General features: G+C 45.7%; 1 protein-coding gene across 2 annotated transcripts; it reads left to right on the plus strand.

The window, feature by feature from the left end:
- Window positions 1-11459: 11459 nt before the first annotated feature.
- On the plus strand, window positions 11460-20409 carry LOC137300870 (guanylin-like). Of its 2 annotated transcripts, none has more exons than XM_067970120.1 (3): window positions 11460-11769; window positions 13467-13629; window positions 20203-20409. In XM_067970120.1, the coding sequence occupies exons 1-3, from the start codon at window positions 11698-11700 to the stop codon at window positions 20268-20270; spliced, it is 303 nt and encodes a 100-aa protein (XP_067826221.1). In that variant the 5' UTR covers window positions 11460-11697; the 3' UTR covers window positions 20271-20409. The 2 variants fall into 2 exon arrangements, with proteins under 2 accessions (XP_067826221.1, XP_067826220.1); XM_067970119.1 differs by lacking the exon at window positions 13467-13629 and adding an exon at window positions 14974-15160.
- Window positions 20410-72089: the final 51680 nt, after the last annotated feature.

Below are 72089 nucleotides of genomic sequence, written 5' to 3' on the forward strand. Positions count from 1 at the left end.
ACAAATGCCTCAGTGGCCTCCCCCCTCCCTATCTCTGTAACCTCCTCCAGCCCTACAACCCTCTGAGATCTCTGCGCTCCTTCAATTCTGGCCTCTTGCACATCCCCAATTTTAATTGCTCCACCATTGACAGCCGTGCCTTCAGCTGCCTAGGCCCTAAGCTCTGGAATTCCCTCCCTAAATCTCTCCACCTCTCTCCCTCTCTTTCATCCTTTAAGACGCTCCTTAAAATCTACCTCTTTGACTAAACTTTTGGTCACTTGTTCTAATATCTCCTTAAATGGCTCGGTGTCAAATTTTGTTTGATAACGCTCCTGTGAAGCACCTTGGGACGTTTTACTACATTAAAGGCGCTATATAAATGCAAGTTGTTTTTGTTGAATTGATGTACAATCTCTCACCTTCATTCAGCTGCGTGCCTGTTCAGCTCAGTTCCATATGGCTGAACTCTGTTGGTTGGTAAATGAGTCAGAACGAGAACTTGAAGTGGCACGAACACAACTCTTATGGACTGAATGAACTATGTTAATGTCAATTGGACCAAAGACAAAATCCATCCAAACCAATCAGATGTGACGTTGTTACGTAACAGCTTTTCCTATTTCCGGACAGTTTATTATTCGACCAATTCATAAAAAACGTCCTCTTCTTGTTTAAAAAAGAGAACGTCCACATTTCTTCCACATTTTTCTCCGCATTCGAGCTGCTCTTATTTTACTCTACTTGGAAAGTCCAGAAACAACCCAGACTTCTCCAGCCTGCTGCCAATTTTGCCCCAGTGTAACCCAGTACAGGATGTATGATTCAGGCAAGACAACTCAAGTGATGCCAGCACTTTAACTCTGGGAACATCTTTTGTCCACGCATAGTGTCCCAGTTAATGGTAGCGTCGTAAAATTCACTCAACTAAGACATCTCTGGGTCCTCAAACTTATAGCCTCCTAAAGGTATACCAGGCCACAGAGTAAAGAGTTATTTCAAGACCTCAAACTGTGGGATACCTTAACTCCCTTTAATCTTCCCTTCTTCCTGCAATCTTTAACATTTAGAGCTTACGTTTGGTGTCACCTATCTCATCTTCTCTCTTTTCAACCTCGGAGGTTTCCTACCCCTTCATCTAGGCCTCTTAATTGTAAAAAAAGACAGCTCTTGTAAAGGTTGGTCACGCTGATCTAAATAAGCAAAAGTGAACAAAAATCCCAGCAAAACAGAGCCGTTTAAGTGGAAATAGTCACTTGGGAAGCAATTTTTCCGTCAGTTGGGTTTGGGAACCAAACCCAACTGACGGAAAACTGACAGGATCAGATCGGCCGCCCGTTTTACATCCCAACCGATATTACTTTCCACTGAGGTCGATGGAAAGTAAAATCAAGCAAATGTAAATCAAGCGATCGATCCATCCCATCAGTTCCCTGCCAGGCAGGTTAGGTTAAAATTACCCCTTTGTAATTGACAAAAGATGCCCCACGACCTCACAGCCCTGTACTTCAAGGCTTTTCCCTTTGATAGGGTAAATAAAATAAAACAATTCGCCACTGGATTATGAGACCTATGACTGGAAATTTGTTAGATGGAGGAATTTGTGGTGACTTTACTAGTGAGATATTTGCCCGATTTATGTTCTTCCCCTAAAGTTCCTTATTTGTGTCAGGATTAGTACTGGAGATTGTGGGCTCGATTTCCGTTAGGGGTTGGGTTACCTCAGGAAGTGTGCTAGGACTGCACTTTTGCCCACCGTGGTAACCTTGTCAATGATTCCTTACTCCATCTTCCTGCTCAATTGTAGGTGGGTTCTCAGTGTTATGTGCACTTTCTTTCTTCTGAGGGGGAGGGAAATGGGATGCTGCTGCATGCTTTAAGTGGCTGCAGCAGCAAGGAGGTCTAGCACAGCCATTTTGAAATGTTTGAATTGGTAATCATATCTGAGGCTGGTTCATCAGGCCATAAAGCCCCCGGAGTCAATAGTGGAGACCCGAATGGCTGAGTTAAGGTAAAAGAGAACCCATGTCTTTGGATCATTGGGAAAGTGTCCAACAAAGACCATGATATGGGCACAATGGAAGGATTAACAGTCAGTGCTGCCTCCAGCAACCTTCATTTTGGCAAATAAATGCCAGAAAGAGTTTATTGATCTCACCAGGTCAGCCAAGGGAAGAGGAGGCACCAACAGCTAAGAGCTCCAAAGTTTGGTTGAAAGCATTTCATCATTGCTACCCATCTCTCCCTCTCTGATATACACAAGGATGCTTAAGATCCTTCACACCCTCCTCCTTAACCTGCAATTGACCATTCATTCGCAGCCTAACATGTTGAGAGGATGTGAAAGCCTCACTGATATATTAGCTACATTATTAGTTCCATTCCTGCACCTATTCTCACCCCCAATAAGGAATTCTCACTCACACCTGGGTGCATTCCTTCAGATGACAAGCAAAGTGCCTTCACATTCTGTACCTTTATGGTGATGGAGAAGATTATATACATTGTCTAAAAACAGATTATCTGGTCACTATCACATTGCTGTTTGTGGGACCTTGCTGTGCACAACTTGGCTGCCGTTTATCCTGCATTACAACAGTGACTACACGTCAATAAAATACTTTATTCACTGTATAGCCGTTGGGGCATCCTGATATCATGAAAGGCGCTGTAGAAATGCAAGTCTTTCTTTTTTTTGTAACACTGACACCCTCAGATATAATTTCTTGTCAGTTCCTACCACTCAAATACAATCTACAGCTTAGCTACCCATACCAAACTCTCCTCAATTTATGCCCTACAAAGGTGGGGGGGGGTGGAGGGGGCAGTAATACTACAACGGGTAGCAGCCAGAACCCTGAGCCCTCAGCTTCCTTCACCCTGAGTTATATTTCATCCAATCTATCATTGCTTTTCTCCCTCACAAGCATCGGCCCAGAGAACTCCACCTGGAAGGGAGTATTTAGTCGTAGAGAGGGAGGGTCACATGGTAAACCACAGAGCACAAGAAGCAAGGAGGAGCGTGGGGTTGCAGATAAGGTGACAGCCATTGTTGTCCAGAACGACAGCAGACACCTGCCATCAGCTCATGGACCATGGGACAAAGATCTCAAGGGTCCCGCATTTAAGAGAAGGATGGTTACGGAGCATCAAACCCATGTGGAGGCAATTGAAGAGGTGTCTATGAATGTGCAGCAAATGGTGGTTCAGACGGAGGAGTCCACTAACCGCAGTTTTTATTTATTTGTTCTTCAGATGTGGGCGATGCTGGCAAGGACGCGTTTATTGCCCATCCCTAGATGACATGAGAAGCTGGTAATGGGCCTTCTCGCTGAACCACTGCAGTCCTTTTGCTAATCATGTTCCCACAATGGTGTTAGGCAGACGATTCTGACCCAGTGACAATAAAGAAATGGTGATATATGTCCACATTAGGTAGGTGTGTGACTTGGATGGAAATTTAGAGGTGATGCTGTTCCCACAACGTTGCTGTTCTTTTCTTTCTTGGTGGTAAAGGATTCAGGGGAGTAAGGTGCTGTCGAAGTGACATTCGTGTGTTGCTGCAGTGTATCCTGTAGATAGTAAATTCTTCAGCCACAGTGCACTGGTGAAGGAAGGGCTGGATGTTGAGACCATTGGCAGGGGCGCTAATCAATCAAACTACTCTGTCATGAATGGTTTGTGGTTCTGGAGTGTTATTATGGCTGCACCCATTCAGGCAAGTGGTGAATATTATATCACACTCCTGATTTGAGGCATGTAAATGATGGAGAGGCTTTGAGGCATCAGGAGGTGAGACACTCATTGCAAAGTATCCAGCCTCTGTCCTGCTCTTATAGCCATGGTGTTGATATGGCTGGTCCATGCTTACTCCCAAGATATTGATGGTAGGGGACTCGATAATGGCGATGCAGTTGAAGGTTCAGGAGGTTGCTGGGCTTGCCCTCGTTGGAGATGGTCATTACCTGGTACTTGTGTGGTGGGAATGTTACCTGCCACTTGCCAGCCCAAGTCTGGATGTTGTCCAAGTCCTGCCACAGGCTGGCATGGGTTGCTTCATTATCAAAGGAGTTGGGAAAGGAGCAATTATCAGTGAACAGCCTCATTCCTGACCTTATGACGGAGGGAAGGTTATTGATGAATCAGCTGAAGATGGTTGGGCCAAGGGCTCTTTCATGCACCCATGATTGATGTGTGAACAGTCTTCAGTTGACCCTGGAGTGTACATTAATTCCAGCGTAATCTGCAGCAGAAGCAGAATGTAAGGACAGTCACAGCTACAACTTCTGCCGTAGACACCTTGGGAGCCAGAGAGAAGAGGGCAATTTCTCAGAGTTTCCAAGATCAGATTGGAACCATTTGGTCTGCTTTCCCACCAATCAGCGGCCCAACAGACTCATTGCTGTACTAGTGTCCTGGAGGGTGTATGTATGTACGATCAGTCTGTCTCTCATCATAGTGTCAATTGTGTTCTATCCCACCAGACTCCTCAGCTGAATGTGTGGGAGTAAGCAACCAGGGTAAGGGTAACCTTGTGACAGCACAGGGTACACAGTCAGCAGGTCCCTGTGGAGCCCCTGTTGTTCAGAGATGAGGGGCTCGATTTTACCACCCACAATGGGGGAAACACTCCCAGCTCGAATGGACGTGTTGCAGCTGTCAGCCTGTGGCAGCTGCAAAGGTCCATTTGACAGGTGGTGGGGGGAGACGCTCACTCATTGCAGGAGGCCACTCTGTCACTTGGGACAAAGTTTGGCCTCCACCACCCTCCTCCAGACGGTCAAAGTCACCAACTTGCAAACTTACCCCGCGGTCCGGAGACATGTACCGACCTTGCGGACCCCCTCAGATGTACATCTTGCGGATGGGGGCCGCCGTAGCTGCAGTCATGACCTCCTCGGAGGGCGAACAGCATCACCAGCCTCACCAGCCTCGCCATCCACGCCGTCCACCTCTGACACGTGGAGCTCCACAACAGAGTGCTGTGACACATCCACCTGTACAGCAAGAGGGAGGGCTACCGCAGAGAGAGATGCGTCGTAGAGGGCACTACCCTCGCCACAGGTTCCACAGACCGAGGCTCAGCCTCCTGGACCTCTCTGAGCAGCAGTGCACACGGAGGCTCAGAGTCACTCAACATGTAGCCGTGGACATCTGCAGCCTCTTTCATGCCGAGCTGCTCCCGGCTGGCCCGAGCACCATCTTCCTACCTGTCGCTGTCACAGTCACCACTGCCCTCCCGAACTTCTCCTCCACAGCCTTCCAGGGTGCAACCGGGGACATCGCCGATGTCTCTCAGTCGTCTGCGCAAAAGAGCCCTGCAAATACACCTACACCCACTCTGCAGTGACACAATGGGTGGCATCAGTGGTGGGTCCTCATAGTGATACCCAGGAGCGGGCATTATTGCACAAACCGGACAGGATTCGCGAAGACATGGCAGTAGTGGTGCCAATATAATGTGTGATGTGAGTTGTTCTGAAATTCAATATAAGTAACAACCATGACAAACCCTCAAACACCCTTGTGCATCCCCTTCATGCTCACGACACGTTTGCCTTACGCTGCCTACTGCACATATGTGATGCATGCCCTGTGGCTGCAGCACAGGTAGTGGCAGGTTGAGTGAGGCTGACTGTGAAAGAGATGCACGAGAGGGTGCGTATGGGATAGAGCCATGAGATTGTATGAGGATTGGGTTGCGTGGTAGTGGTGGGGTGAGTACTGGCGAGGTGAGTAGGTGCAGGTAAGATGAGGATGGGGTTTGAGTGGGTATGAGGGGTGATGTGACAGAGTAGTGTTGGCAGTGCCGAAGGAGATGTGGGGTGGGGGCAGTGATGTGGCAGACGGAGTGTAGGGGAAAGAGTAAGCGTACTCACTTCGGCTGACCTACTGCGGTAATTGGAGCGCCTCCTGCACTGTATGCAGGTGGGCGATATGTTGGTGGCGCAGGTGACCCCCTCTGCCACCTCGAGCCAGGCCTTCCTGGTGGCGGAGGCGGGCCGCTTCCTCCCGCCCGCCGGGTGGAAGATCTCTGTCCTCCCCCTCCTCCTCACCTCATGTATTGATACCTGGGGTGAGGCATCATTAAACTGGGAGCAGCCGTCCCCCTGGGCTGCTCCATGCAGTCATCTTTGCTATTGGTTGCAGCATCTGTCAGTGGAGGACTGCCCCTTTAAATAGAGCGCCTCCAGCTGACAGATCTTACTGCGCATGCGCAGCCCGCCCGACGCGCAGATCAGCAGTGGGGAACCCGGAGGAGCAGGTAAGTGGATCCAATTAGTGTGTTGCCTGCTACGATCGCGTGGGAAACCCACTAATTTCACCGGGCACGTTACCCATGCGCCCGCTAGCCCATCCGCCGAGAACCCACAGGCCTGCTAAAATCGGGCCCGAGGTCTCCAAGAATCCTGCTAAGAATCCCCAGCCATCTACCTCTGAACTTACATAATAACAGTTTCAGGCAAGGGAAGCCCACCTATCCACAGCATTTTCATGATGCATTTCTAATAACTCTGAATTCCATTTGTTGACAAGGAGATTTGATCGAGGTATTCAAAATCATGAAGAGTCTAGACAGAATAGACAGAGAGAAACTGTTCCCATTGGCGGAAGGATCAAGAACCAGAGGACATAGATTTAAGGTGATTGGCAAAAGAACTAAAGGCGACATGAGGAAAAAGTTCTTCACACAGCGAGTGGTTATGATCTGGAATGTACTGCCTGAGGGGGTGGTGGAGGCAGATTTAATCATGGCCTTCAAAAGGGAATTGGATAAGTACTTGAAGGGAAAAAATTTGCAGGACTACGGGGATAGGGCGGGGGAGTGGGTCTCGCTGGATTGCTCTTGCTGAGAGCCGGCACGGACTTGATGGGCCGAATGGCCTCCTTCCGTGCTGCAACCATTCTATGATTCTAACCTACCCTATTCCTTCTTGAAACAGATTGAGGTTTCTTGTTTCACCAGTAATCTGTTCCACATGCTTACCGTCCATTTACCTATTTTCTTTTATTGTCCTTAGCTTGTATATAACCCCTTCGACTTAAATTCTGTACCTGGTAGAAATGCTTACTTGGATCGTATTTGTCCAAACCTTTCATAATTTTGAATATCTCTATTATATCTCATCTCAGTCTTCTCTTTTCAAGAGAGCAAAGACCAACATCCCAGCACCAAGGTAGCATCGAGGAGAGGTAGGAGGCTTGGCTAAAAAGAATACACAAATTTAGGGGCAAAGAGGAGGCGTAGATGTAGAGTGGAAAATGAATGTTTGCATTGTTATGATAAGGGAATCATTGTTGGCACCAAAGATACCGGCTCAGACTGACTTGTGGCAAATAGGATGGCAAGGATGTGTTCATCCAGATGTTTGGCATATGGAGGGTTTTGAAGGAAAGTTTTGTGTGCTTACTTTGTTCAGAGGAGGCAGTTGACGTATGGAGTCCCCGATGGCAGGACTGAGGTAGCGGTGGACAGGCACTAAAGTTACCCCTTATTAGTTGTTTGCGTATCTGGGTGGTTCCTCAGCCTACTATTCCTGGTTCCCAAGGTCACCTTCCCTGTCATCCTCTGGATCCATAAGAAAATGTCCTTTTCTGGTGGTGAAACAGTGGAACATACAGGAGGCCATGGTGATCTTGGAGATCCTGGCTGGACTGCACTATAGTGCGGCTCTGGAACTGTCAAGGCACCTGAAGTGAGCCTTTAGAATGCCAATGGTCTATTCGACAGCAATCCCGGTGGCACAATGAAACTAATCGTACCTTATTAGTTCAGGGGTTCTTAGGTTCCTTAGTGGGACCATAAGCCACTGCTGTAGAGGGTAGCCCTTGCCCCCGAACTGCCATCCTGTTCCCTGCCCTGGGCCTGTAAAGCGAGCTGATAGTCTTGACTGTCATAAGATGAAGGAATCATGATAGATCCCTGGATGGCAAACATTTACGATGTGCATGACGATGTGCTTAGCGTCACACACTAGCTGCACATTAAGGGAGTAAAACCCTTTGCTGTTGACATAGTTCATAGTATTCTGCAGCAAGGCGTGTAGGGCAAGGTGTATCTCATCAATGGCCGGATGGGCCTGAGGAAATCCAGCCACTCGCTAAAGTTGTATCACCCTTTCCCATTGATGTGTCAGGTCCATTGCGAATCAGATTAACTGGGCAGCTCTCTAAAACTGGGCATCAGTAATCTGCTTTATGCAGCAATGAGCTGCCAATTGACTAATGTGACACATCTCCATCTATGCTGCCTGAAAAGACATGTGGAGTAGAAGTTGAGGGCTGCTGTGATCTTTACTGCCGATGGCAGAGCAGTGTCTCGGGTTGATGCAGGCGCCAGGTTCCGGGGTGAGCAGCTGGCCCAACTCTGCCCATTGGGGCATTGATGTCTAGGCAAGTTCAGACTGGTGTGGTAGGAGTATCTGTGGGAGGGTGCCAACCAGCACCTATAGAGCCTGACAAATCTGGCCTCCCTCATTTGATCCTCCTTTTCCTCATGCTCAAAACAGAGGTAAAGGTTAATTGGGAGTGAGGTAATGGCTGCCGGGTTTTACAAATCAAAAAATCAGGGTTTCAACCCCAGCAGCAATGATCCAGTCACTCTCTACTTTAAGTGGACAAAACTACAGGGCAAATTACTGGGGGAAAAAAACACAGTTGTCTTAAGTCAGATCTGTACCAGGCCACCAGCAACACTTTTGGTTCTTACTGTGTCTCAGTGGGTAGCACTCTCGCCTCTGAGGCAGAAGGCCGTGGATTCAAGTCCCACTCCAGAGACTTCAGCTCAACATCCAGGCTGACACTTCAGTGCAGTACCGAGGGAGTGCTGCACTGTTGGAGGTGCCGTCTTTCAGATGAGACATAAAACCGAGGCCCCATCTGCCCTCTCAGGTGGATGTAAAAGATCCCATGGCCCTATTTGAAGAAGAGCAGGGGAATTCGCCCCGGTGTCCTGGCCAATATTTATCCCTCAGCCAATATCACTAAAACAGATTATCTGGTCATTATCTCACTGCTGTTTGTGGGACCTTGCTGTGCGCAAATTGTCTGCCGCGCTTCCTAAATTACAACAGTGACTACACTTCGAAAATACTTCAATGGCTGTAAAGCGCCTTGGGATGTCCTGAGGTTGTGAAAGGCACTATATAAATGCAAGTTTGTTCTTTCTTTTACCGTCACAAGCAGCCCATAATACCATTTCTACAGTGGCATCGCTTTTTGGAGATGGGGTCCAATCAGTGGGGAGAGGGAAATGAGTTTTGTATCTTCCGCACACATTGCACAAGGAATTCCTCGCTGGGCCAGGTCTCTGTGGGTGCTGTGGGTCGCCAATATCGGGAGGGTTGATTAAAATGGCGACAACTTTCAGAGTCAGCAGAGGATCGGCGCAAAGCATCTCCACATATTTTTCTCACTTACTGCCTGAGAACAACTGAAAACAAGTGTTAAAACTGACCAAAATCAAGCCCTTTGTGTGTAGTTGCAATGCATGTGAAGAGGGCTGTAAGCGAATTCAGGAAATAGAGACGCTAGTAAATTGGTCAGATAAACATCAGATGGAATTAAACGCAGAGAAATGTGAAGTATTACATTTTGGGAACAAGAAAGAGAGGAAATATATACCAATTACAACAACAACTTACATTTATATAGGGCCTTTAATGCAGTTAACTGTTCCAAGGCGCTTCACAGGAGCAATTATCAAGCAAAATTTGACATCAGCCACATAAGGAGCTATTAGGACAGATAACCAAATGCTTGGTCAAAGAGGTAGGCTTTAACAAGTGTCTTAAAGGAGGAGAGAGAGAGAGGTAGAGAGGTTTAGGGAGGAAATTCCAGAGTTTAGGGTCAGAGTTATGGTTAGGTTTAGGGTTAGACGCGGCCGCCAATGGTAGAGTGATTAAAATCCAGGATGCACAAGAGGCCAAAATTGGAGGAGCGCAGAGATCTCGGAGGGTTGTAGGGCTGGAGGAAGTTACAGACATAGGGTGGGGCGAGGCCATGGAGGGATTTGAAAACAAGGATGACAATTTAAAACTCGAGGCGTTGCCGGACTGGGAGCCAATGTAGGTCAGTGAGCACAGGGGGTGATGGGTGAATGGGACTTGGTGCGAGATAGGATAGGGGCAGCAGAGTTTTGGATGAAAACTTTAAGAGAAGTGGAGGAGCGGAGATTTGAGGGTTCCGATACACAAATCCTTAAAAGCAGGAGGGTATGTTGACAAAGCTGCAGAAAAAGACGTTTTAGAAATAGGGGCACAGATTACAGGAGCCAAGAGGTAATGCTAAACCAATTTGAATCACTGGTTAGGCTACAATTAAAATATTGCGCGTGACTTTGGTGTGGTTTCGACTTGGGGTGCAAACTGGGCCACAGAGTCTGATATATCTGACGGGAGTCAGTTCCACCAGATCTCCCTGGTTTTAGGCCCCACCTCACTTCTGGTGAGGCCTGGGTCAGGAGCTTGAAACTTAAAGAGGGGGAAGAGCAGCATTATACCTCCTGGCCCGTGGGCGTGCTGGATGCTAAGTCTCCATGGAAACCTGGAGGTGAAATGACCACAGGCAATCTGGCAGGTAAAAGAGCCCTTGGATCTCCTGCAGATTTTGAGGTAAGTGTTTCAGAACTTTTCAAGGCCCTTCTTGATTTTTTTTTCCCATGCTGGCATTTAAGATTTCATGAGCCTTTGCGCCAGTTGTTATTATTTTATTTTGCCCCCTTGCCAGCTTCCAGAGGTTTTGCCAATAGGGATCCTCCAAGCTGACATATTTGGAGGAAATGGAAGAGCTGCAGAGGGACATCAAGCAGGTCAAGGTGCCCAGGAGATGGTCCCTGCCTGTTGCACACCTCACTTCAGCAGACATTGTGTTGGTGGGAGGTCCTCTTCCCAAAGGGGGCTGTGCCAGTAGACCGCTGGTTGGCATCACCATGAGATGTGAACGCCTGACTAACTCTTATGCTGGAAGGTTCTTCAGAAGAGCTCTGATCACAGCATACCATGACACTGCGTGAAAGAAGGCACCCCAAGGTGGCCCTGCCTGTTTGGCTGCACCTACCAAGACGCCACCAACCATTTCTACACTCCTACCTGGGACTGACATGGGTACTTGCCTTCGCAGGTTCTGGGTCAGCAGAGATGTTAATCTGTGCCATCTGCTGAAAGGGCACTTGTGGCACAGGACTGGCACATGTAGGGCCAATAATGGGCGACTGTGCCCTGGAATTTGACTGCAGCTTCTTGCAGGTATGCTGCTTTGCCAAAAGAAGACACATCAAATAATATCAATTCAGGGAAGACAGGAAGGGTGATTGCATCTATTTATTTAGAAGCATGTGATAGTACAACAATTACATCAAGTGGTAACTAATCAAAAATAATCTCTCATTTTGCATGCAGCCTGTGTATATTTTGCAAGCTTGTTCTGTGTGTACAGTTCCTTATTTTGGAACTGAGTAGCAAAACTCTGTTACCCATTAATGTCTCTAAAAGTATAAGGCTGCTCCAGTTGCTACAAAACTTTGTGCTTCTCCTTGTTACTGTTCAATGACAGTTTAGTTCATGCTGTGACATACTGTCCTTACATTATTGAAAGTACATCCGATTCGTAACCATAAACCAAAACTTTAAAAGACATCGAAAGCTGCCAGATTTCACAGAGTTCCTGAGTCAGCTCGTCTACTAGAACTCCAAAGCTAAACATCAGACAATACCCGACATGAAAACCCTTTTTGCCTTTGTTCTACTCAGCAGTTCCCTGTCAAGTGTCTTGGCAGTTATTATAGTTCAGGTAAGATTTCATTCTCGACTTCTTTTCAGTGTTTACAATTAGAAAATCTTATGAGGTTTGTAAATAATTGAAAGAGTTTTGAAGTGCTAACAGATTTACAGAGGCTTTTAACTATCCTAAGGCAGACTGGTATAGGACAAAATTTGTGCTCAAAATGGGAGCAGTTCCATGAAAGAAAGAAAGAACTTGCATTTATATCGTGCCTTTCACCCGCTCAGAACATCCCAAAGCGCTTCACCCAATGAAGTACTTTTGAAATGTACACACTGTTGTAATGTAAGAAACATGGCAGCCAATTTATGCACAGCAAGCTCCCACAAATGCAATGAGACCAATTAGTCTGTTTTGGTGGAGGGATAAATGTTGGCCAGGACATTGGGAGAACGCCCCTGCTTTTCTTCGACTTGTGTCATAGGATTATTTGCAATCACATGAACAGGCAGATGGGTCCTCAGTTTAGCGTCTTATTGTAAAGACAGTGAGGGTGACGCTGGTCTACGATAGTAGCATGAGCCGGGCTCATAGCGAATCGGCAGCCCATTTTACACTGCACTCCATTTGCTTTTCCATTGACTACTAGTGAAGACCAATTTCACCCCAGTATCTTTGACAACGCAGCACTCCCTCCATAGAGTTACATGGAGTCTACAGCAGAGAAACAGGCCATTCGACCCAACTGGTTTATGCCGGTGTTTATGCTCCACACGAGCCTCCTCCCACCCTACTTCATCTAACCCTATCAGCATATCCTTCTATCCCTTTCTCCCTCATGTGTTTATCCAGCTTCCCCTTAAACGTATCTACACTATTCGCCTCAACTACTCCTTGTGGTAGCGAGCTCCACATTCTCACCACTCTCTGGGTAAAGAAGTTTCTCCTAAATTCCTTATTGGATTCATTAGTGACTATCTCATATTTATGACCTCTAGTTTTGGACTACCAACTTGTATCCTCTAGGAAAAGAAGAAGCTCTTGACATCTAACTTATACACCTGGCCCCTGGTCGTCCCTATCTTATCTAATCAAAATAATGTCCATATGGCGAGTGAAGTGCTGGAGCAATCGAAATGGAGAATGGGTCCTGCAAGATGTGCAGGACCCTAATTTCAATAAATTTTTCTGCACATAAACTATTTCTGACGTGCGCTCCTGCCACCAATGCATCTGTCTTATCCAATATGGCGGGCGGCGCACTTCTGGCCCGCCATAGCGTAGGACGTTTAGTGCCCGAAAAACAAGTGCCATGCGACCCAAATTTCTAGTCCACCCTCTCGCGACCGTGCTCCTCCAAGGCTGGCGGAACAGTGAGCCATGGTGCCTTGAGATAGGTGGCCCTGGCACTCTGCCAACTCCCTTAATGCCAGGTCAGCAAAGCGGGGCAGGAAAATATTCAATGATCTCACCAGACCTGGCAAGGTGAGACATTCACAGTGATTTCCTTTCTTCCTTTCCCATGCTTGAAAACACCACCCTCTTCACCCTCTTAAAGCAACACTAACACTACAAACAAGTCACGCTACACTTTGGTGAAGGGCACCTATTAACTCCCTAGCCTGCAATATGGCTGCACACCTCCCCAACACTCAAAAACTCCCTTGCGCAACCCCCTAGACACCTTCCTCCACTCAAACGTCACACCCCCACATCCCACACTCCTCCGCTGTCAGCTTTACCCTTACTTACTTATGTTGTTGCAGGAGAAGCTGGCCCACCACCCAAGGCAGAGGCAGGCCACTGGAGAGGGCATCCCAACACTACGCCCCTCACCCCCTCATGAGGTGAAAGCAATGGCTCTCACGGGGACACACGCCACCATGGGTGTGCTGGAGGCAGAAGTCAACGTCATCTTGCTGGGGCCAGGTGAGTAACTCTGCACCTGTAATGTTGCCCTGCCAGTCCTAACTACACACCCACACACCAACACACAAGACCTTCCATCGCCCTGGTCTCCTTCATCCCATGGGGTCAAGTTCACTCCGTCTTAACCTCGGCCAGATTTTTCTGAAGATCACGGCCATAGAACGGGGCAGGGGATGGGCGAGGGGGGGGGGGGGGGGCGGGTGGTGGGAGGGTGCAGGAAGCGGAATGAAGAGGACCTGGGCCCATCCTTTGGCCTTGTTCCATAGGAGGAGAAAAGAGCAGATGGAAGAGTCATGGCAATGGAAAGGATCAAGCCATCCCAGCCCGTCCACCTCTGGCTCAAAATCCCTCCCTCAGATTACCACCTGCATCGCTTGCTTCCTCTCGGCCAGCCACCAGCTCAAGGACTTTCACCCAGAGGGATTTAGATAATGAGGAATTGCCACTGGGCGAGTCACTGAGCTTGGGGATCTGGAGGAATGGGAGGTGGACGAGGATGTGCCCTCTTCCCCGTGGAGGTGGAGGAGAAGGCTGCCAATGACTTCAAAGTCATGGGACCCAGAACTCATGGGCACTCGCCTCAAAAGAAAGATGTTCGAGGAACATCAAACCTACGGGCAGGGTCTGAGGACAATCTCCCAGGATGTGCGGCAATTGACAGGTGTAACTCTCGAGTCTGCAACTCTCCTTTGCGGCAACATCTCAAAAGCTTTGTCTTCCCTGCAGGCACCAATGCAGCAAACGGCAAATTGGCCGCCACGTTTCCCTACATTACAACAGTGACTGCACTTCAAAAAGTACTTCATTGGCAGTGAAGTGCTTTGGGACGTCTTGAGGCTGTGAACGGTACTATATAAATGCAAGTCTTTCTTTCTTTGCTTTCCCTCAGTACTGTACTGAAATTCCAGCATAGATTATTTAATTTCATCTCTGGGTAGATCGGTGACACTCGCCTGGTTTTGTACGGATTTATCGCATCGTGACATTTCCAATTTGAAGTGTTCTGGGAGTCTGAGGTGCAATCTGAAAAGCACTTTGCAGCTTATAGTTACCAAGAGATGGTTTTAGTGGAAGCAAGTCTGTGAAATTATTTCGGTGGAAACCTGTGTGTGCAATCTCATTGCCCAATGATAGTTGACAGTTTTATGGAGATCTTCTGTATCACATGAGTAAGGGCAGGGAAAGAGGAGAGTGGGACGGGACGCTGTGTTCCACATGAAGGAGATGTGGGAATGTCAAAATAAATTGAGCAGGTTTTTGAAAATTCCAGTTGGTTGTGTAAGTTGCAAGTAGCAGTGGCTTTGCGGACCGTGACTAACCCTTGCTCTGCTCCTCTGTTGTAAGATTGGAGGCTTTAAGTTCTCGGTGAATGATGTGATACAGCTGAAACCGCTGATGGACCAAGAAGCAATCAAAACACCGCACTCTGCCTATTCAAGTGTCACTGCCTTATGCAGCAACTCTGCTCTCCCAGAGGGGTTTCAACAAGTCTGTGCCAAGAGTGATGCTCCTCAGATTTTTGACACACTTAGTAAGTTTTGAATAAATGGTATGAAACATTCTCTTTCTTTTCTCACCAGTTTTCTCCCCTCCCCTCCTCTGCGGAAGGTGACGATTCCTTTCTGGGCCATGGGTCCACAGGCAACCCATCACCTCCTGGTTGCCTCACCCCTGAGCCTTGTCTGAGCCTTGGCACTGACTGTCAGTGGGCTATTCCGGCACAGGGGCTTCACATCCTGTCTTCGGGTGAAATCCACTCCCAGAAAGGGTAATTTTCCTGTTCATGAAAGAGGGATGCAACAGTGGTTTGTAGCTCTCCCACTGCTCCGCTGGCTGTGTTCATCTAACTCAGTACGGAATGAGGATCAAAACTGGAGGTTTCGCAGATTGTATGGTTCAGCTGCTCACCAGATAAACACTCTGAGCCACTTGAGGAGCCTTAATAATGGATAACTAATTTGAAAATACATTATTTGGATATGTATGTGTGGCACTAATAGAATCCAACTTCCAACACGGCTGATCTCAGTATGGAGAGAATAGAATCATATTTGGAGTTCAAACAAAAGTTTATGGTGAAGTTGGGCATAAGTGGAATTTGCCTTTGGCTCAATTATGCGTCACCCCAGTGATGAGTGAAGATGAGCATAGTCTATGTCAGCATATCATTGAATCCCAACACAGTCGAGAGGCAATACTGCCTTATTGTGTGATTGTTAAATCTGAGGTTTTTGACGTACGATAGGAGCTTCACTCTGGTTACAGATCATAGTGCCCTCAAGTGGTTAGATAAGCTGAAGAGCAATGTTAGGGGGCCGGGCAGATCTCATTTGGTTTTGTAGGAATTGAACCTCAGTATGGAAGAACCATGAATCTGCTAGCAGATGCTTTGCAGTAATGACATCCCAGGGGAATGGGAACCAGCTCACTGGGCTTCATTAACAGCTGTGGCACCCGTTCTGTGTTAATGCACCAGAAACGGTCAAGAAATAAAAGCCTGGAACACAGTTATAGCACTGGTTGTCCAGGAAAGAATTGACTCCCCAAGGCTGATATGAAACATCTCCATGAAGGTATTTTAGTGGAAGGCAGGATAATGGAGGCTCATGGTCAAAGGGGAAGGAGATTGTGATGTTGGATGACATGTTGCTCAGGAGATGTTCAAGGCAAAGAATGGGAACGAAAGACCAATATCTTGAAGACACTTCAGAGGGAAAGTCTTTAAGTGATTCGATATTAATGGGTAAGTTCTCAATGTCTGTAAACATTATTTAATTGGCAACTAATGAAACCGATTGTATTTGGGAAATTGTGAAAACACCATCCAATATATCTGAGACAGAAATGGATTTTGGACAGTGGTAGATTCTTACTTTGTATTCATATTGCTAGAAACAGCATGTCAAGGGCATAAAAGTCCACATTCATAAAAATTGTTTCACAAAGGTCGAACTCAGGTTGGCTGAGTTAGGCTTTACAATATGCAGACTGTTAGAGACAACACAACAACAAGTCTAAAGTGCTAATTGTTTAAATGGCCAAAGCAATCACATTTAATTACAAACTTCCATACTATGGTCACACGTTGGCTATTGGTGTAATATTGATAAAGAAAGAAGAACTTGCATTTCTATGGCGCCTTTCACGACCTCAGGACATCCCAAAACTCTTTACAGCCAATGAATTACTTTTTGAAATGTAGTCACTGTTGTAATGTAGGAAGCGTGACAGCCAATTAGCGCACAGCAAGATCCCACAAACAGCAATGAAATGACCAGATAATCTCTTATTTTAATGATACTGGTTACTCCCCTGCTCTTCTTTGAAATAGTGCCATGGGATCTTTTACATCCACCTGAGAGGGCAGACAGAGCCTCGGTTTAACATCTCATCTGAAAGACGGCACCTCCGACAGTGCTGCACTCCCTCAGTACTGCAATGGAGTGTCAGTCTAGATTATGTACTCAAGTCTCTGGAGTGGGATTTGATTCCATGACCTTCTAACGAGCGAGTGCTACCAGCTGAACCACGGTTGACACAGTTGTGATAAGGAATCACCGCCTTCTGTATTAAGATCTTTTGTTCAGACGTATTTGCAGACATTGTCCCAATCCATTCCAGGCACAGATCAAAGAATCAGACCCAACCTGGGTTAGTGGGTTTGAAAGGCAGCTGTGTCTGAGATCTTTGAGAAGGGGACAGCGCCATTGATTGGCTGTAATCCATTTAAACGGACAGCTCATTATTTAGGGGTTTCCAATGGCAGAATTATTTTAGCTTTCATCTGCTCCTTTAACAGTCAGTTGCAGCTTTCTAGCCAGCAGTAAGGATCTGTATTTAAGGTTGTTTTTGCAGGCCCAACAGAGAAGCTAGGCCCATATCAACCTGCAGCAAATATCACAACATAAGGAGTGAGCTTCTGTTTTAAAATCTACGTACAGAGAGAAAATAAGAAGGGTATTTATTATTTTATGTACTGAGGAGGATAGCAAAGTTTCTAATTCACTGGTTTTATACTGTACATACTTCATTTACCTATTTTATTTTCACAAAAACCATCTGTTGGTTTAGAACCTGAGATTTGGTCTGACAGAGTGTATACTCAGACTGCCTGTCTGTCGAAGGGAGGAGAATCACGCAGAGGCACCTGACACATTCTGTGTTGCAAACCCAGGTCTCACCAATGTTTACCTAGATATTGGGCAGGAAAGGTTAAACTCCGGATCGTAGGAGACGCGAGGTCCACTTATAGGAGTGAAGTGGGCAGTGAAAATATCTAGTGTCAAGAAATTAAAAGCTTGACAATATCAAAGGGTAATTGTAAACAATTTTACAACACCATGTTATAGTCCAACAATTTTATTTGAAATTCACAAGCTTTCGGAGGCTTCCTCACATTCACCTGAGGTAGGAGGAAGCCTCCGAAAGCTTGTGAATTTCAAATAAAATTGTTGGACTATAACTTGGTGTCGTAAAATTGTTTACAATTGTCAACCCCAGTCCATCACCGGCATCTCCACATCATATCAAAGGGTAAGAAGTGAGCAATTGTACCAAGTCAGGATGATATCTCCCTTGTGAGAGCAGTTGTGATACTGGACCAAACCACAAAGGGTGCAGCCGAATTGATGACCATTTGGGTTCCCGTTGGTTTTTGGGACTCAATTCACATCTAAGCAATAAAAAATGGCTTAAAGCTTGGGGGTGGAGAGGGGAATGGGTGATTAGGTACATATCTCACTATATCCTATCATCCTCAGTATAACCAGAGGGAGAGGGTGAAGAAAAAAACCCAAAGATAATCGTCCAATTACAAATCCAAGACAACTTTGCCAGCTGGCAGATGCATCGTTCCAGCGTAGATCAGGTCCGGTGATGGTCGTTTAAAACTCTAAAGGGATTAGTCCTGCAATCCAGAAATTCGAAAGGAGTAATATTTGATTGTGGGCTAGGACTTGTTGTCGATCTGTTTGGTCCCTTTACAGAATGATCACAATTTTGAAGTATTTAATGTTGCAGCTAATACGAAATGAGTCATTTTAAGAGGAAGAATTTAATTTCCCTCGCAAGAATATTTTTTTAAATTTGTGGGATGATGAATTCTATTTGTGGGATGTTAGGTAACATTTTGAAAGGAACGCTCACTTTAGATTATATTCTAGGTGTAAATTCTTGTATTTTTTCATCTTTATTTTGGTTTGCTTTTTAAAGAATGAAAGGACAAACTTGCATTTCTATAGCACCTTGCATGCCCTCAGGACGTCCCGAAGTGCTTAACAGACAATGAAGTACTTTTGAAGTGTTGTCACTGTTGGTTTTAATTCATTCTGGGGATGTAGGTGTTGCTGGCAAGGTCGGCATTTCTTGTCCATCCCTGGATGCCCCGAGAAGGAGCCATTGTAACTAATTTCACCAGAAGTGCGGCAGAAACCCTGGTGAAGTCACAGTGATGGAACAGCAGCAGCTCAGAGGAAATTCCCAGCCAAAAAGTCTCACAACAGCAACTTGCATTTATATAGCATCTTTAACGAAGTAAAATGTCCCAAGGCGCTTTACAGCAATGATTATCAAACAAAATTTGACACCAAGCTACAAAAGGAGATATTAGGACAAGTGGTCAAAGAGGTAGGTTTTAAGGAGCGTCTTCAACCAGGAGAAAGAGGTGGAGAGGCAGAGAGGTTTAGGGAGGGAATTCCAGAGCTTAGGGCCTAGGCAGCTGAAGGCACGGCTGCCAATGGTGGGGCAATGAAAATCAGGGATGGGCAAGAAGCAAGAATTGGAGGAGTGCAGAGATCTCGGAGGGTTGTAGAGCTGGAGGAGGTTACATAGATAGGGAGAGGCGAGGCCATGGAGGGATTTGAAAACAAGGATGAGAATTTTAGAATCAAGGCATTGCTGGACCGGGACCCAGTGAGCACAGGGGTGATGGGTAAACGGGACTTGGTGCGAGTTAGGATACGGGCAGCAAAGTTTTGGATGAGTTGAAGTTTATGGATGGTGGAAGATGGGAGGCTGGCCAGGAGAGCATTGGAATAGTCCACTCTACAGATAACAAAGGCATGGATGAGGGTTTCAGCAACAGATTTGCTGAGGCAGGGATAGAGGCGGCCGATGTTGCAGAGGTGGAAGTCGGCGGTCTTGGTGACGGAGAGGATATGGGGTCGGAAGCTCAGCTCGGGGTCAAGTAGGATGCCAAGGTTGCGAACAGTCTGGTCCAGCCTCAGACAGTGGCCAGGGAGAGAGATGGTGTCGGTGGCTAGTTTAAAGTTACGGGTAATCCTTTTTTGCTAACAATCTATTATTGCTGTTCCACAATCTTTCTTCAATTTATCGTTTTCGATTTTGTATTTTTCGTTTTACAGCTCTGTAAATTAAGGTTGATTTCTCACCTTATTTAACTTGCTGGTCACTATCCTGAGGTCATTATGAATTACATTAAGGAGGAAAATAAGCAAAAAAAATGTTAATAAAACTGATATTGTTTAATGTAAATGTTAATTATTTGATTAAAATATAAGATAATTGATATGGCTTGTAAACTGTATTTGACTCATTTTTAATCTTTCTTTCTAGATCACATTGCTAATTTCCCATATCCCTGCATAATCTGTGCCTACACTATCTGCACTGGATGTACTTAACCTCAGTCCTGGGAAATCTGTGATGTGTGTAAAATATTTTTTAATAGTTTGTTTTGGTGTCGATCTACAGAATCCAATGGGGAAACATGAAGAAAAACTTGTCTTATGTTATTAATGTATCAGTAACATTGAAAATTAAAGCCAGAACTTTTTGTTATCGTTTAGAGCTGTCACAAAAGTGTGCATTTTATTCAGTTCTGAGTTAATAAGATCTTTCGGAAATACTGTAACGTACTGATGGAATTTGGTGATCATTATGGGGTAGTTGTCAGAAACAAATCAACTGGAAATCGAATCTCAAAGGTCTCACTGAGTTCCCAATGTGATTCGGAGTCTTCATTCAGTGTAATGTGGCACAGTGCTCCTGACCAATCCAGAATCACTCTCTCAGCTTTCAGAGAAGGGTCAAAGTCCTGTGGAGCTGGTTGTCCAATATAACCTTGGCTGCCAATCTGCCTCATTTACATTGTGGCTGAAGTTGGGAACAGTGAAAGAACTGTGCAAGCACAACTTTTACAAATGGACAGTTTGTCAGAATTGGCAAATGTAACTCTAAGGCAACTATGTCTCGCAGTATTGGAGTCACCTTTGTGCCGTTGACACACACGGGCAAAGCCTCTCCAGGCCAGCAATAGAGAACGTGCATCATTGGTCTGAATGGGCAGACTGTGAGCCAGACCCAAAATGAGGGCCCAGTACAAATGCCAGCAAAACCTCATCCCAAGGAGGGTTTAAGTAATGCTAATCTTGCATCTCACCATCAGAGGCGGAGCCAGTGGAGGGAGGGGGGAGTATCAGAGAAGGTCCCAAATTCATTTCTTATAGATCGCCGTGGGTTTGATTGGGACTTAGGTCCCTGAGGTGAAGGAGCAGTGCCCTAACCCATTAGGGATGGGCAATAAATGCCAGCCTCGCCAGCGACACCCAAATCCCATGAACGAATAAAAAAAAATTCCAACCAGCCTCTAGAAAATAACAGTACTTTAATACTTAGTTAGTTCGAAACTCCTGTGCCCATTTCATCCGCCAGAGCAGGATATTTGACTCCGATCAGTATATCATCTTGCTTTACATCCAGCAGATTGTGGGTTCTCCCCAGTTGATGTTTATAATAGCAAGTCTGTAATAGGCTCGTCTTGTCTCTGGGTTGTTTCCATAACAAGAGGCATTTTTACATGGACAGGTCATTAGCCTGACTCTCAAACCCCCGACCAGGAGTTATACTGCCGCTAGCAAAGGGTCATAGAGCACTCGAGCCTTCCCATCACGTCCAGGTGTAGTCTCCAGGAAAGGTTGAGGTACTTAGTCTCATCACCCAGCTCTAGAGCATGAAAGGAAGCCTTCAAAAAGCTCTCTCTATATGAGCTGGAGCAGACAGTAATTTCTAGGCTTAGGTCTCACGATGCAATGGGATTTGCAAATTGTCTGTATTTTACTTGTCGATGCAAAGGGCTTTGAAGTGCAGGGTTTGAGATCCTCAGGTAGCAAGCATCTGCTTCAAGTGCTTTATATTCACTCAAATGGCTGTGTTTCTCTGACGCATAAGCATAGAATGAGAAAAGGCCTTTCAGTCCATCAACCCCACAGCTTCCATAGACCAAATACAACATCATCTATCTCCACGCCTCACAAATATGGCCTGATCAAAGTTAATCAAGGCAAATTGGAGAATATTCAATCAACTCCACGTCTCCAATTCTCAAACCACTACCCCCTGGCCCAGAAGTGCAGGAACCATCATATTCTGTGAGTATCTGATCATCTCACCCTACCCTATAACCTTCAGTACCATTCCAAAACAGATACTGAACCAGCTCCACCTGGAAGGAGTCATTCCACAAAGCATGAAATTCTGGCCCACTATTCCACATCCACTACTCTTTGGGAGTTTTTTTAAATCTCTAGTCTTACTTCAGGGTTATTCATTTTAAACCTGTTTCCTCTAGCTCTTCACTCACTTTCTAAGCCAGTATCGCGCTTATGTCAATTTCTTTCGGGATTTAAAGCCGCAGTAAATCGGGCTCCCAATTGCATTGTGGGAGTCCTATTTAAATGTGTTGATGAAGTGTCCGGCCTCTCCACGGCGGGACACTCAGACACCCCGCTATCCGCCGCCGTGAAATGGCAGCAGGACGTGCCTGGCGGATTGTACTCGCATTCCATGCATTTCACTTTTTTATTGCACACCCCCCCCCACGACCCCCTCCCACCCATTGTGGAGATTTAATATCAAGGCCAGGAACTTTGATGGATCCAGATTAATTAGGAGCCTGGCGGAACTCAAACAGGATACCAGCCCAAGTCCTCAAGGCTGTTCTTCTTGGGTGACTTTCATGGCTGTGTTACTTAGTGGAAACTATGGGGTAAATTTACACCATTTCTCCAGGTTTTCCTCAGTTGGAAGGTCGTGGGGTCAAGTCCCACTCCAGAGACTTAGGCACATTATCCAGGCTAACACCTCAGTGAGGTACTAAGGGAGAGCTGCACTGTCGGAGGTGCCGTCTTTCAGATGAGACGTTAAACCGAGGCCCCGTCTGCTCTCTCGGGTGGATGTAAAAGATCCCTCAGCCACTATTTCGAAGAAGTGCAGGGGAGTTCTCCCTGGTGTCCTGACCAATATTTATCCCTCAACCAACATCACTAAAAACAGATTATCTAGTCAGTATCACATTGCTGTTTGTGGGATCTTGCTGTGAACAAATTGGCTGCCGTGTTTCCTACGTTACAACAGTGACTACACTTAAAGAGTATTTCATTGGTTGTAAAGCGCTTTGGGACGTCCTGAGGTTGTGAAAGGGGCTATATTAATGCAAGTCTTTCTTTCTTGCTTTCATACAATCGAGAGAACCCCAGTGAAAGTGAACCCCTATGTTTAGAAGGATAGTGGGTTGAATTTCTGCTGGGATACTCCTCAGGAGACCCTCAGCAACCCCAGAAAAAGGGGGTGACCAGCATTTACTCCCATTTTCCAGAGTTTCCACAGCTCTTCCAATAAAGTTACAATGGATGCACAGGAGATTCCCTTATGGAAATTCCCCCACAGTGGGAACACCATCTAAAGTTGAGCCACACTGCCATCCAGGAAATGGAAACAGCCGCGGGGAAATCTGGGTGCTGCCTGGACTGTTGTGTCTTTCCAAGTAGCAAAATAAGAGGGACAAAAATAACATCATTTGTAGATGTGGAAAATAAACTGTGTGGAAAGCGAAAACTTTTGACTTTGAAATGATCTTTGGTTCCATCTGGGTGCAGTGTTTGGAGCTGAAGTGTGTTCAACTCTGCATTCGATATCCAAGTTAATGGGGCTAATTTCATTGATCACAAATTAAATGAGATTTTCTGTAAATAGATCTGAAATCCATACCATACCATACCAATCAGGAAGAAAGCTATAGGCAATATTGTTAATTTGTTACCAAATGAGAAATTATCTAACAACCTTGTTCGTGTAGCACATAAGAACCTAAGAACATAAGAAATCGGAGGAGGAGCAGGCCATAGGACCCCATGAGCCTGCTCGACCATTCAATAAGATCATGGCTGATCTACTACCTCAACTTCACTTTCCCGCCCTATCCCCATATCCCTTGATTCCATAAGTGTCCAAAAATCTATCGATCTCAGTCTTGAATATACTCAACGACTGAGCATCCACAGCCCTCTGAGGTAGAGAATTCCAAAGATTCACAACCCTCTGAGTATAATTTACAAAATGTAAAGGAAATGAAAAGGCAAGCCTTCTTTCGAGTTGGCTGATATTAAAGATTGATCAGGAACTGATAGAGATACAAATAGTGATAATTAGCAAGTCTGTTGAACAGTCAGAATGATCGATTTCAAAGTAGCTGATCCTTCCAAACATTTTTTATGGGCCAGTGTTGCTGTACTGACATTTTATGAGATTCTTTCCCATGGCCTTTCTCAAGACTCTTTCCCTTATGAAGAATGCAGCAACGTAACCTCACTCCCCAGAGAAACCTTGTGATGCATTGAGATTCAAGAACCTACTTAGGAGGGACTTTAGTTTTACAGTGGTTACTTTCTTGTATCTAAAATGGGTGATCGAATAGAGTCTAATTTCCATCAGATTTGCACACGGGTTTATTACAAATAAGGACTGAGGAATTGTATAGGACATATTAATAATATGGCAGTACATTTTCTGAAAATACTCACTGGGCCAGAAATCGCTCCCAAAATACCAGAGGAGCTCAACAGCGCTCTCGGTACAAAGTGGTGAATTGAAGGAGCAAGTTCCCACGTTCGCACATGCGCAGTAAAACGTGGAAATCCAGAACTCGGAGCGGAGCTACAGGCGGGAGCGGACCTAGGAGAGAGTGCGGGACTCGGAGACTACTAAAGGCCCAGGCTCGAGGGCCTACCCACACTCGGAGCGGAGCTACAGGCGGGAGCGGACCTAGGAGAGAGCGCGGGACTCGGAGACTACTAAAGGCCCAGGCTCGAGGGCCTACCCGCACTCGGAGCGGAGCTACAGGCGGGAGCGGACCTCGGAGAGACCTACGTGAGTCTTTTTCCCCAGCGGGGAAGGAGCTTCGCGGCTTTTTCAAAGGCAGGGGGCGGGGCCAATTCATTGGTACCCGTATATAGGTGGAGCGGTTGCTAAACCCGAGACACTACACTAGTAGTGACTCCCACCCTCCCACCTCCTCGAACCTTTTGGGGGGGTAGAGGGAATTTAAAGGGTAGGTTCGTTTTTATGTTTTGTTTTCAGGGACTTAGCTCCTGGACCAAAAAAAAATAAGAAGCAAAAAGTAATCCAAAGTGGGACGTCACCAAGGAAGAGGTAAGTGATTGGTTGGTGAGTATTTTCCTGCTGAATTTGTCTAAGGTTAGAGTTTGTGGATTCTCGGGTCTCTGTTGTGCAGTGGGGGACTGCTGTTCAGCAAGGGCCCTTGAGTATACCTTTTAATTGAAGTGAAATTGGTGGGATTCATTTAATTTGAATTAATTAGTTAAAGGGTAAGTCATGTCAGGACAGCCCAGCCCCATGTTATGCTCTTCCTGCTCTATGTGGGAAATCAGGGACCCTTCCGGTGTCCCTGACGACCATGTGTGTGGGAAATGTATTCAGCTGCAGCTACTGACAAACCGCATTGCGGCACTGGAGCTGCGGATGGATTCATTATGGAGCATTCGCGATGCTGAGAACGTCGTGGATAGCACGTTTAGTGAGATGGTCACACCGCAGGTAAAGGTTGTACAGGCAGGAAGTAATTGGGTGACCTCCAGGCAGAGTAAGAGGAGCAGGCAGGCAGTGCAGGGGTCCTCTGTGGCCGTCCCCCTCTCAAACAAATATACCGCTTTGGATATTGTTGAGGGGGATGACTTATCAGGGGAAGGCAGCAGCAGCCAACTTCCTGGCACCAGGGGTAGCTCTGCTGCACAGGCTGGGAGGAAAAAGAGTGGAAGAGCTATAGTGGTAGGGGATTCTATCGTAAGGGGAACAGACAGGCGTTTCTGTGGCTGTAAACGTGACTCCAGGATGGTTTGTTGCCTCCCTGGTGCCAGGGTCATGGATGTCACTGAGCGGCTTCAGTGCATTCTCAAGGGGGAGGGTGAGCAGGCAGAGGTCGTGGTCCACATTGGGACCAACGACATAGGTAGGAAGGGAGATGAGGTCCTGCATCAAGAATTTAGGGAGCTAGGTAGCAGATTAAAGAGCAGGACCTCAAAGGTTGTAATCTCTGGATTACTCCCAGTGCCACGGGCTAGTGAGTATAGAAATAGGAGGATAGAACAGATGAATGCGTGGCTAAAGAGTTGGTGCAGGAGGGAGGATTTCAGTTTCCTGGATCACTGGGCCTGCTTCTGGGGAAGGTGGGACTTGTACAAGTCGGACGGGTTGCATCTGAACCAGAGCGGGACAAATATCCTTGCGGGGAGGTTTGCGAGCACTGTTGGGGGGGGTTTAAACTAACTTGGCAGGGGGATGGGATACAGAGTGGAGCTACAATAGGGGGTGATGTGCAGCCAAATATTGAGAAAAAAACAAGTCAGCTTGGAAGACAGGGCAAATATGTAAGAGCAAGGCTGGATGGCATCTATTTTAATGCAAGGAGTCTTGCGAATAAGGTGGATGAACTGAAGGTGTTGATAAACACATGGGAGTATGATATTGTTGCTGTCACAGAGACATGGTTGAGGGAGGGGCAAGACAGGCAGCTCAATATTCCGGGGTACAGAATCTTCAGGCGAGACAGAGGGGGAGGTATAAGAGGAGGGGGGGTCGCAATATTAATTAAAGAATCAATTACTGCCATAAGGAGGGATGATATATTAGCAGGTTCCTCAAATGAGGCCATATGGGTGGAGCTTAAAAACAAAAAGGGGGCAAGCACTTTGATGGGAGTGTACTATAGACCCCCAAACAGTCAGGGGGAGATAGAGGAACAGATATGTAGGCAAATCTCAGAAAATTGTGCAAATAATAGGGTAATAATAGTGGGGGATTTCAACTTCCCCAATATTAACTGGGATACTCAGAGTGTAAAAGGCTTAGAGGGTACAAAATTCTTAACGTGCATCCAGGAGAGCTTTTTGAGCCAGCATGTAGAAAGTCCTACAAGAGAGGGGGCGGTACTGGACCTAATTCTAGGGAATGTGGCCGGCCAAGTGGAAGAAGTGCTAGTCGGTGAGCACTTTGGTGACAGTGACCATAATTCAGTGAGATTTAAGGTGGTCATGGAAAAGGACAGGGAGGGGCCGGAAATAAAGGTTCTAAATTGGGGGAAGGCCGATTTTAATAGGATAAGGCAGGATCTGGCCAAAATGGACTGGGATCAGCTGCTTGTAGGAAAATCCGCATCGGAGCAATGGGAGTCTTTCAGAAGGGAGATTGAGACCATACAATGGCAACATGTTCCCGTAAAGGTCAAGGGTGGTTCCAAGAACTCCAGGGAACCTTGGATGTCAGGGGATATACGAGAATGGATTAGGAAAAAAAGGAGGGCTTTTGGCAGATACAAAAGGCTAAAGACGGAGGAAGCCCTAGAGGAGTACAAAAAGTGCAGGGGGATACTTAAAAAGGAAATTAGGAGATCAAGGAGGGGCCATGAAAAAACTCTGGCGAGCAAAATAAAGGAAAATCCTAAGATGTTTTATAAGTATATTAAGGGTAAGAGGATGACTAGGGAAAAAAATAGGGCCCATTAGGGACAAAAATGGCAATCTGTGTGTGGAGCCGGAAGATGTAGGAGGGGTTCTAAATGAATTTTTTGCATCTGTTTTCACTATGGAGAAGGACGACGTAGACAGAGAAATACGACAGGGGGACTGTGATATACTCGAACATATTAACATCGAGCGGGAGGAGGTATTGGCGGTTTTAGCAGGCCCGGACGAAATGTATCCCAGGCTACTGTGTGAGGCAAAGGAGGAGATTGCGGGGGCTCTGACACATATATTCAGAACCTTTCTGGCCACAGGGGATGTGCCAGAGGACTGGAGAACCGCTAATGTAGTACCATTATTCAAGAAGGGGAGTAGGGAAAAACCGGGGAACTACAGGCCAGTGAGCCTAACATCAGTGGTAGGAAAATTATTGGAAAAAATTCTGAAGGACAAAATTAGTCTCCACTTGGAGAAGCAAGGATTAATCAGGGATAGTCAACATGGCTTTGTCAAGGGAAGATCATGTCTGACTAATTTGATTGAATTTTTTGAGGGGGTGACTAGGCGTGTGGATGAGGGTAACGCAGTGGATGTGGTATACATGGATTTCAGTAAGGCCTTCGATAAAGTCCCGCACAGGAGACTGGTCAAGAAGGTACGAGCCCATGGAATCCAGGGTGCCTTGGCACTTTGGATACAAAACTGGCTTAGTGGCAGAAGGCAGAGGGTGATGGTCGAAGGTTGTTTTTGTGACTGGAAGCCTGTGGCCAGTGGGGTACCACAGGGATCTGTGCTGGGGCCCTTGCTGTTTGTGGTCTACATTCACGACTTGGATATGAATGTAAAAGGTATGATCAGTAAGTTCGCTGATGATACAAAAATTGGTAGGGTGTTAAATAGTGAGGAGGATAGCCTCAGTCTGCAGGACGATATAGATGGGTTGGTCAGATGGGCGGAACAGTGGCAAATGGAATTTAACCCGGAAAAGTGCGAGGTGATGCACTTTGGAGGGACTAACAAGGCAAGGGAATATACAATGAATGGGAAGACCCTAGGCAAGACAGAGGGTCAGAGGGATCTTGGTGTGCAAGTTCACAGATCCCTGAAGGCGGCGGAACAGGTAGATAAGGTGGTAAAGAAGGCATATGGGATACTTGCCTTTATTAGCCGAGGCATAGAATATAAGAGCAAGGAGGTTATGATGGAGCTGTATAAAACACTGGTTAGGCCACAGCTGGAGTACTGTGTGCAGTTCTGGTCGCCGCACTACAGGAAGGATGTGATCGCTTTGGAGAGGGTGCAGAGGAGATTCACCAGGATGTTACCAGGGCTGGAGCGCTTCAGCTATGAAGAGAGACTGGGAAGATTGGGTTTGTTTTCCTTGGAGCAGAGGAGGCTGAGGGGGGACATGATTGAGGTGTACAAAATTATGAGGGGCATAGATAGGATGGATACTAAGGAGCTTTTTCCCTTCGTTGAGGGTTCTATAACAAGGGGGCATAGATTCAAGGTAAAAGGCGGGAGGTTTAGAGGGGATTTGAGAAAGAACTTTTTCACCCTGAGGGTGGTTGGAGTCTGGAACTCACTGCCTGAAAGGGTTGTGGAGGCAGGAACCCTCACAACATTCAAGAAGCATTTGGATGAGCACTTGAAATGCCATAGCATACAAGGCTACGGACCAAATGCTGGAATATGGGATTAGATTAGACAGGGCTGATGGCCGGCGCGGACACGATGGGCCGAAGGGCCTCCATCCGTGCTGTATAACTCTATGACTCTATGAACTTGCTCCTAGTGGTTCGCCGGTGATATGACAGCTTCGAATTAAAGGGCCATCGCACGCTGCAATCAGAGAAATCATTGAAAAAGCACCAACTTGCTTATCTGCCTGGCTGGAAAGTAATTAATTACACCACCAAACAGGTATGCTTAAAAATACCAGGTCTAAACTAAGTTTTAACAGCGTGTTAAGTCTTAATGACTGCCAAACAACTAAAAATTAACTTTTAAAAATGTGGACTCTCATATTACTCCTTACTTTAATAGTTTTTAGTCATAACATTTTTTTTTAAATTAAAATTTAAAATTTTTTTTTTATTTTTCCCTCGTGTCTCTTTAATTCAATTATTTCTTTGGCTTTTTATTTAAAAAAAGTTTAAAAATGTTTATTGACAATGACGTACGGAATACTAACTTTAAATGAATGAAGTCTGCTCGCCTGCTTGAGCAATGCAGGCTGAATCTGTGGGCGGGACTTCTCTTCCTGACGGATTTAGTGGGCGTGTCTTCTCCTCACGCACTTTCCAGCCGCGTGGCGACTCACGCTGCTCGGAGGCCGGGTTGATAACGCACATTTTTTTTTAAGTTCAAATTCAAGCAATGCGCCGCCACAGAGCCCGCAGTAAGTATTTTCGTTAGTTTAATTCGCAGGAGCTGCGGTGAGCTTTCTGGCCCATAAAATAAATAAATAAATAAATCAACTGCAGTTACTTGATAATAGGAGATTAACTCAGGTGCAGCACTTTGGATTTACCTGTATTGCTTGAAATCAATTTTGCCAATTTATAATTTTTAATGTTTAAATGCGGCATTTTTTTAAACTCAATATTTAAGCGAGCAGACATGGAATCCAAACTGGTTGCCATAGTAATTTGGAATGTTAATGAGTGAATAAAGTGGAGGCCATTTGGCATCATCTCTAAGTATTTCTGATCAGAATAATTACCTGACAGTAGACATATGGCTAAGGTATCAGTAAGGTTTTGTATTTGTTATTTTCCTCAAAAAATGAACATAGAGAAACGACTGACATTACTGTAAAAACTGCATTCTGTGCATTCATATATTTTATATAAAATGCAAAATGACAGTAGCCAGTATACAGAGCAATGGGTCTATTTTCACTATCCCTAGGTCACGCTATCCTTTAATTAGATATCAGGCAGTAAAGGTTCTCTCCGGATCATAGGGTGACATAGAATTTACAGCACAGAAACAGGCCATTCGGCCCAACTGCTCTGTGCCAGTGTTTATGCTCCACACGAGCCTCCTCCCACTTCACTTCATCTCACCCTTTCGGTCCCTACGAAGTCCGCTTACGGGAGAGATCAGCAATGCTGACCCCTATAAAATAACGAGCGCAAAACCCAAAAATTGTGACAGTGAAGAAGTGAAACAGAAAGACATAACATTATCCTGTGTGTTTGCTCTCTCTTCATTACTCAGCACAATGTTAATTTTCTACATGAAACCTTAATTAGGATTAAATTACAGAAATTATTAAAAATGTGCAATGTGTGATTTATATACTGTGCAATGGACTGCATGGGATATTGGGTGACTTTGTCTGAGATTGGTTCTGTATGCATCTTTGTGGTTCCATAATGTATTATCAATTTGTATCATTTATTTGATATTAGCAAGACTGATTAAATTATTAAAATAGTGCTTAGTAGTTCTAAATAACATTAAATGGATGCTTTATTAAAATTAATTCTCAGGATGTGGACGTCACTGGTAAGGCCGGCATTTATTGACCATTCTTAGTTGCCCTGAGAACTCAGGTGGTGGTGGGCCTGCTCCTTGAACCACTGCATTGTAGCAGTTTAATACAACTGAGGAGCTTGCTAGGCCTCTTCGGAGAGCAGCTAAGATTCAACCACGTTGATGTGGGACTGGAGTCACGTATAGGCCAGACCGGGTAAGGACGGCAGGTTTCCTTCCCTGAAGGACATTAGTGAACCAATTGGGTTTTTACAACAATTCAACAGCTTCGTGGTCACTTTTACTGACACCAGCTTTTAATTTCCAGATTCTTAAACTGCCATGGTGGGATTTGAACTCTGGTTCATCTGAATTATTAATCCAGGCCTCTGTATTACTCGTCCAGTAACATAACCATTACACTATCATACCTTGCCATCATAGGAACCTACGAGTCCTAATATTCCCACTGTCCATATTAGTCCTGTTCCATTAATGGTAATAAATCACGGTGAGATTCACTGGCTGACATACTATTGTGATAACCCTGATGCACTCACTGGGAATGCTGCGTTGAGATTATCACACACCTTTATTGAAGCATTCAACCTGGAGTTGATGGGGCTATTACAGGTAAAGCAATTTAATACTTTAGCATATTCTCCTTTCACATCCAAATCCAGTCAAAAGGAAAGTGTTAGCTCTCTGCTGGCTGTAAGCTCCATGGAGATGGAATAGGGAGTGTTCTTCTGAGCATCCCAATAAGCTGCACCATGGCGTTTTCTTTTTTTTTTCTTATTGATTCTCAGGATGTGGGCGTCGCTGGCAAGGCTGGCATTTATTGCCCATCCCTAGTTGCCCTGAGAAGGTGGTCTTGGGCCTTCTTCTTGAACCACTGTGTGAAACAGTTTGATACAACTGAGGGGCTTGCTAGGCCACTTCAGACGACAGTTAAGAGTCAACCATGTTGCTGTGGGACTGGAGTCACATATAGGCCAGATCGGGTAAGGATGGCAGGTTTCCTTCCCTGAAGGACGTTAGTGAACCAATTAGATTTTTACAACAATACAACAGCTTCATGGTCACCTTTACTGATACCAGCTTTTCATTTCCAGATTTTGTTTTTAACTGAATTCAAATTCTCAAACTGCCATGGTGGGATTTGAACTCATGTTCTCTGGATTATTAATCCAGGTGGCAGGGCAGATTGAGAAAGTGGTTAAAAAAGCATACGGGATCCTGGGCTTTATAAATAGAGGCATGGGGTACAAAAGTATGGAAGTCATGATGAACCCTTATAAAACACTGGTTCGGCCACAACTGGAGTATTGTGTTCAGTTCTGGGCACAGGACATCAGGAAAGATGTGAAGGCCTTAGGGAGGATGCAGAAGAGATTTACTAGAATGATTCCAGGAATGAGGGACTTTAGTTATGTGGATAGACTGGAGAAGCTGGGGTTGTTCTCCTTGGAACGGAGACAGTTGCGAGGAGATTTGATTGAGGTATTCAAAATCATGAAGAATCGAGACAGAGTAGATAGAGAGAAACTGTTCCCATTGGCGGAAGGGTCAAGAACCAAAGGACATAGATTTAAGGTGATTGGCAAAAGAACCAAAGGTGACATGAGGAAAAACGTTTTTACACAGCGAGTGGTTAGGATCTGGAATGCACTGCCCGAGGGGGAGATGGATGAATAAGTACTTGAAAGGAAAAAATTTGCAGAGCTACGGGGATAGGGCGGGGGAGTGGGACTAACTGGATTGCTTTTGCGTAGAGCCGGCACAGGCTCAATGGGTTGATTGGCCTCCTTCCGTGCTGTAACCTTTCTATGAATCTATGTAATATAACCACTAAACTACCATACCCTATGAAGTGGCAGAAGGTTAATTCACTTCATGGTTTCTCACATGGTGAGTTCCTAATCCGGGCAAGTCCATCTACAGGGGACTCTTTAGGAGCTGAGATGCCCAGAGAGGAAGAGGCAAAAATAAACAAACATCAGAATGCCAGTCAGGTCATGACTCTTTTGCATGCTTACTTGCAAACAACCCAAGAGGGGTAATGGCGGATTACTGGGTGAAGGGTGACTGCTCACCATCTCAGATTAGGGATGGCAAGGAAGGGAAATTGAATGAGAAGAACTGGAAGAAAAAGGTAATAAATGGGTGTTATCAAAAAGTATTTATTCAGTATTTTCTAAATGTTGTAAAGTCAAGTGGCAAAAAATCCCACTCCTGCCACACTCATACGAGCCACAGTCATGGTTCATTGGTTCTGACACTTTCCTGCCCTATCCTCCAAACTATTTAATTTGTTCTAAAACTTTCAGTTTCACCTTCCAACCCATCTGATTGGGTCTAGCAGGCTCTAGTTTCACCCTCCAGCCCATCTGATTGGTCCTGAAAATCTCTGGTCCTACTTTCAAGCCAAACTGATTGGTTGATACTGACAATATTTAATCCTAACGAGAAAAGCTGATTTTTCTTGCGATACGCTGACAAACGGGCTTTTATTTCCGCTGTCAGCTCGCCTACGAGGAAAAACTCTTGACTGAGGGTTATTCGTGTCTACAGAGCGTTATCCCAGCAGGAGTCGGTGCCCTTTGGGAAAGGAACGAAGAAAACTGGAATTTTTAAAGTTTGTGTCCTCTGCTAAATGGTGCTCAAAGTATTACTGGTGTTAGTTAAACTAGTTAGGGGGGTAGTCCATATTTCCAGTGCATTGTAATTGTGCAGGAAGGAACAGAGGGCCTTCTTCTAAAAATCATTAAAAATGAGATTTCTGTTCATTCATTGATCTGTGGATTTCATTAATTTTAACAAAGTGCCTTATCAGGCAATGGCCGGGAATTTCCTGGGAGCAGGTTTAACTTTGCCGGAACATCAGCGGAAACCCCAGACATGGACGTAAACTCCGAGAAGCTCTGAGGAAATACCCGGCCAAAGAGAATAGGTTCAAGTAAATACTTTCCTTCTTTCTGAAAAGCAACAACACGGAGGAATTCTGGGTTGGGGGGAAGTTTCCTAGTTTCTATGGCCCCGATTTTAATTCCCCCCACCTGATGGAAACCGGGTGGCGCGACAGTTACAATGAGGGCAGCGACTTACCGCCGCTGATCCCGCTGTCTACCTGCCGTGTCCCAATCTCAACCTGCTCTTACGGACAATGATGGACAGGAAAAGACTCTCTGGCCCATCCAGCCTGTCCTATACAATTGTGATGCCTTGCGTGTCGCAGTATATACACTCCCCACTCCGCCTGAAAACCATATCATTTCCTGGGAGATGCGAAAAACCAGATGAAAATCCAGGCCACTTTGGGGAAAAAATTATGGGAAATTCCTCTCCGACCCCCCCCCCCCCCCCCTTAGGCGATTGAAACTAGTCCAGGAGAGCACTCTTGTCCTGTGACAGTTTCTCCGTCAGGCCAAACCTGCTGGGATGGGGCTCGTGGGCTAGAAGAGACCCAGACCGGTACGTTTTAAATTTTTATTTTAGGTTTTCTTGTGGGCCAGGAGGAGCAGGGGCAGCTAGGCCTTACGAGGAAGCCTTGGGCCTCTCTTGCCCCGGGCTTCCCCCATTCACATCCAGAGCCCTTCTACCACTTTCCTGACTATTGGGAACCGATCGCACGAGTCCCCGGCTGCGGCCTCCTGCCGCCCGAGTTCCTGCTCTCGCCCGCTGGCCAGGCAGTGGATCCAGCCTCGTTCGAGCAGGTGTCGGAGAAAATTGATGGAAATGACGCCGGGCTGTTAAGATCGGCCAGGCCTCCATATCCCCGGACTCCCCCAGGTGCGCCCCCCACTTCAGGGCTTGTATGTACTGTACCTGGTCCCTCCCTTTCAAATCGGGGCCTTGGTGTCAGCATTGTGTTATTACACAGCCAAATGCACAGCAGTGGGCCCTGCACCTTTTTAAGATCTAAAAACTACCATGCCACAAGATTTCTGATTATTTCAAAACTAAGACAAAATACTAGAATCATAGAATCATTCGGCACGGAAATAGGCCATTCGGCCCATCGTGCCTGTGCTGGCTCTTTGAAAGAGCTATCCAATTAGTCCCACTCCCCTGCTTTTTACCCACAGCCCTACAAATGTTTCCTTTTCCAGTATTTATCCAATTCAACTGTTTTTGAACAATGAAATATAATTGATTCAATGACAATTTACTCATTTTGAATTTGTGGTGCTTTTCCATCATACGGAAAATAGAGAGTTTCCAACTCACGGGCGGCTCTTGATTAGTCTTGGAGCATGTGATGCTGGGTCTGCAGCCGGGAGTTGGTCATCCCCGATATAACAGCGGAATAGTTTCTTTGTTCACACGGTGGCAGGCTGGAATTGTCCTTTTTGTACTCTTCTTTTGAGCTGAGATTGTACGTTTGTACGTACTCAGCTTTATTCACCACAAAGTCCTTAAGAACGTGTGTTCATCTAGAATCTAAAAATTATCACGTCACAAAAGGGTTTTTGTTCATTTCATAATGGTCGTGGTGTTTAAGGTCCATCAACCTAGAGGTTGTGAGTTTGAAGCCTATGATGGCAAATTGTTGTTAAAATCCCAAATGGTTTACTAATGCCCGTCAGGGAAGGGCTGCCATTCTCCAAATGGTTCGGCTTACATGTGACTCCAGTTTACTCTTTGGATCTGCTCCTATTCCCACTCAAAATCAGGCAGGATAGCAGTGGAAGGGGGGGAAACTGGAGCAGTGGCCTCGCACCAACTCACCTCCCCAAACTGAATGTCCCTCCCCTGCTGGGATTGCTGCAGGTGGGAATCCCACCAGGAGCCCACCGTGAATAGATAATGACTCCAAGAAACCGGGCCTGGGTGGTGGCAGTGTCGGGCAGCAGGTGGAAGCTCATCCCTCATCCTGTAGGGACAGGATAAGGAAAATCCAGCCCTTAATGTCCTCCGAAGTTAGTTGTGCACAATTGTGACAACAATAAGGAATTATAACAGGATAAAACTTAAGGCAATGTGCAGAAGGACTGCAGTGGTTCAATGAGAAAGCTCACCACCTTCACCTTCTCAAGGGATGGACCATAAATGTAATCGTCAGCGGTGGGAAGGACAGACTTAATATGGATGAAAGTGAACTAGATTTAGAATTTGCTTTGTTTTATATACATGTATGTTTGGTATTGGAGAGCTGTGTCGGGTGAATTAGTGACTTGCGGCCACATCAGATCGAGCAGGCACTGATTATGTTAACAAACTTTGTGTCAGCAGAACTAACATGGAAATCTGTCTGTGAGCAGCACCGAGAGATACAATTCATCTCTTTAAGTGGAAGCAAGCTGTTATATTGCTGTGACAACAACAGGCCCATTAGCTCTAACGAGACAGGAAGAGGTTTTTTTTTCTTTTTTCTTTTTCTTTTTTCTTTTTTTTCTTTTTCTCTTTCTCTTTTTTTTCCTGCCTCAGGCTGATTTTTACCAAATTAGGCCCCCCTTTTATAAGAAGGGGAGGTGTGGGGTGTGCTTAAGAACTAAAACCCAAAGAAACCAAAACCAAGTGTTCAAATTAAAACTTTATTATAGCAGGAAGAGGTCCATTGATGAAATCTAAACAGCCATCAATGGGATGTTTTGTTTGATAAATGTCTGCTTAATGATCTGATTGAGAGATATAACCAAATTCACATCAGTTGGACCTTTTTGAGCTTTATATAGGGAAGTGGTTTACAGCTTAGGTTAGAGTGTATTATTGAAGAAGAAAGCTAATGCCAGGGTAGGACATTGCATGGTGCCACCCAGACTTGGTCATTATTAAGTCTGCTAGTTGATGGGCACAGTTTATTAGAAATATAATTAGAAATATTGTATGACTATTATAGTCAGTATTCCTTATATTGACTAGTTTGCACTAATTTAGAATACAGAGTGATGATTGACAATGATGTGTGATTCCTTCATGTTTGTGCATGCACAATTCTGTGTTGCATTGAGTTTGCACATGTGCAATTTGACCCCAGTGGGTCCTGAATTAGACATCTTAAGACTAGACCAGATAAAGTAAATTGCTGAGAAGGTTAAGGGGAGAATTAATTGATGTGCTCAAAATTGAGGGGTTTTGATTATGTAAATAGGGAGAAACTGTTTCCACTGGCAGGGACCAGAGGGCACAGATTTAAGATAACTTGCAAAAGAAAAGTCAGAAGGGAGATAAGGAGAAATCTCTTAGGCTGTGAGCTGTGATTTGGACTGGACTGGAATGGACTGCACTGCACTGCACTGCACTGGACTGGACTGGACTGGACTGAACTGCACTGCACTGGACTGGACTGGACTGGACTGGACTGGACTGGAATGGACTGCACTGGACTGCACTGCACTGCACTGCACTGGACTGGACAGGACTGCACTGGACTGGACAGGACTGCACTGGACTGGACTGCACTGCACTGGACTGGACTGGACTGGACTGGACTGCACTGGACTGGACTGGACTGGATAGGACTGCACTGCACTGCACTGCACAGGACTGCACTGGACTGGACTGGACTGCACTGGACTGCACTGCACTGGACTGGACTGCACTGGACTGGACTGCACTGGACTGGACTGCACTGCACTGCACTGGACTGGACTGGACTGGACTGCACTGCACTGGACTGCACTGGACTGCACTGCACTGCACTGCACTGCACTGGACGGGACTGGACTGCACTGGACTGGACTGGACTGGACTGCACTGCACTGGACTGGACTGGACTGGACTGCACTGGACTGCACTGCACTGGACTGGACTGGACTGCACTGCACTGGACTGGACTGCACTGCACTGCACTGCACTGGACTGGACTGCACTGGACTGGACTGCACTGCACTGGACTGGACTGCACTGCACTGCACTGGACAGGACTGGACTGCACTGGACTGCACTGGACTGCACTGGACTGGACTGCACTGCACTGGACTGGACTGCACTGGACTGGATTGGACTGGACTGGACTGCACTGCACTGGACTGGACTGCACTGGACTGGACTGCACTGCACTGGACTGGACTGCACTGCACTGCACTGCACTCGACCGGACTGCACTGGACTGGACTGCACTGGACTGCACTGCACTGGACTGCACTGCACTGTACTGGACTGCATTGCACTGCACTGGACTGCACTGGACTGGACTGCACTGGACTGGACTGCACTGGACTGGACTGGACTGCACTGCACTGGACTGCACTGGACTGGACTGCACTGGACTGGACTGCACTGAACTGGACTGCACTGCACTGGACTGGACTGGACTGGACTGCACTGCACTGGACTGGACTGCACTGGACTGGACTGGACTGCACTGCACTGGACTGCACTGGACTGCACTGCACTGGACTGCACTGCACTGTACTGCACTGGACTGCACTGGACTGCACTGGACTGCACTGGACTGGACTGCACTGCACTGCACTGCACTGCACTGGACTGCACTGGACTGCACTGCACTGCACTGCACTGCACTGGACTGGACTGCACTGGACTGGACTGGACTGCACTGCACTGGACTGGACTGCACTGCACTGCACTGGACTGGACTGGACTGGACTGCACTGGACTGCACTGCACTGGACTGGACTGGACTGCACTGGACTGGACTGCACTGGACTGGACTGCACTGCACTGGACTGCACTAGACTGGACTGGACTGGACTGCACTGCACTGGACTGCACTGCACTGGACTGGACTGGACTGCACGGCACTGCACTGGACTGGACTGGACTGCACTGGACTGGACTGCACTGGACTGGACTGGACTGCACTGGACTGGACTGCACTGGACTGGACTGCACTGCACTGGACTGGACTGGACTGCACTGGACTGCACTGCACTGCACTGGACTGGACTGCACTGGACTGGACTGCACTGGACTGGACTGGACTGCACTGGACTGGACTGCACTGGACTGGACTGCACTGGACTGGACTGGACTGGACTGCACTGGACTGGACTGCACTGGACTGGACTGCACTGGACTGGACTGCACTGCACTGGACTGGACTGCACTGCACTGCACTGGACTGGACTGGACTGCACTGCACTGCACTGGACTGCACTGGACTGGACTGCACTGCACTGGACTGGACTGCACTGCACTGCACTGGACTGGACTGGACTGCACTGCACTGCACTGGACTGCACTGGACTGGACTGCACTGCACTGCACTGCACTGGACTGCACTGCACTGCACTGGAATGCACTGCACTGGACTGGACTGCACTGCACTGGACTGGACTGCACTGGACTGCACTGGACTGGACTGCACTGCACTGGACTGCACTGCACTGAAATGGACTGCACTGGACTGGACTGCACTGGACTGCACTGGACTGGACTGGACTGGACTGCACTGCACTGGACTGCACTGCACTGGACTGGACTGGACTGCACTGCACTGGACTGCACTGCACTGGACTGCACTGGACGGGACTGGACTGCACTGCACTGGACTGGACTGGACTGCACTGCACTGGACTGCACTGCACTGGACTGGACTGCACTGGACTGGACTGGACTGCACTGGACTGGACTGCACTGCACTGCACTGCACTGGACTGCACTGCACTGGACTGGACTGGACTGGACTGCACTGGACTGGACTGCACTGGACTGCACTGCACTGGACTGCACTGGACTGGACTGCACTGCACTGCACTGGACTGGACTGCACTGGACTGCACTGCACTGCACTGGACTGGACTGGTTTGCACTGCACTGGACTGGACTGGACTGCACTGCACTGCACTGGACTGGACTGCACTGCACTGGACTGGACTGCACTGCACTGCACTGGACTGCACTGGACTGGAATGCACTGGACTGGACTGCACTGCACTGGACTGGACTGCACTGGACTGCACTGCACTGGACTGGACTGCACTGCACTGGACTGGACTGCACTGCACTGGACTGGACTGGACTGCACTGGACTGGACTGGACTGCACTGGACTGGACTGCACTGCACTGCACTGGACTGGACTGGACTGCACTGGACTGGACTGCACTGGACTGGACTGGACTGGACAGCACTGGACTGGACTGGACTGCACTGGACTGGACTGGACTGCACTGGACTGCACTGCACTGCACTGCACTGGACTGGACTCGACTGGACTGCACTGCACTGCACTGGACTGCACTGCACTGGACTGCACTGCACTGCACTGGACTGGACTGCACTGCACTGGACTGGACTGCACTGGACTGCACTGCACTGGACTGGACTGCACTGCACTGGACTGGACTGCACTGGACTGGACTGGACTGCACTGGACTGCACTGCACTGCACTGCTCTGGACTGGACTGCACTGCACTGCACTGGACTGCACTGGACTGGACTGCACTGCACTGCACTGGACTGGACTGGACTGCACTGCACTGGACTGCACTGCACTGGACTGGACTGGACGGGACTGGACTGCACTGGACGGGACTGGACTGGACTGCACTGCACTGCACTGGACTGCACTGGATGGGACTGCACTGCACTGGACTGCACTGCACTGGACTGGACTGGACTGCACTGCACTGCACTGGACTGCACTGCACTGGACTGCACTGGACTGCACTGCACTGGACTGGACTGCACTGCACTGGACTGGACTGCACTGGACTGCACTGCACTGGACTGGACTGGACTGGACTGCACTGGACTGGACTGGACTGCACTGGACTGGACTGCACTGCACTGGACTGGACTGGACTGCACTGCACTGCACTGGACTGGACTGGACTGCACTGGACTGCACTGCACTGGACTGGACTGGACTGGTTTGCACTGCACTGGACTGGACTGGACTGCACTGCACTGCACTGGACTGGACTGCACTGCACTGGACTGGACTGCACTGCACTGGACTGCACTGGACTGCACTGGACTGGAATGCACTGCACTGGACTGTACTGGACTGGACTGCACTGGACTGGACTGCACTGCACTGGACTGGACTGCACTGGACTGCACTGGACTGGACTGCACTGCACTGGACTGGACTGGACTGCACTGGACTGGACTGCACTGGACTGGACTGGACTGCACTGCACTGGACTGGACTGGACTGCACTGGACTGGACTGCACTGGACTGGACTGGACTGCACTGGACTGCACTGCACTGCACTGGACTGGACTGGACTGCACTGCACTGGACTGGACTGCACTGCACTGGACTGGACTGGACTGCACTGGACTGCACTGCACTGGACTGGACTGGACTGCACTGCACTGGACTGGACTGCACTGGACTGGACTGCACTGGACTGCACTGCACTGCACTGGACTGGACTGCACTGCACTGCACTGGACTGGACTGGACTGCACTGCACTGCACTGGACTGGACTGGACTGGACTGCACTGCACTGGACTGCACTGCACTGCACTGGACTGCACTGGACTGGACTGCACTGGACTGGACTGCACTGGACTGGACTGCACTGGACTGGACTGCACTGCACTGCACTGGACTGGACACTGCACTGGACTGGACTGCACTGCACTGCACTGGACTGCACTGAACTGCACTGCACTGGACTGCACTGCACTGGACTGGACTGGACTGGACTGCACTGCACTGGACTGGACTGCACTGCACTGCACTGGACTGCACTGGACTGGACTGGACTGGACTGGACTGCACTGGACTGGACTGCACTGGACTGGACTGCACTGGACTGGACTGCACTGGACTGGACTGCACTGCACTGGACTGGACTGCACTGGACTGGACTGCACTGCACTGCACTGCACTGGACTGGACTGCACTGCACTGGACTGGACTGGACTGCACTGCACTGGACTGGACTGGACTGCACTGCACTGGACTGGACTGCACTGCACTGGACTGCACTGCACTGTACTGGACTGCACTGGACTGGACTGCACTGGACTGGACTGCACTGGACTGGACTGGACTGTACTGCACTGGACTGGACTGTACTGCACTGGACTGCACTGCACTGGACTGGACTGGACTGGACTGCACTGGACTGCACTGGACTGGACTGCACTGCACTGCACTGGACTGCACTGCACTGCACTGCACTGCACTGGACTGGACTGGACTGCACTGGACTGGACTGGACTGGACTGGACTGGACTGCCTGAAAAGGTGATGGAAACCTGTACTGGTTGAATGTGCTTAAGAGTGTGTTCCAGTTCTCTCCCTCTCCCCACCCCTGTCCCATTACTTGGGTATGGTTGGTGTGGACACTCCGTCACTCCAGCTGTATGAGTCAGTGACTGTCTGGGTGCAGTGTTTAACAGCATTGCCTGTGGCAGCTGGCAGAATCAAATGACTCTGAAATTATACCCAAGTCAAATTAATTAATATATATCAAAAAGATCAGTAGTCCTAATACTGACCCCTGGGGAACACTGCTGCATCCTTCCCTCTAGTCTGAAAAACAACCATTCACCACTATTCTCTGCTTTCTGTCCCTTTGCCAATTTTGTATCTATGCTGCCACTGTCCCTTTTTAATCCCGTGGGTTTCAATTTTGCTAGCCAGTCTATTATGTGGTACTTTATCAAATGCTTTGACCGAGATTAAAATAAAGCCAAGAATAATGAATGATCAGGTGAGTTGTGCCTGCCATGAGGTGGCTTGTCTCATTATTTATAATGTGGAGATGCCGGTGATGGACTGGGGTTGACAATTGTAAACAATTTTACAACACCAAGTTATAGTCCAGCAATTTTATTTTAAATTCACAAGCTTTCGGAGGCTACCTCCTTCCTCAGGTGAACGATGTGGAAATGAAGTCCTCGAAATGAAGTCGCATTTATAATTCACAGAACAATGCTGGTGATAACAGACAGTTTTTTCAACTGCCCGTTGCCAAGGCAATCAGTGTGCAGACAGACAGGTGTTACCTGCCAGGTCTCAGAATATACAAATCACCAAAAAAAACAACAAACAAAAAAAAACAGAGATAGAGAGGTAGAAACATAGAAAAGACAGCAACTGACCCGTTATATTAAAAACAGATAACATTTGTTCGCTGGTGGGGTAACGTGTAGCGTGACATGAACCCAAGATCCCGGTTGAGGCCGTCCTCATGGGTGCGGAACTTGGCTATCAATTTCTGCTCTACGATTTTGCGTTGTCGTGTGTCTCGAAGGCCGCCTTGGAGTACGCTTACCCGAAGGTCGGTGGCTGAATGTCCTTGACTGCTGAAGTGTTCCCCGACTGGGAGGGAACCCTCCTGTTTGGCGATTGTTGCGCGGTGTCCGTTCATCCGTTGTCGCAGTGTCTGCATGGTCTCGCCAATGTACCATGCTCCGGGGCATCCTTTCCTGCAACGTATGAGGTAGACAACGTTGGCCGAGTCACAGGAGTATGAACCATGCACCTGGTGGGTGGTGTCCTCTCGTGTGATGGTGGTATCTGTGTCGATGATCTGGCATGTCTTGCAGAGGTTACCGCGGCAGGGTTGTGTGGTGTCGTGGACGCTGTTCTCTTGAAAGATGGGTAATTTGCTGCGAACGATGGTCTGTTTGAGGTTGGGTGGCTGTTTGAGGTTGGGTTGCCCACGGACAACCTCACGATGCTCCACTTTTCCAGCTTCCACCCTAACCACGTCAAAGAGGCCATCCCCTATGGACAGGCCCTGCGAATACACAGGGTCTGCTCAGACGAGGAGGAACGCGATGGACACCTACAGACGCTGAAAGACGCCCTAGTAAGAACGGGATATGACGCTCGACTCATCGATCGACAGTTCCGACGGGCCACAGCAAAAAATCGCATAGACCTCCTCAGGAGACTAACACGGGACGCAACCAACAGAGTACCCTTTGTCGTCCAGTACTTCCCCGGAGCGGAGAAACTACGCCATGTTCTCCGCAGCCTTCAACATGTCATCAATGACGACGAACACCTCGCTATGGCCATCCCCACACCTCCACTACTCGCCTTTAAACAGCCACCCAACCTCAAACAGACCATCGTTCGCAGCAAATTACCCAGCTTTCAAGAGAACAGCGTCCACGACACCACACAACCCTGCCGCGGTAACCTCTGCAAGACATGCCAGATCATCGACACAGATACCACCATCACACGAGAGGACACCACCCACCAGGTGCATGGTTCATACTCCTGTGACTCGGCCAACGTTGTCTACCTCATACGTTGCAGGAAAGGATGCCCCGGAGCATGGTACATTGGCGAGACCATGCAGACACTGCGACAACGGATGAACGGACACCGCGCAACAATCGCCAAACAGGAGGGTTCCCTCCCAGTCGGGGAACACTTCAGCAGTCAAGGACATTCAGCCACCGACCTTCGGGTAAGCGTACTCCAAGGCGGCCTTCGAGACACACGACAACGCAAAATCGTAGAGCAGAAATTGATAGCCAAGTTCCGCACCCATGAGGACGGCCTCAACCGGGATCTTGGGTTCATGTCACGCTACACGTTACCCCACCAGCGAACAAATGTTATCTGTTTTTAATATAACGGGTCAGTTGCTGTCTTTTCTATGTTTCTACCTCTCTATCTCTGTTTTTTTTTGTTTGTTTTTTTTGGTGATTTGTATATTCTGAGACCTGGCAGGTAACACCTGTCTGTCTGCACACTGATTGCCTTGGCAACGGGCAGTTGAAAAAACTGTCTGTTATCACCAGCATTGTTCTGTGAATTATAAATGCGACTTCATTTCGAGGACTTCATTTCCACATCGTTCACCTGAGGAAGGAGGTAGCCTCCGAAAGCTTGTGAATTTAAAATAAAATTGCTGGACTATAACTCATTATTTATAATGAGCCTTTTTGTTTCCCTTAACTTGATGCATGCCTTTTTGATCCATTTGCAGTTTTCCTGAGGTGCTGATGTTTATGATAGTTACTCCAGTCAATACAACTGAGCAATTCCTTATCAATTTTATGCCCCTGGAGTTTGACCATTGATTTCAACACTAAACTGGAGGAGTTTTAACAGGTAACTTAGTGGCTTCCCAGCTGTGTTACTTGACCGTGTTTGTACCTTTTGGCTGCCAAGGCCCTAAACTCTGGAATTCCCTCTCTCTCTCTCCTGCACTCTGGGACTCCCCACTTGGGGCTAATATAGTAGCATGGATAGAGGATTGGTTAAAGGACAGAAAATAAAAGGAATAATTGGGTAATTTTCAAATTAGCAGGCTGTAACTAGAGTGCTGCATGGATCAGTGCTTGGGCCTCAGCTATTTACAATCCATATTAATGGTGACTTAGATGAACAGACTGAGTGATGTGTAGTCAGCAAACTTGGATACAAAGGTAGGTGGGACAGTAAGCTGTGAGGAGGACATAGTCTGCAAAGGAATATAGACAGGTTGAGTAGGCAATAAGGTGGCAAATTGAGTATAATGAGATTATTCACTTTGGTAGTAAGAATAGAAAAACAGAATATTTTTTTAAATGTTGGTGTTCAGAGATTTGGATGTCCTCCTACAAGAAAAAGTTAGTGTGCAGGTACAGCATGCAATTAGGAAGGCAAATTGTATGTTGGCCTTGTAAGGGGGTTGGAGTACAAGGAAGTCCTGCTGCAATTGTACAGTGCTTTGGTGACTCTGCACCTGGAGTACTGTGCAGTTTTGGATTGCTTGTCTAAGAAAGGATATACTTGCCTTGGAAGCAGTGCAATGAAGGTTCACTAGATTGATTCCTGGGATAAGAGGGTTGTCCTACTGATGAGATTGAGTAGAATGGGCCTATACACTTGAGTTTAAAGGACTGAGGTGCTCTCATTGCAACACAAGATTCTGTGGTGGTGGTGGTTTGACAGGGTAGTAACTAGAGTGCTGCATGGATCAGTGCCTGGGCCTCAGCTATGTACAATCCATATGAATGATGACATAGATGAACGGACTGGTTGTTCTCCCTGGCTGGAGAATCTAGAACTAGAGCACAGCCTCAAGATAAGGGGTTAGCCACTCAAGACTGAAATGAGGAATGTCTTCAGAGGGTTGTGACTCTTTGGCATTCTCTGCCCCCAGAGGGCTGTGGCTGCTCAGTTGTTGAGTATATTCAAGGCTGAGATATGTTTGGACTTTGGGGGAAATCAAGGGACATGGGGATCTGGCAGGAAAGTGGAGTTGAAGTTTAAGATCAGCCATGATCTAATTGAATGGCAGCTGCCTCAATGGGCTGAATGGCCTACACCTGTTTCTATATTCTCTAGAATGGGACACAAGCCTCCAGCTGAGGCCTAACAAGTGACTTACAAAGGATTGGCATCACTGCCTCAATTGTCGTAGTGGGGTGTAGCTAATTAGACACTGTTAAATGTTGTAGGTGCAGGGAACTTCCTTGTGACTGTGACCAGTCCCATCAGCTGTGTGCCTGAACTGCCCCAAACTGGTGGCTCCTTGCAAATGTTTGGCCAAGGTCTCATTGGCTTACATCATGTCCAAGAACAGCAGTGTTGCCACACGCTGCCTTGTGTATACCTGCCACATGCCATCTTGTGTATACCCACCACATCCTGAGTATAGAACATTTACCCTTCTACTCCAGGAGATGACTCCTCCAGTCAGGATGAGTTGCAGAAGGTGGAGGAGTTGGTCAAGCTGGAACCCAGGAACAAGCAGCTGAAGATTACATTCAGTAGCAATTCAAGGTCGTAACCCTGCAGGACATTAGGAATATGAAGATGTGCCGGTATGAAGTCATTGAAGGCCTGGGGAACACTTCGTAAGAAGATACGGGGGGGTGGTGGGAGGTGAGAAACGATGGCTTCTGCCGCATGAGCGACCGTGCCCCCACCCAGTTATCAAAGCAGAGCTGGTGATTTCATGGGTGGAATGTGAACATTGATGCTCTCAGTGGTTTCACCTCTGCTGCTGCCCGACTGAAGTGGATCCCCACACATTCCTGAGTGTGGTGCCTGTTGGGACCAATTGTGCCTTGGTCTATGCCTGGTGTCTCCAACATACATGGAAAATGTTTACAGGAGTAAGTCAAAGTGTAATGCCAGCCATGCATGATGGCCTTAGGGAGTTGGGAAGGAATTGATCAGTTTTTCCATATTGTTCAGTGGCTTTCATGTCAGTGTGGATTTTGACAACACCAGCCCTGTCTCTCTGCCACCTACCTCAACCCCTCCACTGCCTCTGATTTGTCACACTGCTGGTCCAACATCCAGTAATGGATGACCAGAAATCTCCTCTAACTAAATATTGGGATGATCAAAGCCATTGTCTTCAGTCCCTGTCACTGGCTCTGTTCCCTGGCTACTGTCTGAGGCCGAACCAGACCTTCTCAACGTTTGCCTCCTATTTGAGCTGACCTTCCAATCCCATAACCACTCATCACCAAGACTGCCTACTTCCACCTCTAACATTGCTTGTCTCTGCCCCTGCCTCCACTCACCTGCTGAAACCCTCATCCGTGCCCTTGTTCCACTAGACTTGACTATTCCAGTGGTCTGTTAGTCAGCCTCCCACTCAATAAAATTGAGCTCATCCAAAACTGCCCGTATCCTAACTCTCTCCAAGTCCCGTTCACCCCTGTGCTCACTGACCTGCATTGGCTCCTGGTCCAGCAATGCCTCAATGTTTAAATAGTGACTATGATGGGCATTGTTGTGTCTTGTAGTTGTGATTTTGACTTTAGAACAGAAGATCCAGCTCCTGGGTAGAAGCAAACTAATCATTGGTAGATGACCAGACAACTGATGCTGCACATCTAACGCATACAAGGTCTAGACTTCAGCTGCTGCAGAGATCAAGGGTTGTTGTGACAACTCTTTAATGATTGAAATGAATGGCAAAGCTTTTTTAAAAACTCATTGTGAAAATAGTATGTCATGTGCTCACTTTGAACATGCCAGTAGGACATTTGAAGTGCATCTGTTTGTCCCTCTTTTCCTCAGTCAAATAAGAAATTTAGCTCAGACCCTTTTGTTCTCAGTTCAAAGAAATGTTGCATTTAAATTCATTTTGTATGCAAGTGTATGTTGTGAAAGAAAATAAAACAATGTTGATAATGGCACGGTGGGGATTGTCATTCTGATGAGAACATATATTCCCCAGTGAGTCATTCCACCTCTCAATCCATTTATTTTTTTGGCCCCGATTATTAACCTGAAGACAGTAATGGAGTGAATATACACTCACCTGGCCCCCTCCTGCCCGTCAGGTGGGTTAAAATTGAAGTCTCAGTTTCTCCAAACTGGCCTTCGACCTGTCCTGCATCTCCCAGTGAAGATCAGTAACCCTGTGTCACACTGTCAAAGCTTTGATGGAAGCAGTCCTGGGCAACAGCCACCGACCTGAACATTGGGCAAAGGAAGTAAATGGCATATGGAATGGTTGTGAGCTCGGTGTGTGGTAAGTTAAATGTTTAATTTCTGTTTATTTCAGAGATTTGTTGCAGCCCAGCTCACCGGATGCCAAAGCTGTGGAGTTATAGTTGGATTTCATTGTGTTGGGGAGACTCAACTGCACTGAGTTGTAGGACAGTTTCTCCAGCAATTTGCAAAAACAGGCACATTCCAGCGAATGTCAACAAGACAGCTTGAAACACCAAGGCCTGGCAGACTGTCGTCGCTTAAGAGGCATTGTGAATCCTTGTACCATTCTGACATTCATTTAATACCTTCATCCGTTTGACCACTACATGTCTACCTTTTATGTACATGTAAGGAGGCAACAAATCTCCTGCTAGCCCCTCGTAGAACGAGGCATGAAATCTTTGGTCGCACCTAATGTGACCATATCCTGGTCCCTCACACTGCACCCTGACCGTGTTGTCAGGGATGTGAAAGGACTTGGCTCTATGTAGGCAATGCTCTGTCAGATGCTCCATCACTTCCTACAATGTTCACTCCTCTCTGTATAATTTTCACTTCCAGAGTTTTATTTTTTTGGTTTGTAAAGAACTGTATCCCATCTCTTTCTGCGATCTAGACGTTACAACGCGAGCCAATGATTCACTTTTGCTAATTGAGTTACTTGTGCTGGGTAAACAAAGCCTCAATCTTTTGACATAGGAAACGCTGGTGAAATTGTCACCACCGGCTTCCAAAAACCAGCACGCACCCTTCGGACTGCGTTGTCACTAAATGCATCGAGTGTTCCATTGACATAGAAACTAGGAGCAGGCGTAGGCCATTTGGCCCTTTGCACCTGCCCTGCCATTCAATATGACTATGGCTGATCCTCTCTCATACCATATTCCCATGCTCTCCCCATACCCCTTGATGCCTTTTGTGTCTAGAAATCTATCTTGCTCCTTAAATATATTCAGTGACTTGGACTCCGAAGTCTTCTGTCGTAGAGAATTCCACAGGTTCATCACCCTCTGAGTGAAGAAATTTCTTCTCATCTCAGTCCTGAATGTCTTACCCTGTGTCCTGAGACACTGACCCCTCATTCTGGACCCCCCACAAGCCAGGGGAAACATCCTCCCTGCATCCAGTCTGTCCAGCCCTGTTAGAATTTTATACATTTCAATGAGATCCCCTCTAGTTCTTCTAAACTCTAGTGAATACAGGCCGAGTCGACCCAATCTCTCGTCATATGACAGTCATACCATCCCAGGGATCTGTCTGGTGAACATTCGCTGCACTCCCTCTATGGCAAGTATATCCTTTGGTAAGGAGACCAAAACTGCACACAATACTCCAGGTGTGGTCTTACCAAGGCCCTGTATAACTGCAATAAGACATCCTTGTTCCTGTATTCAAATCCTCTTGCAATGAAGGCCAACATACCATTTGCCTTCCTAACTGCTTGCTGCACCTGCATGTTTGCTTTCAGTGACTGGTGTACAAGGACACCCAGGTCCCTTTGTACATCAACATTTCCCAATCTATCGCCATTTAAATAAGAACATAAGAACATAAGAAACAGGGGCAGGAGTAGGCCAATCGGCCCCTTGAGCCTGCTCCGCCATTCAATAAGATCATGGCTGATCTGATCCTAACCTCAAATCTAAATTCATGTCCAATTTCCTGCCCGCTCCCCGTAACCCCTAATTCCCTTTACTTCTAGGAAACTGTCTATTTCTGTTTTTAATTTATTTAATGATGTAGCTTCCACAGCTTCCTGGGGCAGAAAATTCCACAGACCTACTACCCTCTGAGTGAAGAAGTTTCTCCTCATCTCAGTTTTGAAAGAGCAGCCCCTTATTCTAAGATTATGCCCCCTAGTTCTAGTTTCACCCATCCTTGGGAACATCCTTACCGCATCCATCCGATCAAGCCCCTTCACAATCTTATATGTTTCAATAAGATCGCCTCTCATTCTTCTGAACTCCAATGAGTAGAGTCCCAATCTACTCAACCTCTCCTCATATGTCCGCCCCCTCATCCCCGGGATTAACCGAGTGAACCTTCTTTGTACTGCCTCGAGAGCCAGTATGTCTTTTCTTAAGTATGGAGACCAAAACTGTATGCAGTATTCCAGGTGCGGTCTCACCAATACCTTATATAACTGCAGCAATACCTCCCTGTTTTTATATTCTATCCCCATAGCAATAAAAGCCAACATTCCGTTGGCCGCCTTGATCACCTGCATACTAACTTTTTGATTTTCTTGCACTAGGACCCCAGATCCCTTTGTACTGCAGTACTTTCCAGTTTCTCGCCATTAAGATAATAACTTGCTCTCTGATTTTTCCTGCCAAAGTGCATAACCTCACATTTTCCAATATTGTATTGCATCTGCCAAATCTCCGCCCACTCACCCAGCCTGTCTATATCCCCTTGTAGGTTTTTTATGTCCTCCTCACTCTCTACTTTCCCTCCCACCTTTGTATCATCTGCAAACTTTGATATGTTACACTCGGTCCCCTCCTCCAAATCGTTAATATAGATTGTAAAGAGTTGGGGACCCAGCACCGACCCCTGCGGAACACCACTGGCTACTGGTTGCCAGTCCGAGAATGAGCCATTTATCCCAACTCTCTGCTTCCGGTTAGATAACCAATCCTCCAGCCATGCCAGAATATTACCCCCAATCCAGTGATTCTTTATCTTGAGCAATAATCTTTTATGTGGCACCTTGTCGAATGCCTTCTGGAAGTCTAAATACACTACGTCCACTGGTTCCCCTTTATCCACCCTGTACATTATGTCCTCAAAGAACTCAAGCAAATTTGTCAGACGTGAATTTCCCTTCGTAAAGCCCTGCTGACTTTGTCCTATTAAATTATGTTTATCCAAATGTTCCGCTACTGTCTCCTTGATAATAGATTCCAAAATTTTACCCACCACAGATGTTAGGCTAACTGGTCTATAATTTCCAGCCTTCTGCCTACTACCCTTTTTAAATAAGGGTGTTACATTAGCAGTTTTCCAATCTGCTGGGACCTTTGCCACTTCCCTCAAGACCCTCGGATGTAAGCCATCATGTCCAGGGGATTTATCCGCCTTGAGTCCCATTAATTTACTGAGTACCAATTCCTTAGTGATTTTAATCGTATTTAGCTCCTCCCCCCCCAGAGCCCCCTGTTTGTCCAGTGTTGGGATATTCTTAGTGTCCTCTACCGTAAAGACTGAAACAAAATATTTGTTCAGCATTTTTGCCATCTCCATGTTTCCCACCATTAGTTTCCCGGTCTCATCCTCTTGCCTTAGCCAACCTTTTTCTTTTTATATAACTGTAGAAACGCTTGCTATCTTTTTATATTTTTTGCTAATTTATTTTCATAATCTATCTTCCCTTTCTTAATCAATCCTTTAGTTACTTTTTGCTGTCTTTTGAAGACTTCCCAATCTTCTATCCTCCCACTAAGTTTGGCTATCTTGTATGTCCTTGTTTTTCGTTGGATACTATCCTTAATTTCTTTACTTAGCCACGGATGGCTGTCATTTCTTTTACACCCTTTTTTCCTCAGTGGAATACATTTTTTTTGAAAGTTGTAAAATAACTCCTTAAATGAACACCACTGCTCATGTACTGTCTTACCCTTTAATCTATTTTCCCAGTCCACTTTAATCAATTCCGCTCTCATACCATCATAGTCTCCTTTATTCAAGCTCAGTACGCTTGTTTGAGAACCAACCTTCTCACCCTCTAATTGGATATGGAATGTAACCATGTTATGGTCACTCATTCCAAGGGGATCCTTAACTAGGACATTATTAATTAATCCTGGCTCATTACACAGGACCAGTTCCAAGGTTGCTTGCCCCCTTGTAGGATCAGTTACATACTGCTCAAGAAATCCATCCCTAATACACTCAATAAACTCTTCCTCAAGGCTGCCCTGCCCAATTTGATTTGTCCAGTTAATATGATAGTTAAAATCCCCCATAATTATAGCTGTTCCCTTATTACATGCCCTGACTATTTCCTGATTGCAACTCTGCTGGAAAAAGTATTAACTATTAGGAGGCCTATATACTACGCCCACGAGTGTTTTTTTCCCCTTATTATTCCTTATCTCTACCCAAACTGTTTCATTATCCTGATCCTTTGTCCCAATATCTTTTCTCTGTATTAGTGATTCCTTCCCTTATTAACATAGCCACCCCACCTCCCCTTCCTTCCTGCCTGTCCTTCCTGATTGTTAAATACCCTGGCATATTTAATTCCCAGTCGTTGTCACCCTGCAGCCATGTTTCTGTAATGGCCACAAGATCATACCCATACGTCATTATTTGTGCCGTTAACTCGTCCATTTTGTTACGAATGCTACGTGCATTCAGATGAAGAACTTTCAAATGTTTTGTGACACTTAGTTCCTGCTTTTTCCTTTTTTTAACACTTTACCTTTTACTCCATACCTTCTGTCCCTTCCTGACACGCTTTCCTCTGTCTCCCTGCTCAGGTTCCCAACCCCCTGCCACAGCTTTGATGCTGGGTTAATCGCCTTACGCCTTCTAGTTTTCATTTTATCTGTCGTGCCTAAAGTACACTTTCTTTCTGCTGCTCTATGCTTTTCCCTTTCACTTGTTCTTGAACAACTGTTTGTACTATTTGTATTGTAGATTTCCCCTGGGTCTTCCCCTCTCTTGCTGCTCTCAACTTTATTCCCTTCTGACTCCCCGCTCAGGTTCCCATCCCCCTGCCACTCTAGTTTAAACCTTCCCCAACAGCACTAGCAAACACCCCCCCGAGGACATTGGTCCCCGTCCTGCTCGGGTGTAACCCGTCACGCTTGTACAGGTCCCACCTTCCTCAGAACCGGTTCCAATGTCCAAGGAATCTAAATCCCTCCCTCATACACCATAATACTCTGCCTTTCTGTTTTTCCTTCCGAAATGGATAACTTCACATTTATCCATGTTATACTGCATCTGCCATGTATTTGCCCACTCACTCAACTTGTCTAAATTGCCTTGAAGCCTCTTTGCATTATCCTCACAATCCCACCTAGTTTTGTGTCGTCAGCAAACTTGGAAATATTACATTTGGTTCCCTCATCCAAATCACTGATCTATATTGTGAATAGCTGGGGCCCAAGCACTGATCCCTGCGGTACCCCACTAGTCACTGCCTGCCACCCCGAAGAAGACCCATTTATTCCTACTCTCTGTTTCCTGTCTGTTAACCAATTTTCAATCCATGCCAGTATATTACTGCCAATGTGCTTTAATTTTGCACACTAACCTTTTATTTGGGACTTTATCAAAGGCCTTCTGAAAATCTAAATACATCACATCCACTGGTTCTCCCTTATCTATTCTACCAGTTACATCCTCAAAAAAACTCCAGTAGGTTTGTTGAACGCAATTTCCCTTTCATAAATCCAAAGACTAGTTGACTTTGTCTAATCCTGTTGATATTTTCTAAATGTCTTGTTATCACATCCTTTATAATAGACTCTAGGATTTTCCCTACTACTGATGTTAGGCTAACCGGTCTGTAATTCCCTGTTTTTTTTTCTCTCCCTCCCTTTTTAAATAGTGGGATTATATTTGCCACCCTCCAATCTGCAGGAACTGTTCCATAATCTAGAATTTTGGAAGATGACAACTAATGCATCCACTATTTCCATGGCTACCTCTTTTAGTACTCTGGGATGCAGATGGCCCTGGGGATTTATCGGCTTTCAGTCCCATTAATTTCTCCAGCACTTTTTTTACTAATACTAATTTCCTTTAATTCCTCCTTCTCACTAGTCCCTTGGTTCCCTCGCATTTCTGGGAAGTTATTTGTGTCCTCTTCCGTGAAGAAAGAACCAAAGTATTTGTTTAATTGCTCTGCCATTTCCTTGTTCCCCATTATAAATTCTCCCGTTTCTGACTGTAAGGGACCTACATTTGTCTTCATTAATCTTTTCCTTTTTTACATACTTGTAGAATCTGTCACAGTCCACTTTTTATGTTCCTTGCAAGTTTACGCTCATACTCTATTTTCCCCTCTTAATCAATCTCTTGGTCCTTTGTTGCTGAATTCTAAACTGCTCCCAATCCTCAGACTTTCTACTTTTTCTGGCAACTTTATATGACTCCTCTTTGGATCTAATACTATCCTTAATTTCTTTTGTTAGCCATGGTTGGGCAGCTTTTCCTTTTGTGTTTTTGCACCATAAAGGAATGTATAACTGTTGCAATTCATGCATTTGTTCCTTAAATGTTAGCCATTGCCTATCCACCATCAAGCCTTTTAATGAAGCTTCCCAATCTATCATAGCCAACTCACTCCTCATACCTTTGTAGTTTCCTTTGTTTAGATTTAGGACCCTAGTTTCAGATTGGACTACTTCACTTTCCATCTTAATGAATTCTATCATGTTATGGTTACTCTTCCCTAAAGGACTCTGCACAAGAAGATTATTAATTAACCCCTTCTCATTGCACAATACCCAATCTAGGATAGCCTGTTCCCTGGTTGGCTCCTCAACGTACTAGTCTAAAAAAACGATCTTGTACACACTCCAGGAATTCATCCTCCACAGGCAGGCATTTTGGACAGCTGGCACTAGGTCCCTTTCAAAATGGTGCCAGCTGCATCGCCTGTGTTACCGGGACATACAGGCTACCGACACTACTGCCCTCCCCCCACCCCCACACAACCCATTGTGAGGCCTTTTACCCCCTGCCCCACAACTGTTAATACCAGGCAAATGCAGTGAAATTCAACCCCAAAATGTAATTTGGAAAAATAAAGAAGTGGTTCAGTTGACAATTTGCTCCCTTCCTAGAGTTGTTGTTCTGTTACATCGAGTCTACAGCATCAAAACAGGCCATTCGGCCCAACTGGTACACGCCAGCATTTATGTTCTGCATGGGCCTCCTCCCTCCCTGTCATTAGCAAAATGTTCATGAGCACAATGTAAGCAGCTACAACTTTGTAAACAGATCCTCCTCCTTCAGTGCGGACATGTGGTAGAGGATCCACAGCTGTTCAGAGTTTGATCATCTTCTGGTGGAACAACATCAGAACAACTGCATTTATTGGAACCATCTGGACAGGATTGAAACCCTTTGCCGGTTTGAAAAGTAATCTCGACAAGAAGACTCTCCGCTTAGGCTGCTGGCTTTGAAAGAAGGCGATGCAGTCCGTTAAATAAGAGTCTAGTGTTTTGGTGATGTGTTTTAATGATTTGCTTCGATCTGGCCTTCACAATCTTCCAGTGGTTCAGGTTGGGCTCCTTGAGATACTTCTTGTTTGATCCTATAAATAGGGTAATGGAGTGTAGTGGTTACTTTGCAAGACATGACGAGTTCATTACGATAAACTAGTAAACTGACCGGGTTCAAACAGAATTTAAATAACCAATGAAACTTTTTAATTAAGTCACCAAACACAATGCATGCGGCATTGGTCAGACTCTACCTTAATGCAAGGCTGAATCCTGTCCGATAGTTCGATTACGAAGGGCCTGATAGGTTTCGGTTCTGACCATTTATTTATAAGCTTCGAAAGCGATGCCATCACCTCAAGTGAAAATGGAATCTTCACTTCCTTGTTCTTTAACTTAAAACTTCAGAGAAGAGTTTTGCAGAATGTTTTTCAGTCCTCCAATGGTGCCATTCCCCAGTCCCATAATGTACAGTAACCAGACACCCAGAGAATTACAAAGCACTTAATCAAGGTGTTCACTAACCTTGTCTTCAAGTCGTGAAACCATTGCGAGTCTTGTAGGAGCTCTGCAAAGGAAGACCACCACAGTTAGCTGCCCGACAAGCTGTAGGTTAAGGGTGACAGTTCCTGTACAGCACCAAGTAGATGAGGGCCAGCGTATTTAGCCATGACTTTTGCCAGCAGAACAATACTCTCAAAGTCCTTGTTTGGGTTGATTAAAGACACCCCAACCTCCATGCTCATTTATGAAATTTAACACTCGGTGCTAGAGTCAGCGTAGTCACACAGTAATCACCGGTATCTTTGCTTTGGCACGATTCAGTTTGGACAGAGCTCAGATGAAGTAGCAGAGTACTGAATAACAAAGGGAATAGCTTGTTTATGGTTTCTGCGGAGTTAAGGCTCATTAGCATCTCTTGCAGGGTGAATGTCGGAGCCAGAGGCTCAGGAAATGGACATTTTGTCAGTCGCGTTCCTGGGAGTTCTTCTCCATTCCTTAACTGGAGATAGTTTGTACAGCCGATGTTGCATTACACTGGTCGCCAGTTCCGTTTCCTCAGCTGGTGATTCTGTAGGGTACTGGTGTGCTCGTCCCATGACAGGCAGTACGTCAGGAGATAGGACACTGCCTATGTGCAGTCAAAATAGTCATTGAATGTAGAACTCAGAGCACACTGAGGATCTGGAAGTATGGAGATAATAATAGTGCCAGTTCTGGAGATTGAGATCCAGATCATGCAGGGTTTCTTCATGAACACTTTGACCTTCATGAATAATCAGGCCCATCAGTACGATTCCATGCCTGATGTTTTATTCACCTTGGTGAAGTTTCAAACTCAAGAGCTAGAATTCCTCAGCTTGTTGAATAATGTGGAACTTATTGAGCACCAAAGTCAGAAACTATCTGAAAAAGAACATGACAAAGTAAGATAGAGTCAAGGACAAGAAGAGGCCATTCAGTTCGTCGAGCTTGCCCTTCTAATATTTCAACTCACCCAGCACAGCAATCCAACTGCACCTTGAACTTGTTTGATTCTATTACCTTATATGGTAGATCACCCCAGGGGGGTCGAGTTTCTGCTGGTTATATCAGCGCAATCGGCCGAACCAGTGCAAACGCACAAAACTACTAACGCCCGTGTTTGCTGCGACCTTTTACGCCGGTTCAAGATTCAACTCGCCCAAATCAGGCCCCGCCTGCAAAACTGGCCACACCCCCCTGGTCGACATTGTGAGATTCACTGATTGCACTGGTTCCGGAAGGTTCTTCCAATTGCACTCATTTTCTTAGGCGCACAGGCACTAGTCGGATCAAAAATTATTTAATTTACGAAGAAACTGCCTAGTGTACACAAATGAAACTATTAAATGGTTCACTATAATTTTTTTCAGTGATTTTTAGTCAGGTTACTCACAGGTGGAGGTCTAGACATCCTTATTAAAAATGCTTATTTTTGCTGGTAAATACATCAAGGAATACTTTTAATGGAAAGAAAGGAATCCCCACCTTTAAACCCCTCACACTGCACGAGGAGAATTCCCTCCCAGCTCACGGAGAGGCACTCTGCTCTTGCTGCCGTGGGTGATGACAAGGTTGGCAGCATATTGCCAGTGCCAGGTTGGTGCTACGCCCTGACTGAGGGCTAACCACTGACTGAGGGTCCTGAACCCACAGAGAGAGATTCTCAAAAAAAAAAACCTTCTGTTGCCTTGCGCTGTGGAGTGCTTTAGTGTTTGGTGAGGTTGTTGATCCAGTGATCTTTGCACCTGTGAGCTGACAGTGGGTTAATTAGATATTGTAACATTTTAGTGTAAGTTTAACCTACGGAGTGTACCAATTTCTAATCCATCCAACACAAGACACCTGGACTGAGGGAGAAGGTCCTATGGACCCAAATTCCCTCTGCAAATTCAAGTGTACATTTTGTCTGCCGCTCCAGACCTGAGCCCATTACTGCTATCTGCTTTTCATTACTTGCTTGGCCTCTTGGCCCATCCTCTCCTGTGTCCTCCTCTTCCCGTCACTCTGTCATGACACCTTTCATCTCTCCTCTCTCGGGTGCTTTGCCCATTCCTAAACCCCAACCCATCACTACTCTCCTGTCACCGTTCTAGGCTTGAATCCCCCTTGGATAAGCCCACCCTCTGTGTGTCTCTCGGCATCCTCCGAAGGGCCCATCGAGGCACTCGTTGCTGCCTCCTTACGAGCAGCAACTCCAACTGCTCCATCCTATTCTCTGACTGACTGATCTTCCTGCCCAGCGCGCCTGCTGGAGTCTAATCTCGCCAACATCTTTCCCCTCCTGCTCACCCCACCCATCACTACCGCCTTGGACTCTGCCAGCGGACCATCACCGTCCCTCTCCACATCTCCTGCCAGGATGTCCGTGCAATCGTGAACAAGGCCCTTGCCATCCATGACCTTATTGTGTATGATTGTAGTGATTTTCTGGCTTTGACTGCAACTTGGTGCATGGGTGATGATATCTAGTCCCTTACTGTAGCCTCCCCACCTGCCTATACTTTCCACGACCTGCTCCGTCCAAACCACCGAGGTGGCGGTGTGGAAAACCATAAAGAAATGCCTGACTAAGTTAACTTTCTAATACACCTAAACCATAAAACTGACCATATTAATGTAGAAATACTTGACCATAAAGCTGCAAAGCATGATGGATAAAGTTGACCATGTTAGCTGACCAGATGAATACAATAGAACGCTTATGTTCGGTTCCCAGCAAAGACACACAGAAGAGCTATTGTCTGCTTATGAGATAACTGTCTGCTTAACTGAAATGAATGACCATATAGCCTTGAGGCTAGGTACAAAACCACTGATAAGAAAACAGTGTTGCTAAGGGAAACGTGTTTCCCAGACTCTGTAAAAAGAACCACGAGACAGACATGAGAACAAGAGGGTGGGTTCCCTATTTTTGATTGACTAACCACTTGAACCAATGAGAGTGTACATGTATGCCCATATTCTATGATGGACAGACATTACTAATTGAACTGTATAAAAGTTAACTGTTTCATCTGCTCAGCGAAGAGGTGGTTCCAACCATTGCTTGGAACACAGCTCCCCTTGAGCTCAAGCTTCTTTTAATAAATTCTTACTTGTCTGAAAATAAGTGTTTGGAGTTAATGCATTGTGTATAATAGGTAATTAAGTTTTTGACAGTTTCTTGGAGGTCCCATCGAGATCGCTTGTGATCTCCGGTAAGTACGGACCCAAGTTGTCTGTATGAACCCAGACACACTGCGATTGATGAGTGAATGCATTAACTGACGTGACTAATTCTTCTGTTTGCCTTTAGGAATTGGAAGGCGATCATAGGAAATGTGTTTCGTATAGACAAGGAAAGAAAAAGGGGACAGAAAAAAAACAGACGCGCGACAGATTATTCGATATTGTCAGCTGCGGTGTTGTAGTAACGGGCTGAGAGAGAGCAATAACGGAGTAGATCTGTGATACCGGTGACTAGACTGAAGTTAAGGTCGAGGTAAGGACCGACAGACTGTCAGCTCCTAGTGGATAGAGGCGCCAGGAGAAGAGGTAACCAGTTTACAGACTTGTTTAAAAATAAAAAAAAAATTCTTAGTATAAAGTTGTAATTTGGACAAGTGCAGACTAGATGTTGCGTAATTCAGAAAAGTGTGAAATTACAAGTCTGTAGTGGCGACAAACGCAGACTGATGTGAATGTCGCGGATTCGGAAAAGTGTGAAATTCTGGTTTACCTGAATTCTAGTTTAGGTAGAAACACTGGTAGTGTTCCCCCTGCTCAAGGGAAGGAGCACTTTTTTAAAAAAAGTCTTGCGTAAGTCAGCTGATTCAACTAAGTGCAGACGTTTCTCTCAATAAAAAGGGTTTTAACCCCACTTGAAGGCTGGGACCCTAAAGTAGGTGAAGAGAACACATGACGTCTTGTCCAATCAGCTGAATTATCAAGTATAGAATTGTGATAGTTAAGATAGGTCTTGATTGTTGTGTAATTACAGTGTGGAGGATTGTATAAGCTATAAGCAAAATCCCTCCAAAGGGAACACCTGCTGCTTACATGTACAGAAACTTTGGGAAAGAAACAACTGACTAGTTGACCGTTTGGTCCAAATGGACCAGGACTAAGAAATATCCCTTTCCCGAAGACAGTACATTTAAAATGGATAGAATTAAGTGACTAGAAAAATGTTTAAAAGACAGAGACCCGAAAAAGAGAGGTTCTTTTGTTTCGGTGTACTGTCCCTTTAAAAAGCCTGCCCTGATCAGTGTTTTCTGTCGGTGTTGTGGGCCCCGCCCCCTTCTTACTGCGTCCTACGTGTTTTCTTCTTTTGTGTGATGTATCTGTTTTGTCTTGTGTTTAATTCTGATATTGCTGAATTAAAATTGGAGTTATTGAGGTTAAGTCACCTATTAAATTCTGGTTCTTATAAAATGCGAGCATGTTAAATTCCAGTCATGGGATCTTCAAAAAAAAAAAAATTGGCGTAGTCGGCAGGATCTCACTGCTGGTGAGTTGATCGGTTGGCCTCGATCGGCGAACTGGAGTAGAGATTATTGAACTGTGGGAGTCAGACTGAGCCAACAATGCAGTTAAAAACAGGGGAAAGTTGGGGGAAGTTATGGGACTGTTGGGTAGAAACAGGAACTGATTGCTTGTGCTGATCGATTAAGGACAAGGAAGTGCCTGTCTCAAACGTGCAGCTTTAGACCAGTTGTTAAGAGGGGAAATCCCCCACGCGAAGGTCAGGACCATGAAGTGGGCGTAGAGGCACAAGGGCAGTTAGGATCGTGAAGCACAAGTAGTCAGGACCATCCGGCATCAAACTCTCCGAGCACTGCGGGGTGCCAAGCATTTCTCCCAAAGCTTTGTCCAATAAACTGCGTGTTGAATCTTTAAGTCTGACTCCGAGTGGTGAATTAGAGCATATTTTTCCCACAACAAATTGGCGTAGTCGGCAGGATGTAAATGTTTTGTTAAAATAAACTGCGCAAAAAAAAAAGTAAAAAAAAAATTGGCATTTTGAATTTTTAATCTTGTGATTGGCTGTGGTTTTAAAAAAAAAAGGTTAAAAAAAATTAACAGGACAGATTAAAAAAATAAGCTATCTGGTATCACCGTGATAGGAAAAGCTGGAACAGCTCGGAGAGTTGGTTATATTCATACCCACGAAAAGCATATGGAAAAAATAATGAATTGGACAGCAAATTATAAAACTTACGAAGCAATGTGAAAATTGAGGGGTACCTAAAACAAAAGTTGATATAAACTAAAGTGTACGATGGGAGATGTTATTCCCCGATATGAATTTATTTTTTTTTAAAAAATGTTTGTGAAAATTACGTTGACGTATGCTGAGAACGCTGCGTGAATCTGATATCTGGCTCCGCCGTTTTGTTAAAAAAAGTTAACCCCTTCCAAGGACACCGACCTCTGTTTTCAATTCACCAAGACAAAATGAGGTTTAATTGTAAAAGAAAAGATAAAGTTCAGATTTAAAGAATTACAAGTTACAGTTGCAGGATGATCTCTAGTTATAAATTAAACTGATCTTCAAAGCATTTTGTGCTATCGTGATTGATTAAACACTATGATTAAAATAAATCTCAAAAATAGTGTGCAAAATATATAGTGTAAAGCAATCCATAAATGTGAAAAAAAATATCAGTCAAACCTGTGTGAAGAGAAAATTTGAAGGTGGGATGTGGGAAGTTAATCTCAGAGGGAGAAGTATCAAATTACTCCTACCACAAGAGCAAGTTAATATTAACCCCTTCCATCCCAAGAAGCCAGACTGTCATGCCAAGAGCAGTTCAAACAGATAGAAATGACCCAGTCGGTTGAGAACTGTCTGAGGCTAACCATTACACAGGTGAACATGGGGTAACAATTGGTATAGGTTATATTGTTAGAATTGACCCAATTACTCGGAAATGCCAAAGGCTACAATTGACTGAAATATAAGTTTCCACACAGACAATACTACAGTGAGAAAAAAATTGATAAGAAAGGAATGTAAAACAAATCGTATGAAGAGAAAGCATAGGTTGGACAATTGGAAGTCCATTACTTGAGCTATGTACTGACACAGGGTACTAAACGCCTATCAGTTTTACCCCACCAGGAAGTTCGACAAGTTCTGGGGCTATTCAATTTTATTTGAAACTATTCACGAATAGTAGCTCCAATACAAGATCTGACCAAAGAGGGGAGACATTCCCTGACAAATTATATAACTCGCATTGAGAATGCTAAGAAAACTATAAGTGATATAGCAACTGCCTTTAATACGGGTGCCTCAGTTGTTAACACCATTGATTTGGACATCTTGAAAACACGGAGATTAGGACTTGGAGTTGGAAATTCCAGTCCGCAGTCCTACGTACATCTGTATGTGGGAGAGACAGGGTTTATTTCAGACAGGTTGCGAGCTCCAGAGAGAGCGAGAGGGACTAGGCAATTTCTCTCTTCTGTTTTGTTTTCTGGATTTGTTTCGGGTAAAAGGATTATTCCTTTGGACAAAATAAATAATAAATGATGATTTGACAAATTAACCCCTTGGGCTCTCAAGAAGAGCCGCAATGGATTTTCTGTGTTTCTTTTAAAACAGGTGACCCTGGTTTTTGGGACCACGTGAGTGTTGATGGTGCAGGATTACCAAGAGTAGTTCTTTGACATAAAATGGCTTTACAAAGTTACGGTGCAACCTTTGCTGGAGAAATTTGGTGCAGGAAACGATCCAGTGGTGTTAAAAATTTAAGACTTTAGCTGCAGACATCAGCAGATACCAAATGTCACAGCATGGTGATATCAACCTGATTCTCTTCTTTTGAAAACATTTTGATTTGTTTTGTTTTAACCCATTTATTGTCTTCCGAGACAGAGTGCTTGAGGTGGGAAGATATGGGAGTTACATCCAAAAGTAATTACGAGCACTTCATCTCTACTATAAAAACCACAAAGCCTGGACATAATTTGTTTCTGAAATTAGAATTGATAAGAAAAATTTATATGAGTTGCTATTCAAGCACTCGAGAAAGAAAACATTTACTTGTAATTTAAGGGGATAATCAAATTATATTTTAAAATAAAAGAAGTCCAGTGTAAATGGTTCCTATTGAATGCTGTGAATCAAGGAAGAATTCTTTTCGAGAGGGAAGAAAATTTTACATTGACAAGTCCTGTCAGTCCAACAATACTGCTCTCAAGTTGGGATAATTGTGAAATGATAGAAGAGACTCGGGCACAATGTAGTGGGATATTTTGGGAAATGAAAAGCGGTTCAAGAAGAAATTACGTAAAATAAACAAATTTTGGGATATTGGAGCTGACTGTAAATATTGTATCGGACAGTAACATTGATTTGGCAACATTAGATCAAAAGGTCAGAGATTTAGGGTCTCGCATTAAAGATATATTTAAAAATAAATGAAAATACAGATAAGGAATTGTCTGAGGATCAAATGCTGACCATACATTTGCAAAAGATAGCTACAGTGCTAGAAACACATGCCCAAACCATTAATAAATTAATAAGAGGAATATAATGTATCTTAGCAGGCGGCTGCTAATGACATCTGCAGTACATATGGTAACTGGATTGTGGAACAGACACGAGAGAACCTAGCCCAGATACAGGCAGGGGAAGTACCCTTATGAATAACAAATCAACAAACTGAGGGTGAACCTGACCTGTGGGCATGATGGAGGTGGTACCTCCAACCGGCTGTTAGCAAACAAGAGCATCACCCCTTGCCAATTCAGGGCAATGGTGCGGGTGTACCCCACTCAAGTGGAGTGTAAACCTGACGGAGGAGGGCTCCTAGGGTTGGTACTAGTAATACTAGTGATAGCACCTGAAACCCAGGGACGAGAGGTGTACCAAGTACAGAATATTGGGGTAGTGAAGGACGGAATGCATATATCCCATCACAATATGTTACCATATGCTGAAAAAAAAATTAAAGGGAATTTGGCTGGAACAAAACTAAAGGGATGTGTTACTAGACATGCTGTCACTGTATGTCCACATAGTGTTGGACACAGCCCAGAAGCACAGTGTGGGTTTAACAATACCGGTACCAATCAGGATATTAACTGTACCATGGAGGCCCTAGAGGCGGATCTAAAACCCACTTAAGTGGCATATGCCGGAGAGGGCGAATACTGTGTTACAACTAATTTGAAAACGTTTACATATGCCAATCTAACTTGTGATATTTTAAGTCCAGAATTCTACTCCATTCCTGAAGTCCCGGTTCGGATTGGACCCGAGGAACTGGTAGAGATACACCGGCATAACCTCACCACCTTGCAAGTTTCTGAGAATGTCAAAAAGGACTTAAAAGAATGTCAGGACACATTTGGGTATCTGACACCCTTGTTGCCTAAATACTTGAAAGCATTGCGAATGGAGATACGCCTCTCCCAGAAGGTTTATTATAACCTACAACAGGACAATAAAAACATTAAGCATGACATTGACCAAATTAAAGTCACCACTTGGTGAGATGACCTCTGGAATTTGGGACTGAATATACAGATCCATCCTTGGATTAGATTAATTTCATATGTATTAGTCGTAGTGCAGTTTGTTGCAATATGATTCTTGGTTTTCATGGCATGTAATAAATGTAAGCAGAGGATGAAGGGTTTGGCAAAGATAGTAAAACAGAGCCTGGGTGAGAATGTCCCCATTGTCTCTGTGGTTTCAACTAAGAACACATCTTAATGGTACCGGGAGTAGCACCCGCTGGGGTAAGGTGCATGTAAAAGGGAAGACAATCATAGTTTGATAGGATTATCAGATGCTCTGCCTCTCTTCCACACGAAGGGAACCTGGTTAAGATGAGGTACAGCATCTAACGGGATATTGTAGGGATAAAATTTGGATTAAGGGATATAAAGGGGTGGGTCCCAATCTTGAGTTCAAAAGTCAGGCCTAGTAGTTGATTAATTAACCCATAAATCCCCATACAAGGACCCCGGCGATGGCGTACCAGAAAAAAAAACTGACTGATTAATTAAACTGTTATAAGAGACTGTTGCAGCATGGCATGTCCTAAACTTTTAAATCAAATGAGAATAATTGGCTCGGCATGCCTGATCGTGTGGGTGGGAACTGGCATAAAACCTGCTACAACCCCTGCTGCAAGCAGACTCAATCGTGTTTCAAGGGAACTGCATGTCAATACTTTTTTTATACATGTCATATACGTATGCAAAGCATCAAGGTGTCTCTAGTTGCTGGGTGTGCTCACATATCCCAATTCAATCCAAGGGAGGCATTCCACGCAGACCAGTCCCCCTAACTTCCCAAGAAATAGCAGAGTGGGTAATAAATCAAATTGAAATTAATGGGAACAGAATGCGAGATAGTGGCTGGATGAGTGCGAGAACAAATAAGACAATGTTTGTGAAAAAGCAATGGAAGGGGTACACAATCACAACAAAATGTGAAACCAGATTTCGGGGGTGGTAACAACCTAATTACGATCAGACCCATAAACCTCCTTTTCTAATCCTTAAGAATTCAGTAGGGGGTGATGTAATGGGATGGAGTAATTGCACTCAGTATATAAATATGACAGAAACCAGCATCAGTAGTACCATTAGATGGAAGCCTTGCAGAAGTGGCCAAATTTACAGAGATAGAATAAACATAAAGAATTCCCCTGCAATTACTGCGTATTATGAAACCTACTTTATTTGTGGCCACAAGGCATACCCATGGTTGCCTAGAAAATGGACCGGATCATGTTACTTGGGATATGTGATCCCATATATCCGACACTCATCATCCCTGCCTCAATATCCTGCTGGGCAACGAGTAAAGAGGGTAATTACTGAGGCTGACCGATTCTGGGCCATTGCTTTCCCGAGGTGGGGAGTGAGCGTAGCCACCAGAGAAATTATTAAATTAGCCAATATCTGGGAAATAGTTGCTAATGATACGGCAGAAGCCTTAAAGGAAATAAGCGCAGAAATGATAGCTGTTCGTACGGTCACCTTCCAAAACCATATGGCCCTTGATTACCTATTGGCAGAGAAAGGAGGAACATGCGCACTAATTGGTTCTGAATGTTGTACCTACATATCTGATAGTTCAGAGAATATTACTGATTTGGCCGATCACATCCAAAGGGAAGTTGAGAAATTCAAGCAGCCCCCTTCATTCACTCTTTGGGGCTGGGCAACAGGATGGCTGGGTTCTATTGGGACTTCTCTAGTTCAGGGACTAGTCATATTTGTTGTTATAATTCTTATAGCTTATTGCTTTGTCAAATGCTGCTGTGTTATGATGTCCAATCTGGGTACACATAAAGCGCCCACAAATTTGATGGTGCAAGTAGGGGTGACACAGGATGAGGTGATGCAGGAGGAGTTTGAACGTCTGGGTGGAATAATGCTCTATTGGAGTATTGTCCATTTATTTATTTATATATATATATATATATATATATGACAAAAGGGGGGAATGTGGAAAACCATAAAGAAATGCCTGACTAAGTTAACTTTCTAATACACCTAAACCATAAAGCTGACCATATTAATGTAGAAATACTTGACCATAAAGCTGCAAAGCATGATGGATAAAGTTGACCATGTTAGCTGACCAGATGAATACAATAGAACGCTTATGTTCGGTTCCCAGCAAAGACACACAGAAGAGCTATTGTCTGCTTATGAGATAACTGTCTGACTAACTGAAATGAATGACCATATAGCCTTGAGGCTAGGTACAAAACCACTGATAAGAAAACAGTGTTGCTAAGGGAAACGTGTTTCCCAGACTCTGTAAAAAGAACCACGAGACAGACATGAGAACAAGAGGGTGGGTTCCCTATTTTTGATTGACTAACCACTTGAACCAATGAGAGTGTACATGTACGCCCATATTCTATGATGGACAGACATTACTAATTGAACTGTATAAAAGTTAACTGTTTCATCTGCTCAGCGAAGAGGTGGTTCCAACCATTGCTTGGAACACAGCTCCCCTTGAGCTCAAGCTTCTTTTAATAAATTCTTACTTGTCTGAAAATAAGTGTTTGGAGTTAATGCATTGTGTATAATAGGTAATTAAGTTTTCGACAGCGGTGTGGCCCTTATCACCAAATCACACCTTGGGCTCTCCTTCTACTCCTCTGGTACTTTCCCCTTCTTCAAGTATCTCATTTTGTTCCACCCCTCTCACCTCTCCTTTAAAATCTTTGTTGTCTACCACCCTCACAAACCCCATCCCAGTTTTCTCAATGAGATATCCTCTCCCTTTCCTCCCTCAGCCTCTGCACTGAGTGATTCCTCATCCTTGACAAGTTCAATCTTCATCTCAGCTCCCTTTGCTCCCTCTCCTCTGCATCACTGTATTGCTGTCCTCCCTCTCCTCTCCCACCATATAAACTCTCCTATCCATATCTAGGGCCATTCCTTCAACCTCAGCATCTCCTGTAGCCTCTCTACTCCCATGGTTCCAATCACAGACAAAGCCATCTCCGATCACGTCCTTGTATCTCTCACCACCCACATTCCCCTACCCCCATTCTAACCCCATTACTTTTCTGTCTGTTTCTAGAAAAAAAAACTCTCTCAAATCACATAAAACTGCACTTTCTAAATCCCAGCTGCCTAGTCTGGCTCTCTATTCACCACAATAATTCTGCAGCCATCGATTTATTCAACCACTCCCTCACTTTTGATGACTTTGTCCCCATCTGTCTCATCCCAGTAAATCTACCTGTGTGTTCCTCATCTTCACTCCCTCAAGCCCAGGGATGGCAGACGTCAGTGTATTTGGTACACAACTGGTTTACCCATCCATCGACAGATCTGGCTAGACCGCATCAAGTGCTATTGGGCCTTACTCACCTCTACCAAAACCACACATTATTCCAGGCTCACCCCGGAAAGCAATGATAAGCCCCGGTTTCTTTTCTCTAATGCCAACTGTCTCCTTAAACCCCTCTCTCCTGCCCCCTCCACCCTCACTTCCAACAACAAATGCGAGGAGCTCATTAGGACTGAGACCATCAGCACTGAGACCATTCGTTCAGCTGCCTCTGCTGCTTCCCGCTCTTCCCCTTGCCCACAAAGCCAGACTTAGTTTCCCCTCTTTACCTGCTTGGAAGAAGTAGCAATATAGCCAACTAATCTCCATTCTAAACGTTCCTCCAACACAAAGGTAAGACATTCAGAAATGGGTGTCTCCATGAATCTATGTTTACTTCACTAGAAGTCGGTTATTAGTGGGGTCTAGAATCGAGTAGATTCAGTGCAATACTAGATTTCTATTTGGGTAAGTTACCATTTAGCATCTATAAAGAGGTAGATTACGGAAGAAACCCAGTCCTGTAATTAACTGACCTGAAACTGATGGGTAACGTTACATTATTAGTTTTCATTTGTTCTTAAACCTTAGAACTACTGTACAATTTAGTAGGTTAGAGAAATGTGGTTTAGAGCAGTGCCACAGTATTGCAAATTGCCCCACGTTTAATCTCCCGTACAATAAGAGGAACAGTGCTGAGAATGGCTTATTCATGAATTCACCTTTGGCCTAAGGCTCCAGGCACACCCAATAGTTTACAATTGATTCAGTTCCAAGTTCGAGTTTGCGGTTTCACATTATTTGATGTTATCACTTTAACACTTTATCAGTTTGAACCAGTTGCTGCTTTAGTTATTATTCCACCCCGTTCGTATTTGTGGTTAGGTTGAAAAGTCATTGGTTTTTCTTTCCCCCGCCGCCACCATTGATTTTTACTGACCTGTGCAGGTCCCTTTTTAATAGCTTTATTTTTTCTGATGTTTCAATTCCCTTTCATAATCCACATTTGAAAATTAATTACTTTGTACAAGTTGGAGTGATGTGAATCCCAGTTCTACAGTAACAGCTCATCTTTCGCCCTGTGTTTTGCATAACGGGATGGCTTAATCCTGATTCCAAAATGCTAGATAGAGAAATAAGGCAAATTAAACCAGTTTTGAAAATATCACTAACATTGAGGCGTCCAACAACGGCAACTCGCATTGATACAACGCCTTTAATGCAAAATAACGTCCCAAGTCGCTTCACAGCGGAGTCATCAGACACAAAATAGACGCAGAGCCAAAGAAGGAGATATTGGGAAGGGTGACCTAAAGCTTGGTCAAAGGGCTTGGTTTTAAGGAGGAGAGGGAGGTGGAGAGACTGAGAGACTTGGGAAGGAAATTATAGAGCATGGGATCTAAATGGCTTAAGGCACAGCTCCCTGGTGAACCGAAGGGAAGGAGGGACGCACAAGAGGACAGACTCAGAGGAATGGAGAGTTCAGGGGGATGGAGTTATCGATGGAATTGTTCTGTCTGTGAGAATGCTACTACCCATTTAACTCTTATAATTGTTTGGTTATCTTGGTGTTAATCCTATGTTTTAATTAAGATAAATTCCCAAATGATATTATGTAATGAATTAGTGCACTCTGACTACAACATCAATTAATCCAATTCTTGAAGGATAGAACCGGCCAAAATAAGACAATTAACCATTTAGGCATCACATGCTTGCATCATACATGTCTACATGATGCATAGTATGTATCGTCCACCGAATGGACTGTAGCACATCACTAAGTTTATTTAGACTGAACCTCTTTCACCTGTAATCTCTACCACTGAGAAGGATCAAGAATATCAATGTAGTGTGAGCACCATCACTACAGGGGCTGTAACAGTGTCAGCCGTGGCTCAGTGGCAGCACTGTTTGTGGGTTCAAACCCCACTCCAGAGACTTGAGCATATAAGGCTGACAATCCAGTGTCAGTACTGAGGGAGTAGTGTACTGTCGGAGATGCTGTCTTTTGAATGAGATGTTAATCTGAGGCCCCATCTGCCCTTTCAGATGGATGTAAAAGATCACCTGGCACTATTCAAAGAAGAGCTGAGAGGTGTCCTGGCCAATATTTATCCCTCAACCAATACCTAAAAACAGGTTAGCTGGTTAATATCACATTGCTGTTTCTGGGATCTTGCTGTGTCCAAATTTGCTTCCCTGTTTCCTACATTACAACAGTGACTACACTTCAAAAGTACTTCATTGGCTGTAAAGCGCTTTGGGACATTCTGAGGTCATAAAAGACACTATATAAAGGCTCTTTGTGTCCTCCACCTAGCTTTGTATCATCAGCAAACTTGGATACATCACACTCGGTCCCTTCATCTAATATAGATTGTAAAATGCTGAGGCCCAAGCACTGATCCTTACAGCACCCCACTAGTTACAGCCTGCCAACCTGAGAATGACCCGTTTATCCCTACTCTGTTTTCTGCCCGTTAACCAATCCTCTATGCATGCTAATATATTACCCCCAACCCCATGAGTCCTGATCTTGCGTAATAACCTTATCGAATGCCTTTTGAAAATCCAAATATAATACATCTACTGGTTCCCCCTTTATCTACCCTGCTACATCCTCAAAAAACTCTAATAGATTTGTCAAACACGATTTCCGTTTCATAAAACCACGTTGACTCTATCCAGTTATGATTTTTTAAGTGCCCTGTTACCACTTCCTTAATAATGGATTCCAGTAAGTGGAATGTTAGATTTTTTTTTTGGCAGCAGCTTTATTACAGGAGCAGAAGGAGGAGGAGAAGACTGGAAGGCTGAGGTGCCACCGTTACAGGTGGATTTCGTGGGAATCAACCAGTTATTGGGCATTGACGGCACCTCAGGGGCCAAAGGCACATCCACTGAGATATGTCACAAGTTACATCTTTGATTTTCACTGCAGTCCTGAACAACAACAACTTGCATTTATATAGCGCCTTTAACATAGTAAAACGTCCCATTGCGCTTCACAGGAGCGTTATCAAACAAAATTTGACATCGAGCCGCAAAGGGAGATATTAGGACAGATGAGGTAGGTTTTAAAGAGCGTCTTGAAGGAGGTAGAGAGACAGAAAGGTTTAGGGGGTAATTCCAGAGCTTAGGGCCTCGGCAGCTCAAGACACGGCTGCCAACGATGGAGCGGTTAAAATCGGGGATGCGCAAGAAGTCAGAATTGGAGGAACACTTCTTTTATTCGTTCATGGGATGTGGGCGTCACTGGCAAGACCAGCATTTATTGCCCATCCCTAATTACCCTTGAGAAGGTGGTGATGAGTCACTTTCTTGAACCGCTGCAGTCCGTGTGGTGACGGTTCTCCCACAGTGCTGTGAGGAAGGGAGTTCCAGGATTTTGACCCAGCGACAATGAAGGAACGGCGATATATTTCCATGTCGGGATGGCGTGTGACTTGGAGGGGAACGAGCAGGTGGTGTTGTTCCCATGTGCCTGCTGCCCTTGTCCTTCTAGATGGTAGAGGTCGTGGGTTTGGGAGGTGCTGTCAAAGAAGTCTTGGCGAGTTGCTGCAGTGCATCCTGTGGATGGTACACACTGCAGCCACAGTGCACCGCTGGTGAAGGGAGTGAATGTTTAGGGTGGTGGATGGGATGCCAATCAAGCGGGCTGCTTTGTCCTGGATGGTGTCGAGCTTCTTGAGTGTTGTTGGAGCTGCACTCATCCAGGCAAATGGAGAGTATTCCTTCACACTCCTGACTTGTGCCTTGTAGATGATGGAAAGGCTTTGGGGAGTCAGGAGGTGTGTCACTAGCCACAGAATACCCAGCCTCTGACCTGCTCTCGTAGCCACAGTATTTATATGGCTGGTCCAGTTAAGTTTGTGGTCAATGGTGACCCCCAGGATGTTGATGGTGGGGGGTTCGGTGATGGTAATGGCGTTGAATGTCAAGGGGAGGTGGTTGGACTCTCTTTTTGGAGATGGTCATTGCCTGGCACTTGTCTGGTGCGAATGTTACTTGCCACTTATCAGCCCAAGCCTGGATGTTGTCCAGGTCTTGCTGCATGTGGGCACGGACTGCTTCATTATCTGAGGAGTTGCGAATGGAACTGAACACTGAGCAATCATCAGCAAACATTCCCATTTCTGACCTTATGATGGAGGGAAGGACATTGATGAAGTAGCTGAAGATGGTTGGGCCTAGGACACTGCCCTGATGAACTCCTGCAGCAATGGCCTGGGGCTGAGATAATTGGCCTCCAACAACCATTACCATCTTCTTTTGTGCTAGGTATGACTCCAGCCACTGGAGAGTTTTCCCCCTGATTCCCATTGACTTCAATTTTACTAGGGCTCCTTGGTGCCACACTCGGTCAAATGTTGCCTTGATGTCAAGGGCAGTCACTCTCAC

This window comes from Heptranchias perlo, chromosome 32, assembly GCF_035084215.1.
Source record: "Heptranchias perlo isolate sHepPer1 chromosome 32, sHepPer1.hap1, whole genome shotgun sequence".
Classification (NCBI taxonomy): domain Eukaryota; kingdom Metazoa; phylum Chordata; class Chondrichthyes; order Hexanchiformes; family Hexanchidae; genus Heptranchias; species Heptranchias perlo.

Coding starts and splice junctions, on each gene's coding strand:
- LOC137300870 (XM_067970119.1), top strand. CDS start 11,698: ATGAAAACCCTTTTTGCCTTTGTTCTACTCAGCAGTTCCCTGTCAAGT. Junction 11,770..14,973: donor TGGCAGTTATTATAGTTCAG/GTAAGATTTCAT, acceptor CTCTGTTGTAAG/ATTGGAGGCTTTAAGTTCTC. Junction 15,161..20,202: donor TCAGATTTTTGACACACTTA/GTAAGTTTTGAA, acceptor CTTTCTTTCTAG/ATCACATTGCTAATTTCCCA.